Source organism: Centropristis striata, chromosome 23 (assembly GCF_030273125.1).
Source record: "Centropristis striata isolate RG_2023a ecotype Rhode Island chromosome 23, C.striata_1.0, whole genome shotgun sequence".
Taxonomy (NCBI): Eukaryota; Metazoa; Chordata; class Actinopteri; order Perciformes; family Serranidae; genus Centropristis; species Centropristis striata.
The window spans coordinates 23094635-23166723 of NC_081539.1; the positions used below are offsets into that span (position 1 = coordinate 23094635).

The window sequence follows — 72089 nt, forward strand, 5'->3', positions numbered from 1 at the left end:
AGTTGGGAACACTGCTTTGCCGGCTTTTACAAATGGCGTGTGTTGTTGTCGTGTAGAGTACTAAGTCACATCCCGCTTAGTGATCTATCCAATCAGTAACCAGGCTGTTTTCAGGGGAGAAAAAAGAGTTTTTTAGTCCCTCTTCTACAGGGACTAAAAAAGGTCCGACATAAGACAGCTCCGAACTGCTTGCATTCAAATTAGGGGCGTTTCGGCAAGTGAGACCCACCTCATTCCGGGTATTATCCAGCTATTACTTGATAGTGGAAACAGCCCTGTTAAAATAAACACAAAGATACAAAAAAAAAACTATAGAGATGTACAACAACTACAAAGAAACATTAAATAATCACACACAATTGCCACGGAGACACACCTTGAAAAGATACCTAAGAACTACAACAAATAAGAAGCAAAACTAACACAAAGTATGTGTGCCTTGCTCCTGTGTTGGAGTGGTGGTGGGGCCTTGTGCGTGTCTTTGCCCAGGGGCTCATTGTCTCAGAGTCGGCCCATGGGAGCGGTAACCTAATTCAACCTTTTTGCAAAGCCCTATAGCTTGGCGGTGTTCCATGTGATCAAAGCACACAGAGTTAAATGCTCCTTATAGTTTCCCGTAAGGCCATAGAGAGAAGGGATGGGTGGTGGCCTGCTGGCCTGCCCTTCTCTAAACCTAAGGCTACTTTCCCTCGGTCCACAGAACAACTCTTGACAGGCCTAGGTGGTATTTTATTATTTCAGTTCATTCTGTCTATTCGGACTCTATAATTACTCCCTACATGTCATTTAACTCTGCCTTTTTTTCAAATTACATGTCTGACCCTCTCTCGGGGATAGGATTTCCCTGCCATGTATTTTAACATACTCTATTTTAAACCCTCTCTCTGTTATTATTTTTCATTTTGGGTTTTTCCTTTAATCATTGTGCTATGATCTTGCTTTTGGTATTTTGTCTGGAACTGAGAACTAAAATGTTGAAAATATGAGGCAAAGTTGGTGCACATTGGGTCATCCCAAACTTACTCAGAACAGTGAGGGGATTTATAGAAGGGCAAGCGATACGTGTTTGTTTGTGTCTGCGTTTGGATTAAAAGGACTGTGTGTCATCCTAAATGCAATAAAATGTGTTTGAAAGAGCTGTCAGTCACCAGACCATGATTAGCACATTCATGTCATGTTGTATATATACAGTCTGAAGCGATTACTGCTCTGATTCACCTCAATTATAGAAATGGTTTTAAAACCCAACCAGTAAAAACTAAAAACCGACTCCCTACGTTGTGACTACAAACAATCAAATTGTGGGACCAGCCGAGATGTCATTTCCAAGAGAGTTCCTCCTCTAATTTTAAACCAAAACATCACATTATTGGACTGATGCCTGTCTAAAAGAGAGGCAGAGAAAGAGAGAGCGACAGGCCTTTCAGAGCCTTTGTTTATGTGAGCGTTACAGGCACGATTCCCACAAATGTGGATGGGAGCCCTTTGTAAACAGGGCTTGAGCGAAGCTGCTGTTCATCTGCCAATCTAAATACAACAAGGGCCCGCGGTAGGCTTCACCGCCATCTCTAATTCTGGCTTTGGCTTTGGCTTTGGCGCAGAGCAGGACCACGGTTCGAGGCCACACTGCTGCACGCAGCCAGCGAGGGAGGAACATTTCTGTAACTGGCGAAAGATATGAACCGCACGTATGGATAGGCACTTTACACCACACACATCGACACACAGATGAACACTGGATAATGCAAAACCATGATGCAATAATGGTAATTTAATGCAATATGACATCCAAACCAGGTCCAGAAGGAAGCCAGGCCACCGAGCGGCAACCTCCGAGCTTGAAAAGCCAATGCTGAACTGCCTTAAGCTTGCATTCTTTCCCTGTTTGTATAGAAGTCTATGAGAAAATGCACTATTTTTTGCTCGATTTATTACATTAGTAAACATTTTCCTCGTGATTTACGGTCTCAATAGTCTTCTTCATTTGAATAACAGATGCTAGCTCTAGCTGATAGCATAGCATCATTTGATAGATATGAGATAAGATAGCAATGGCCAAAATGCCTCAAGGCTTAGAATTTTCATACAGTCTATGCAGGCCACAACAAACTCAGAAACTGGCACCGAGAGTTTGGGATTACTGAGGATTTTAGGACATTTCTACAGCTGTAACCCTGTCCTTGTTGCAGGAAAATGTGTCTGTTTAGATTTATTTGTTTCAACATTTGGCAGACCCACACAAATTTAAAGTTGGGACAATTAGGTCCAAGACAACAGAAAAGTGTTGTCTGGAGACACTACTGATCAGATCCATGTTGGTCCCAGTTACCTTAAATGATGAACGTGTGTGGCAGTCTGTGGTTTCTAGGATACAGCCTTGGCATCCTATTAAGGAAAAGAGTTTCACATGACATCAGACCACTGCTGATGTAACTGTCTGCAGTAGTAAGTGTCAGTTAAACATAGAGGCTCCACTCTGAACAATTTACTTTACTTATCTGTATATGAGGGACTTAGCAGGGATTATATCTCATAAGAAAGCTGATAATTAATAACTAAAGTGTTACCTACAGGTGTGAACATGCTGTGACATGGAAGTTGTCACAAACAACACTAGGGGGAGCCAAGCCATAACTGGAAATCTAACAAATCACCCTTAAAATCCCTAAATGAAAAGTTTCACTCCAAAGTGAACTTAACCCAGTCATAAAAGGACAGTTCTTGTCTTTCTCTGTCTTGTTAGAGACACCATTGATGTGTGACTTGTCCTCGTCTATCAGTGCGCGCTCTTAACACAGCCTTGTTGTTAAAGTTGGAGGTAAACTTGGGTAATGGAGGCCCTGTTCATTAAGCCTGTCGAGTGAACTGGGGACAGGCTAATGAGAAAGGCGCCTTTGACAAACCAAGGCTGTCGCTGTAATAATTGGCCGAAGCTAAAAAGGGTCGCTGAAGAACAAGGAGTTAAAATGGACAGAAGCTCTGAGCCTTCCAACTTTCCCCACTTAGCCGTATTTCGCTGTGTTTTCCACAGATTTCTTGGTTGAGTGGCCACACATAAATTGATACAAATCCATAATCCAGATTCAGGCTTAAATTCGTCTCTGCCTCCTGCTTTTCCTCACAGGAGTGTGTGGAGTATTGATCCCAGCCTGAATAATTGAGGGGCTTAAGCTAAGCAAGCATGTGAGGGAAATGGTACTGAATAGTACATCCCAAAATTGGGCATCAAATTTAAAGTGCAAAGAGCTGCAAGTACAATAAATTGGGCCTTTTGGTTTTGTAAGTGCACAACAATTTGTTTAGGAAGACTTCTATTTATGTATACTGGCAGTCCTTTAAGTTAGATATTGTGCTACACAATGTAAGAGTTTCCTGACATTAACAAAGGAAGAAAGTTTGTCAGTTTTCAGTTCAGTTAAGCTCAAATCCTGCATGTTTGTCATTATGAAACATTTAAAAAGGAATCTAATGTAATGCACAGGACACCTCACTCAATCCACTTTCCCAGGCTCCCGCCCTCTACTGCTCCTGAAGGGACTTATTAAAATCCATATTTTTCCAGCAGACCATGTAAAAGATTGAAGAAACAATGTGCACCTGGTGCTGTGACTGTTGCTGGGGATGGTTGTTATGTGCTGCATTTGGCTAACTGAAAAGAAAAGGGGGGGGGTTAGGGTTAGGCAAAAAAAAAACTACCGCAACTTCACAATGTGACTCAACCTTAATGTGCTCTAAAGCTACATGTGTTTACACATGCGACTGCCATGATTTTTTAAATTCAGGTTTGGACATGAATCACAACTGCCATCTGCAACAAAAAAAACCCACGGACTCTTTATATGTGAAACATCTGCCAACACAGAAATTTGATACGGTATGTAGCAGTTGGTGCAATATAGTGGTAGAGAGATTTTTCTGTAGAAGTGATATGCGATTTATTCTGGATTAGTTTAACATAATCACCATGATTTCTCAAACTCAACCACAGACTTTTTACATTAGAAATATTAAAGTAGGCAAAGCACAAATTACTAAAATACGTACACAAGGGTTACACCACCAGTGACATTTTGTTCTTCATTTTGTTCCATTTAAATGTCATCTATTAAGCACTCAAATATTACACTTTATTTCCATGAGAGCACTGCATGGTTTATTAATGGTTTTTTTAGCAACTGATTTTTTATTGTTTTTTGAGCCCATTAAAGAAGGAAACAGTTGCTGTGAAGTCTGATAATTTTCTGTTTGGCTTGCTGCATTGATACATTTTAGAGCTGGATACAGCACTGCCAGTAAGCCTTAGAGGTTTTAGATTTGTAAATTTTCAATAAAATATTGTTTCGGCTGCCCTGGACCAGTGGAAATATCACACTAATACAGTAATATGGCAAATGTAATAGCAAGCACTTACTTCTGAAGCAAAATTATCATTCATTTGGAGTTCAATGTACATTGCCTTTTAGCCAAATTTTTGGTCTCGACCAACTCCTGAGGGAAATATATGACTGTTTAGCTGCTAAATGTTACACTATGCTCACCAGCTAGCTGCTGGCGGGTGCAAAGCTGGCAGTATAGGCCTACCGCTGAAATGAGAGCTTTACTCTAAAGCTCAAAACAACACTTCTAGAGCTTCATAGAGCTAATATGTCAGCTTCATCATTACGAGCGACACCTATGGCATCTTAGCAGTGTTATAAAAATATAATTTATAGGGCCGGGACTTTAACGTGTTAATTAAGATTAATTAATTACCCAAAAAAAAATTGACACATTTTAATCGCACTTATTTTTGCACCGCGGAACGTTTCTCACTGGGTGAGTTTCAGGCGGACCAATTATACTGGAGCACCAACTAGCGTTCAGCTGATGAGAGTGCTTTGGTTGGCCCTGTGGATGATGGGACATTTTGTTGCAAAAATCCAACGGATGGAAGCGTCAATAAGAGCATGGTTGTGTTGCTATGCAACAAGGAATTCACATATCACCACAGCACATCGAGCCTCAAGTATCACCTCAATGCAAAACATATAGCAGCTAGCGGCTAGTGTTTTACTTAAAAAACCAAAGTATTATAGTTTACAGAAGGTCTACCTACCTACAGGCTACCTGAATTTCTGAAATGTACTATATTTCTAAATATGCTATTGCTACACTTAATGGCAAAAATTGCACTGGTCTGTTGGACTTGAACAAAAATAAACAATATTTTTGTTGCTTAAGCTTATGTATTCCGTCATTATTCAATGGTATACTAAAAATTAATGTGAAAAAAATTACTTCTCACTGTTCTCAGGTCAAATATTTATATGCGATTAAAATGTGATTAGTTTTGATTAATTAATTACAAAGCCTCTAATTAATTAAATACATTTTTTTTTATCGAGTCCCAGCCCTAATAATTTATAACTGTTTTCACAAGTGAAACCAAAATAGTATCACCAAAGCCACCAAAGTTTTGGTTTAAGTGGGCTTCCACTGCTGATCAGCCCTAATCCTGTTCTCCAGGCTTCACCCTTCTTTGATTCAGGGTGACCCGGGTGTTCATGACTTGACATTTTCTGACTGCAATCATACACCGTCAAAAAAATAAGTGCAATGTTTTCTTTGTCAGCAGAAGCTCACACCACTTCTGTCACGTATAGAGTGCACTCCTTACACCCATCTGCAGTGTGTCTCCTGCTTCTCCAATATCTCTCACTCTCTTCTCTCCTCTCTCTCCGCATGTCTCTGAGCCACAGTGGAGAAGACAGGCGTAGAACAGACCGGCAGCTGATGATGAAATATGACCCAGTGATTTGTGGATTGTCTGCTGTTGAAGATGTTAGCGAAAGAGACTCCTCAGACATGTAGTGGGAAGCTGCAACAGATGGTATTTTTTTCTTCCTTTTTTCCCTCCCCTTACATTGCATAACTTCCACTAGTATGATACATGGAGGCTTAAGTTCCTGTGCAAGAGAGGCAGACATGTTGAAGAGCATGAAGGCCTGTGTAGAAGGACAGAGTGCTCAGTTACATTATGGTAGCAACATTCAGATTGTTTCAAGTGCTAATTGCAACAACATATGTTTTTAATTATCAATGTGGTCATCTATTCAAAAAAAGAAATACATTTTATTATTATTTATTTTTTCCTGAGATAAAACACAAAATATTTTTACATCATCTGCTAAGATGAGTAAATGAGTACATTTCTTTGCCGCATTATGAACAGAAGGTTTTTGAAGTAAACAAAGCAAAGGTCTGACAGTTTTTATGTTCACGGTTAGTCGCCGAGGCTATCACTGTTCACATTGAAAGTCCATTTGTTTTGGTTTGTGAGCTGCAATTTTAAAGACTCAAGTTTGGCATTTTTTTTTGGCAACATATGACCTTTTTCTGAAAAAGGGTCCTATGTTCCCCGGTATGTATTGCTACAGGGGAACATGGGACCCTTTTTGGGAAAAACGGGGAACATATGACCTTTTTCTAAAATAGGGTCCTATGTTCCCCGAGCGGGGAACAAGGGGTCAAAGTTCTTAGATGAAAACAGAGTGTGCTGTGAAAGCAACTTAAATCACAAGGTAGTCACGCCTTTAAAGTGGAAGTGAAACGTGCAATAATTGGCACTTGTATCGCTCAAATATACACGAAAAAGCATCCTGCTAATTTAAAAATAAAATAAAAGTAGATAAAACCACAGAAATTACAAATTTAAAATCGTAATTTAAAGTGGAAATGAAGCAGTCAACCAAGTTACCATCATTTACTAGATTGAGTCCTATTCTTATCAATAGTTATACAACAAACATGAAAAATATAAACATATAAAAGAAAAACGGAGTGCCGTTTTATATTTCGTGGCAAGGGCGCCGCCATCTTGCCGTACGATATCCTGTGACGTCACGGGGTTGGTTGGCTTTGCGGTCCGCATCACACAGAGAGATAACAGGAGAGACAACAGAGGGAACGATGGAGACTGGTGAGCCAAAGGAGATGAGAAGACAGAAGGGGGGACACTACTGCATTGCATGTTCGCATGTTGATTAATATAATATACTTGGTATACTGGCACTACTATTGGTTCATGTTGTTGAGCTGTCAGAGTCAGACCCAATCAGAGGCAGGATAGGGGGGGTCTTAACGGAACACGGGGTTTAAGGGTCAAAGGAACCCATGTGACCTAAGGTCAGCCTCAAGTGTTTTTTGTTCGCTGGCGACTGTCAATACTTGAAAAGTAAGATATTTTTCCAAAAGTAAATGATTGTGCATTATGTTGGTTCGTGTTGGCGAAGTTTTTTTATTTATTTATTTATTTTTGAAATCTGCCACTACACATGGAGACGCATTTGAAGCAGTTAGGCCAAGTAAAGGAATAGCGCATGCTAAACTGCACGCATCACAAGAATATAGCCTGCAAGATGTGGTGAGGGAGGTCGCGGAATGTAGGATATCCTGACTGACGTGCAGAACGTGAATTCACGGTAAGAAATAATAAGTAAAAACTAGAAAATTTCTAAAGAAATTTTGATTGTGTGCTTGCCTCTGGACCGTCATTCTCGTGGCTTAAATCAGCAGTTAAACAGGGACTCTGTCCTGAGTTCACAGACACCTCAAACAAGTATCTAGGACAAACGGTTCATTCGTTAATAAAGGGGCGAGGCTAATCAAAAGGGGCTGGACTTTATGAAATATTGTTATGTAGAACTGGTCAGTGATGAACCATCATCATGCATGACAAGTTTGAGGCAGATTGGACAATGTGTGGTCAAGTTATAAGTTCTCATGTTTTATGTCTGTAGAGTTAGAGCAGTATGGCGTCATATTTGAGTCAAAAGTCGCGCGAGCGATAACACATCTGCATGCGCATTTATTTCGTGTCACGCGCGCAGATTTCAACTGCCGCGCGCACTTGTTTGATCTTCGCGCACATGTTCAGCAACTGAGTGAGACAGATTCTCCTCCAGCTCGCTCGCGGTGGAGCTCTGCACGGGCGGAGCGACGACTTTTTACACATTGGGGGCGGTACCAAGGCTGACCCCAGGCCTCTTATGATTGGTCATTTTCCAGCCCTCCACGTGGGTGCCTTTTCAGTTTACTGCTGACAGCTGGTAGCGGCGGCATCATCTAAACAACAACGGTTGTTTCATGTTGTTCAGAACAGCTCGTCTGGGGGGCGGAGCGGGTCGGGTCGGCAGCACCTGGTGTCAGTGTGTCTGAGTCTATCTGCTGTCAGGAGGCTGACCTGGACCATACCATGCGTGGTGAAGCATGTGTAACAAATGTTCGCACATTTGGAGTACTGTGCCGGGAAGAGGACGTGCTGTCCCTAAAGGATGTCCGAGCTGAAGGATGTCCGAGCGGAGACACCGGAGCGTCCTGTCAACAGTAGGTAACTAGGTCAAGCTAACTAACATCAGTAATCGCCGGTGGTTTAACGTAAAATATAATAAATAAACGCTATAGCGAGACAGGAATATGATGGAGAAGATGCGAACAATGTTTCCAATTTCAATAGTTATCAGACGAAAACGTTTTAGTTTATGTCGCCCCATGCTAACGGTAATAGCTAATTACTAGCTAACAATAGCGTTAGCTAACAATGACATCAAATGGCCGGCTAGGTTGAAAGAACACGTTTTCTTGTGGACGATAGAGTGTGATGCAAAACATGTCTGAGAAGTCTGGGTGACAACATGATGACTATCAAAAGTATCAATATGCAGTTACTTCTAACATTTATGGACAACCATGCACCTTACTATATTAGCAATAACCACCTGACTTTACTTATGTAAAGCGTATAACATATTAACATCATTGTGCACTGTATACAGCACATATTGTAGCATAGTTATGGTTATATCCCTATATCCAATTATTTTTCAAAACATTTTCCATTTGCATCAAGTACTGTATAATGTTTTATTAATGGTTTGTATTCTGCTCTTCACTTTGTTTTGTTTTTTTACTCAGTAATGTAAAAGTTGCTAGTAAAAGTTATAAAACTGATTATGATAGAATCTCAAATACTAAAGCTGAACTAGGCTCAAATACTGAAAATTCGCCATGTTGATTAATATAATATACTTGGTATACTTGCGCTACTATTGGTTCATGTTGTTGAGCTGTCAGAGTCAGAGCCAATCAGAGGCAGGATAGGGCGGGTCTTAACGGAACATGGGGTTCTGCGAATCTGATTGGCTCCTTGTGTTTTGGCTTGATGTAAATCCTGTCCGCTGGCGGGACTCAGCCTCTCTGGCTTTTCGTCTGAGGTAAGAAGACGTGTTTTGCTAGCATACTACCATTACAATTGTGCCTTACAATGTTAGCATTTTCACATTTGAACTTTTAAACTACTGTCGAAAATTTTGTGAAATGTAGTTGCAAGTTATTTGAGTTTCATTTGGACGATGTTTGTCATTTTATTTTGCTAATTTATTCGCGGCTACTGGTCTTAGGTCTGAGCTAGCGCTCTCTAGCGAGCTAGCTTTAGCATTATGTCGAAGCAATTTATAAATGGTCCGTCGAGGCAGAATATCTTCACAGTTACTCCATGTTACAGTTACCATGATACTAACAGTTGTTATAACAGTAGATGTGTCTGGTGTTAGCAAACACTATTGTTTCTAAGAGTGCATTACATAGTTTGACTGATTTGATGCTACTGACAGACAGCCTATAATGCATTGTGGGTTGATAATCTAGGCCACAACAGTTTATGATTGCTGTGTTTTGTCTTGTGTCTATCTGGGAAGGTGTCATTATGCTAATAATAATATAATAATGCTAAAAAATTGCTAGCTTATGCTATTTTCCTTGATTAATGTTGTGTAAATGCCATTTATAATGTAGGGTTTGTGTACAATGTTGGCCTGACTAATTTTTTAATTAACTGTTATATGTAGCTAATTGTATGTGGATTTTTATGGTAGCTTCTTGATAATAGTCCTGTTTTTGTGAGGATGTTTTGGTATTCTTATGTAATAAGGTGTAATAGTAATACCAATGTCATACTCATCAATGGCTAAATTTGAACATTCGGTGTATTTGGATAATATTAAACTGAAACTCATGTCACTTGGTAATGAGAGGTTAAAAAGAAAAGATAATCATGGGGATATACATTTAACCATGGAGTCAGGGCTGTAAAAAGATACTGTAATGATGAACTGGTAGTTTACTTCACCATTTAAGATTTACATTGTGTCAATGTCAATGTTACTCACTACTGTTAGCAGACTATTACCCAAACTATTATCATTTCTTTTTTCCAATTTGTCATGTCAACTGGTACCTGAAGTATGTGCTCCTGTGACTAATATTGATGTACTCTGTGTGTGTGTGTGTGTGTGTGTGTGTGTGTGTGTGAGTGAGAGAGAGATTTATTGGATTTTCTTCTGATATTAATACAGCAGTACTATTTTGATAATATAGGTTATTATGTAATAAGGTGTATTTGTAATACCAGAGTCATAGCCATTAATGGCTTAAATTTAGTATAGGGTGCATTTGGGTACTATTACACTGAAAGCTTTTGAAAGTATTCGCCACTGTGGTGTCAATAGAATTATCAACCTATCCATTCATATTCATCTTCTTTGCAAGCTTTAATCCTGTTTTTCACCTCACAAATTTACAGCTTGACCATTTATTTACTGGTGAGTGTTTGTCAAAAACTGTTATTAACATAAACTTCTTTCATAAATTATGTATTATTATTTTTTTAACCCTTGTGTGGTCCTCCCGTCGACTATATACCCATGGTCCTCAGGGGTCAAAAAGGATCCCATGACACAAGACTGTTTTTAGGACATGTAGAAAAAAGATATTACCAATTTCTTTTCTTTTTTTAAATCATTTTATCATTTATGACAACTCATGCCCCAAAAATTAATTGATTGATGTATAATTTTCATAATTTTTTTCTTTATTATTGGTCAATTTTAGTCAAATATTCAAAATTAGGCCTCATTTCAAGAGAGAAAAAAGTAAAAAAAAAACCTGAATACTTTTTTCAATAGTAAGTGGGAAAAAAATTATTCTTGATTGGAATGCACAGAGTAGGTCATGTCAACTTTTAGTGAAACTTATGTTTTGATATTTGTATTTTTTAATAAAATTGACCAATAATAATGAAAAAAAAAATGAAAATGAAACATACTTTTTTTTGGTCATGGGTTACCTTAAAAGGTAAAAAAAAAAGTTGATCAAAATTTTTTCTACATTTCCTAAAACCAGTCTAATGTCATGAGGTCCTTTTTGACCCCTGAGGACCATGGGTGCTATAAAAATGTATAAAACACGTAAAAATGTATGAAGAAAGTTAAAATTTATATTATCTGTAAAGGATGCAGAGGGGCACATATGCTGAAAATTTTGCAATGTTTCTAGAGGTGCTATGTGTGTATTTCATTCAAATGATTATATTCACCTTCATACTGATTTTTATGAATAAGTGATACATTAATTCAGTTATTTAAAACATTAATAACACATTATTGTTACATTGCTGCAATGCTCACGGTTGTCATCCTGTTCTAGATAAACACTACTTCACCTAAGAGACTTGAGTATCCAGTTCTTCGTTGACCTTCAGCATTCAGTTGTTTGTCTTCACCTTTTCAGGTAAGCAATTTAAAAAAAAATGCTTTTGTAATGTTGAGAAACACTGAAATTATTAATCATAAAGAACTTTCAACCACTGTTCTGTGATGTCATGTATAGTGATATACAAATATATCTGAAGGAACAGTGTATTTGGGATAATCAATGTTATTAGTATTATTCATGTATTTATTTATTTTTAAATCAGAGAATGGGGGGAAAATAGATTATTAGTACAAAAACTAGTAACTAGTAAAAAAGAAAGGTAACAATAATGTTCATTAATTAATTGACGTTTGGTCAAACTCTCATCTAATTAAGTATTGCTGTCTCATTAACATGTTGTATTTATTTATTTTGTAGGCCAAAACCTGAGAAGCCATCACCATGTTGTTGTTTGTTGTATTTCACATTATGCAGATTTTTTAGCATGTGGTCCTCAATATATAGTATAGAAGCCACTGCATTTTCTGACTTTTCCAGCTTTCCTGTGTCCAGCATCTTCAAGACGGACTAAGCTAACTTTTCATATTTTTTGCACATCTATATTTAGGGTAGGTTAGGTTTATAGTAGAGTATTTAGTTTGTATAGTTTAGCTTTTTATGCTGGTCTAGGGACAGTTAAGTTAGCAATGAATTACTGGTTCACATGGTCTCAGCGACAGAGTTACTGGTTCACATGGTCTCAGCGGCAGAGTTACTGGTTCACATGGTCTCAGCGACAGAGTCACCGGTTCACATGGTCTCTCAGCGACACAGTCGCCGGTTCGCATGGTCTCGGTGGCAGTCGCCGGTTTGCATGGTCTCAGTAGCAGTCGCAGGTTCGCATGGTCTCAGTGGCAGTCGCCGGTTCGCATGGTCTTGGCGGCAGAGTTACTGGTTTGCATGGTCTCAGCGGCAGAGTTACTGGTTCACATGGTCTCAACGCAAAGTTACTGGTTCACATGGTCTCAGCGACAGAGTCACCGGTTCACATGGTCTCTCAGCGACACAGTCGCCGGTTCGCATGGTCTCGGTGGCAGTCGCCGGTTCGCATGGTCTCAGTGGCAGTCGCAGGTTCGCATGGTCTCAGTGGCAGTTGCCGGTTCGCATGGTCTTAGCGGGAGAGTTACTGGTTCGCATGTTCTCAGAGGCAGAGTTACTAGTTCACATGGTCTCAGCGACAAAGTTACTGCTTCACATGGTCTCAGCGGCAGAGTTACTGGTTCACATGGTCTCAGCGACAGAGTCACCGGTTCACATGGTCTCTCAGCGACACAGTCGCCGGTTCGCATGGTCTCGGTGGCAGTCGTCGGTTCGCATGGTCTCAGTAGCAGTCGCAGGTTCGCATGGTCTCAGTGGCAGTCGCCAGTTCGCATGGTCTTAGCGGCAGAGTTACTGTATCATGGTCTCAGCGGCAGAGTTACTGGTTCACATGGTCTCAGCGGCAAAGTTACTGGTTCACATGGTGTCAGCGGCAAAGTTACTGGTTCACATGGTCTCAGCGACAGAGTCACCGGTTCACATGGTCTCTCAGCGACACAGTCGCCGGTTCGCATGGTCTCGGTGGCAGTCGCCGGTTCGCATGGTCTCAGTGGCAGTCGCAGGTTCGCATGGTCTCAGTGGCAGTTGCCGGTTCGCATGGTCTTAGCGGCAGAGTTACTGGTTTGCATGGTCTCAGCGGCAGAGTTACTGGTTCACATGGTCTCAGCGGCAAAGTTACTGGTTCACATGGTCTCAGCGACAGAGTCACCGGTTCACATGGTCTCTCAGCGACACAGTCGCCGGTTTGCATGGTCTCGGTGGCAGTCGCCGGTTCGCATGGTCTCAGTGGCAGTCGCAGGTTCGAATGGTCTCAGTGGCAGTTGCCGGTTCGCATGGTCTTAGCGGGAGAGTTACTGGTTCGCATGGTCTCAGAGGCAGAGTTACTAGTTCACATGGTCTCAGCGACAAAGTTACTGCTTCACATGGTCTCAGCGGCAGAGTTACTGGTTCACATGGTCTCAGCGACAGAGTCACCGGTTCACATGGTCTCTCAGCGACACAGTCGCCGGTTCGCATGGTCTCGGTGGCAGTCGTCGGTTCGCATGGTCTCAGTAGCAGTCGCAGGTTCGCATGGTCTCAGTGGCAGTCGCCGGTTCGCATGGTCTTAGTGGCACAGTTACTGGTTCACATGGTCTCAGCGACAGAGTCACCGGTTCACATGGTCTCTCAGCGACACAGTCGCCGGTTCGCATGGTCTCGGTGGCAGTCGTCGGTTCGCATGGTCTCAGTAGCAGTCGCAGGTTCGCATGGTCTCAGTGGCAGTTGCCGGTTCGCATGGTCTTAGCGGGAGAGTTACTGGTTCGCATGTTCTCAGAGGCAGAGTTACTAGTTCACATGGTCTCAGCGACAAAGTTACTGCTTCACATGGTCTCAGCGGCAGAGTTACTGGTTCACATGGTCTCAGCGACAGAGTCACCGGTTCACATGGTCTCTCAGCGACACAGTCGCCGGTTCGCATGGTCTCGGTGGCAGTCGTCGGTTCGCATGGTCTCAGTAGCAGTCGCAGGTTTGCATGGTCTCAGTGGCAGTCGCCGGTTCGCATGGTCTTAGTGGCAGAGTTACTGGTTTGCATGGTCTCAGAGGCAGAGTTATTGGTTCACATGGTCTCAGCGACAAAGTTACTGGTTCACATGGTGTCAGCGGCAAAGTTACTGGTTCACATGGTCTCAGCGACAGAGTCACCGGTTCACATGGTCTCTCAGCGACACAGTCGCCGGTTCGCATGGTCTCGGTGGCAGTCGCCGGTTCGCATGGTCTCAGTGGCAGTCGCAGGTTCGCATGGTCTCAGTGGCAGTTGCCGGTTCGCATGGTCTTAGCGGGAGAGTTACTGGTTCGCATGTTCTCAGAGGCAGAGTTACTAGTTCACATGGTCTCAGCGACAAAGTTACTGCTTCACATGGTCTCAGCGGCAGAGTTACTGGTTCACATGGTCTCAGCGACAGAGTCACCGGTTCACATGGTCTCTCAGCGACACAGTCGCCGGTTCGCATGGTCTCGGTGGCAGTCGTCGGTTCGCATGGTCTCAGTAGCAGTCGCAGGTTCGCATGGTCTCAGTGGCAGTCGCCGGTTCGCATGGTCTTAGCGGCAGAGTTACTGGTTTGCATGGTCTCAGCGGCAGAGTTACTGGTTCACATGGTCTCAGCGGCAAAGTTACTGGTTCACATGGTGTCAGCGGCAAAGTTACTGGTTCACATGGTCTCAGCGACAGAGTCACCGGTTCACATGGTCTCTCAGCGACACAGTCGCCGGTTCGCATGGTCTCGGTGGCAGTCGCCGGTTCGCATGGTCTCAGTGGCAGTCGCAGGTTCGCATGGTCTCAGTGGCAGTTGCCGGTTCGCATGGTCTTAGCGGGAGAGTTACTGGTTCGCATGTTCTCAGAGGCAGAGTTACTAGTTCACATGGTCTCAGCGACAAAGTTACTGCTTCACATGGTCTCAGCGGCAGAGTTACTGGTTCACATGGTCTCAGCGACAGAGTCACCGGTTCACATGGTCTCTCAGCGACACAGTCGCCGGTTCGCATGGTCTCGGTGGCAGTCGTCGGTTCGCATGGTCTCAGTAGCAGTCGCAGGTTCGCATGGTCTCAGTGGCAGTCGCCGGTTCGCATGGTCTTAGCGGCAGAGTTACTGGTTTGCATGGTCTCAGCGGCAGAGTTACTGGTTCACATGGTCTCAGCGGCAAAGTTACTGGTTCACATGGTGTCAGCGGCAAAGTTACTGGTTCACATGGTCTCAGCGACAGAGTCACCGGTTCACATGGTCTCTCAGCGACACAGTCGCCGGTTCGCATGGTCTCGGTGGCAGTCGCCGGTTCGCATGGTCTCAGTGGCAGTCGCAGGTTCGCATGGTCTCAGTGGCAGTTGCCGGTTCGCATGGTCTTAGCGGCAGAGTTACTGGTTTGCATGGTCTCAGAGGCAGAGTTATTGGTTCACATGGTCTCAGCGACAAAGTTACTGGTTCACATGGTCTCAGCGGCAGAGTTACTGGTTCACATGGTCTCAGCGACAGAGTCACCGGTTCACATGGTCTCTCAGCGACACAGTCGCCGGTTCGCATGGTCTCGGTGAAAGTCGCCGGTTCGCATGGTCTCAGTGGCAGTCGCAGGTTCGCATGGTCTCAGTGGCAGTCGCAGGTTCGCATGGTCTCAGTGGCAGTTGCCGGTTCGCATGGTCTTAGCGGGAGAGTTACTGGTTCGCATGTTCTCAGAGGCAGAGTTACTAGTTCACATGGTCTCAGCGACAAAGTTACTGCTTCACATGGTCTCAGCGGCAGAGTTACTGGTTCACATGGTCTCAGCGACAGAGTCACCGGTTCACATGGTCTCTCAGCGACACAGTCACCGGTTCACATGGTCTCTCAGCGACACAGTCGCCGGTTCGCATGGTCTCGGTGGCAGTCGTCGGTTCGCATGGTCTCAGTAGCAGTCGCAGGTTTGCATGGTCTCAGTGGCAGTCGCCGGTTCGCATGGTCTTAGTGGCAGAGTTACTGGTTTGCATGGTCTCAGAGGCAGAGTTATTGGTTCACATGGTCTCAGCGACAAAGTTACTGGTTCACATGGTGTCAGCGGCAAAGTTACTGGTTCACATGGTCTCAGCGACAGAGTCACCGGTTCACATGGTCTCTCAGCGACACAGTCGCCGGTTCGCATGGTCTCGGTGGCAGTCGCCGGTTCGCATGGTCTCAGTGGCAGTCGCAGGTTCGCATGGTCTCAGTGGCAGTTGCCGGTTCGCATGGTCTTAGCGGGAGAGTTACTGGTTCGCATGGTCTCAGAGGCAGAGTTACTAGTTCACATGGTCTCAGCGACAAAGTTACTGCTTCACATGGTCTCAGCGGCAGAGTTACTGGTTCACATGGTCTCAGCGACAGAGTCACCGGTTCACATGGTCTCTCAGCGACACAGTCGCCGGTTCGCATGGTCTCAGTGGCAGTCGCAGGTTCGCATGGTCTTAGCGACAAAGTTACTGCTTCACATGGTCTCAGCGGCAGAGTTACTGGTTCACATGGTCTCAGCGGCAAAGTTACTGGTTCACATGGTCTCAGCGACAGAGTCACCGGTTCACATGGTCTCTCAGCGACACAGTCGCCGGTTCGCATGGTCTCGGTGGCAGTCGCCGGTTCGCATGGTCTCAGTGGCAGTCACAGGTTCGCATGGTCTCAGTGGCAGTTGCTGGTTCGCATGGTCTTAGCGGGAGAGTTACTGGTTCGCATGGTCTCAGAGGCAGAGTTACTAGTTCACATGTTCTCAGCGACAAAGTTACTGCTTCACATGGTCTCAGCGGCAGAGTTACTGGTTCACATGGTCTCAGCGACAGAGTCACCGGTTCACATGGTCTCTCAGCGACACAGTCGCCGGTTCGCATGGTCTCGGTGGCAGTCGCCGGTTTGCATGGTCTCAGTAGCAGTCGCAGGTTCGCATGGTCTCAGTGGCAGTCGCCGGTTCGCATGGTCTTAGCGACAAAGTTACTGCTTCACATGGTCTTAGCGGCAGAGTTACTGGTTCACATGGTCTCAGCGACAGAGTCACCGGTTCACATGGTCTCTCAGCGACACAGTCGCCGGTTCGCATGGTCTCGGTGGCAGTCGTCGGTTCGCATGGTCTCAGTAGCAGTCGCAGGTTTGCATGGTCTCAGTGGCAGTCGCCGGTTCGCATGGTGTTAGCAGGAGAGTTACTGGTTCGCATGGTCTTAGAGGCAGAGTTACTGCTTCACATGGTCTCAGCGGCAGAGTTACTGCTTCACATGGTCTCAGCGGCAGAGTTACTGGTTCACATGGTCTCAGCGACAGAGTCACCGGTTCACATGGTCTCTCAGCGACACAGTCGCCGGTTCGCATGGTCTCGGTGGCAGTCGCCAGTTCGCATGGTCTCAGTGGCAGTCGCAGGTTCGCATGGTCTCAGTGGCAGTTGCCGGTTCGCATGGTCTTAGCGGGAGAGTTACTGGTTCGCATGTTCTCAGAGGCAGAGTTACTAGTTCACATGGTCTCAGCGACAAAGTTACTGCTTCACATGGTCTCAGCGGCAGAGTTACTGCTTCACATGGTCTCAGCGACAGAGTCACCGGTTCACATGGTCTCTCAGCGACACAGTCGCCGGTTCGCATGGTCTCGGTGGCAGTCGTCGGTTCGCATGGTCTCAGTAGCAGTCGCAGGTTCGCATGGTCTCAGTGGCAGTCGCCGGTTCGCATGGTCTTAGTGGCAGAGTTACTGGTTTGCATGGTCTCAGAGGCAGAGTTATTGGTTCACATGGTCTCAGCGACAAAGTTACTGGTTCACATGGTCTCAGCGGCAAAGTTACTGGTTCACATGGTCTCAGCGACAGAGTCACCGGTTCACATGGTCTCTCAGCGACACAGTCGCCGGTTCGCATGGTCTCGGTGGCAGTCGCCGGTTCGCATGGTCTCAGTGGCAGTCGCAGGTTCGCATGGTCTCAGTGGCAGTTGCCGGTTCGCATGGTCTTAGCGGGAGAGTTACTGGTTCGCATGTTCTCAGAGGCAGAGTTACTAGTTCACATGGTCTCAGCGACAACGTTACTGCTTCACATGGTCTCAGCGGCAAAGTTACTGCTTCACATGGTCTCAGCGACAGAGTCACCGGTTCACATGGTCTCTCAGCGACACAGTCGCCGGTTCGCATGGTCTCGGTGGCAGTCGTCGGTTCGCATGGTCTCAGTAGCAGTCGCCGGTTCGCATGGTCTCAGTAGCAGTCGCAGGTTCGCATGGTCTCAGTGGCAGTCGCCGGTTCGCATGGTCTTAGCGGCAGAGTTACTGGTTTGCATGGTCTCAGCGGCAGAGTTACTGGTTCACATGGTCTCAGCGGCAAAGTTACTGGTTCACATGGTCTCAGCGACAGAGTCACCGGTTCACATGGTCTCTCAGCGACACAGTCGCCGGTTCGCATGGTCTCGGTGGCAGTCGCCGGTTCGCATGGTCTCAGTGGCAGTCGCAGGTTCGCATGGTCTCAGTGGCAGTTGCCGGTTCGCATGGTCTTAGCGGGAGAGTTACTGGTTCGCATGTTCTCAGAGGCAGAGTTACGAGTTCACATGGTCTCAGCGACAAAGTTACTGCTTCACATGGTCTCAGCGGCAGAGTTACTGGTTCACATGGTCTCAGCGACAGAGTCACCGGTTCACATGGTCTCTCAGCGACACAGTCGCCGGTTCGCATGGTCTCGGTGGCAGTCGTCGGTTCGCATGGTCTCAGTAGCAGTCGCAGGTTCACATGGTCTCAGTGGCAGTCGCCGGTTCGCATGGTCTTAGTGGCAGAGTTACTGGTTCACATGGTCTCAGCGACAGAGTCACCGGTTCACATGGTCTCTCAGCGACACAGTCGCCGGTTCGCATGGTCTCGGTGGCAGTCGTCGGTTCGCATGGTCTCAGTAGCAGTCGCAGGTTCGCATGGTCTCAGTGGCAGTCACCGGTTCGCATGGTCTTAGCGGCAGAGTTACAGGTTTGCATGGTCTCAGCGGCAGAGTTACTGGTTCACATGGTCTCAGCGGCAAAGTTACTGGTTCACATGGTCTCAGCGACAGAGTCACCGGTTCACATGGTCTCTCAGCGACACAGTCGCCGGTTCGCATGGTCTCGGTGGCAGTCGCCGGTTCGCATGGTCTCAGTGGCAGTCGCAGGTTCCCATGGTCTCAGTGGCAGTTGCCGGTTCGCATGGTCTTAGCGGGAGAGTTACTGGTTCGCATGTTCTCAGAGGCAGAGTTACTAGTTCACATGGTCTCAGCGACAAAGTTACTGCTTCACATGGTCTCAGCGGCAGAGTTACTGGTTCACATGGTCTCAGCGACAGAGTCACCGGTTCACATGGTCTCTCAGCGACACAGTTGCCGGTTCGCATGGTCTCGGTGGCAGTCGTCGGTTCGCATGGTCTCAGTAGCAGTCGCAGGTTCGCATGGTCTCAGTGGCAGTCGCCGGTTCGCATGGTCTTAGTGGCAGAGTTACTGGTTTGCATGGTCTCAGAGGCAGAGTTATTGGTTCACATGGTCTCAGCGACAAAGTTACTGGTTCACATGGTCTCAGCGGCAAAGTTACTGGTTCACATGGTCTCAGCGACAGAGTCACCGGTTCACATGGTCTCTCAGCGACACAGTTGCCGGTTCGCATGGTCTCGGTGGCAGTCGCCGGTTCGCATGGTCTCAGTGGCAGTCGCAGGTTCGCATGGTCTCAGTGGCAGTTGCCGGTTCGCATGGTCTTAGCGGGAGAGTTACTGGTTCGCATGGTCTCAGAGGCAGAGTTACTAGTTCACATGGTCTCAGCGACAAAGTTACTGCTTCACATGGTCTCAGCGGCAGAGTTACTGGTTCACATGGTCTCAGCGACAGAGTCACCGGTTCACATGGTCTCTCAGCGACACAGTCGCCGGTTCGCATGGTCTCGGTGGCAGTCGCCGGTTCGCATGGTCTCAGTGGCAGTCGCAGGTTCGCATGGTCTCAGTGGCAGTCGCCGGTTCGCATGGTCTTAGCGGCAGAGTTACTGGTTTGCATGGTCTCAGCGGCAGAGTTACTGGTTCACATGGTCTCAGCGGCAAAGTTACTGGTTCACATGGTCTCAGCGACAGAGTCACCGGTTCACATGGTCTCTCAGCGACACAGTCGCCGGTTCGCATGGTCTCAGTGGCAGTCGCAGGTTCGCATGGTCTCAGTGGCAGTCGCCGGTTCGCATGGTCTTAGCGGCAGAGTTACTGGTTTGCATGGTCTCAGCGGCAGAGTTACTGGTTCACATGGTCTCAGCGGCAAAGTTACTGGTTCACATGGTCTCAGCGACAGAGTCACCGGTTCACATGGTCTCTCAGCGACACAGTCGCCGGTTCGCATGGTCTCGGTGGCAGTCGCCGGTTCGCATGGTCTCAGTGGCAGTCACAGGTTCGCATGGTCTCAGTGGCAGTTGCTGGTTCGCATGGTCTTAGCGGGAGAGTTACTGGTTCGCATGGTCTCAGAGGCAGAGTTACTAGTTCACATGTTCTCAGCGACAAAGTTACTGCTTCACATGGTCTCAGCGGCAGAGTTACTGGTTCACATGGTCTCAGCGACAGAGTCACCGGTTCACATGGTCTCTCAGCGACACAGTCGCCGGTTCGCATGGTCTCGGTGGCAGTCGCCGGTTTGCATGGTCTCAGTAGCAGTCGCAGGTTCGCATGGTCTCAGTGGCAGTCGCCGGTTCGCATGGTCTTAGCGACAAAGTTACTGCTTCACATGGTCTTAGCGGCAGAGTTACTGGTTCACATGGTCTCAGCGACAGAGTCACCGGTTCACATGGTCTCTCAGCGACACAGTCGCCGGTTCGCATGGTCTCGGTGGCAGTCGTCGGTTCGCATGGTCTCAGTAGCAGTCGCAGGTTTGCATGGTCTCAGTGGCAGTCGCCGGTTCGCATGGTGTTAGCAGGAGAGTTACTGGTTCGCATGGTCTTAGAGGCAGAGTTACTGCTTCACATGGTCTCAGCGGCAGAGTTACTGCTTCACATGGTCTCAGCGGCAGAGTTACTGGTTCACATGGTCTCAGCGACAGAGTCACCGGTTCACATGGTCTCTCAGCGACACAGTCGCCGGTTCGCATGGTCTCAGTGGCAGTCGCCGGTTCGCATGGTCTTAGCGGGAGAGTTACTGGTTCGCATGGTCTCAGAGGCAGAGTTACTAGTTCACATGGTCTCAGCGACAAAGTTACTGCTTCACATGGTCTCAGCGGCAGAGTTACTGGTTCACATGGTCTCAGCGACAGAGTCACCGGTTCACATGGTCTCTCAGCGACACAGTCGCCGGTTCGCATGGTCTCGGTGGCAGTCGCCGGTTCGCATGGTCTCAGTAGCAGTCGCAGGTTCGCATGGTCTCAGTGGCAGTCGCCGGTTCGCATGGTCTTAGCGGGAGAGTTACTGGTTTGCATGGTCTCAGAGGCAGAGTTACTAGTTCACATGGTCTCAGCGACAAAGTTACTGCTTCACATGGTCTCAGCAGCAGAGTTACTGGTTCACATGGTCTCAGCGACACAGTCACCGGTTCACATGGTCTCTCAGCGACACAGTCGCCGGTTCGCATGATCTCGGTGGCAGTCGCCGGTTCGCATGGTCTCAGCAGCAGTCGCCGTTTTGCATGGTCTCAGTGGTAGTTGCCGGTTCGGATGGTCTCAGTGACAAAGTCACTGGTTCACATGGTCTCAGCGACAGAGTCATCGGTTCACATGGTCTCAGCTACAAAGTTACTGGTTCACATTGTCTCAGCGGCAGAGTTACTGGTTCACATGGTGTCAGCGGCAGAGTTACTGGTTCACATGGTCTCATCAGTGACTTCGGGGGTACTGTCATGCCTCCTCCCCCTGCTCCCTAGTCTGTGTGTGCAAGCCTAATTGCAGATGGGAGACTGCTGTGCTGGAGCCGTGGCCTCTCAGCTGCTGCTCATCTGGTCATCACCAACACTACTAAAGATCCTGGGCCACAATCAGTCAGTGCTGTATTATACACTCTACTAACAGTTAGTCTCTAGCTCTCTACACATCTCTACACGACCTAACCCTTTTCCTTTTTTGCACCCCAGCAACATCCTCCGCCCGGACGCCAGCCTGCACTTCCAGCCTGATCCCATTCTCTGCCTGGCTTCCTACCCACCTGCATCTGCAGACGCCATTCTCCCTGCCTTACCACCATTTACAATAAACACTCTTGTTACCTGACCTCTGCCTCTGCCTCCTTCCCTGCTCCTGAGTCCACCAAACCCGGCCCTGACACAAATCCTGTTCCTTTTTCCTAACTTTAACCAAGTAGTTTTTAGTTATAGTCAGGCGGATTAGCTCAATAAAGGGTACACGCCTGACAAAAGCACCACATTTTACATACACATACTCTCTATCACTATACGATTCAATTTTTGGTAGTAGCCACTTCATCAAGATTGTGGATCGGAGATGGCAGCCATATAAAATCTATGAGAAACGCTATTTCTACCAAGCCACTTAGAAGGTCAATCTTGGTGTCAAAATCTACATTTCTTCCCTGAGGTGAGCTCAGGATTATATTTTAGAAGAAGGCAATAAACAACACCATGAAGAGGGAATGACTACACAGGACACTGGATGAAGACAGCCAGGTCTGGCTTCCTGTGTGAAGCATTCTACTCACCGTGTCAAAAACTTGCAGTCAAGAGTGTTTGTAAAGGTGGTAAAAATGGTTGTGGTGCAAGGTGCTCATGCAAGAAGGTACACTGGAATTGTAAAGATCATAAAAAGAATAAGAACAAAAGAATAATACAAGTGAAGCTAATGAAGTGCAATTAAATGTATGCATGTGATTAATTTTGCAGAATACATGCACTTTATATGACCTATATTAATGTCCGACCGGAACCTTGAAATTATGTAAAAACATGGTGAAAATGAACACAACATCAGTTTCCTTGACCCAGATAATGTATATTTTGACACCCAAGATTGACCTTCTAAGTGGCTTGGAAGATTTATTAATTCTCATAGAAGTTATATGGCTGCCATCTCCGATCCGCAATCTTGATGAAGTGGCTCCTACCAAAAATTGAAACCTAAGGTGATCGAGAGAATGTGGAAAAAAATTGATGCTTTTATCCGGCGTGTCCCCATTCTTCTCAAATCTGGTCCTAAGCTGCCTGACTATTATATTTTGTAGGATATCACATGAACCTTTGTGCATATGTTTTGTAGGAAGAACCCATTCATGAGAATATGTGTCAGGATTACTGGCCAATTCACGCCTTCCAGCTACCCTCAGCTGCCAGAACGTTTACTGTACAATCATTATTACTGTAATTAAGAGATGAAGGTTTGTGGAAAATCATCAGCTATAACACATAGACCATCCAACTCTTTTAAAAAGTCAACAGTGACCAGCAGCAATGCCAAACTGCCTGAATTCCTCACGGATTACTTCATCCAAGTTTGTGTTTTAATTCATGTGGAGATGGAAAAAAATGTCTGTTTTCCACGTAGATCTTTGTAGGAGCCTTTTTGGTAATTTGTTATTCATTCATTTAGTGCTGACATGAAGGTCAGTCAAGTGGACAGAATGAAACAAGGACAGGCTTGTGTGTGTGTTTCAATCTAGACTCAAGACCTGAGTTGAGTTGGCAGAGAATTGGCAGATGAATTTCTTTGTTGCGCTCCATTTACTCCATTTTGCTCTGTTCTCTTACTCTGCGTCATTCCAGGTGATGTAAACTGGCATGTTTCCCCCAGTTGACGAAAAGTGGGCATGCAGCTGGATATCACAGGATGTTGACACCATGCTTTTTAGAGTAAATGTCATGATTTCATTCTTTTTAGTACTTCTTTAGGACGAGGAATTATAAAAAGCACATTATTCTTTAAAAACTGAGACCACATTTGCTCAAAACGGACTCAAGGATTACATGTAGTCGGCTTTGTCAGACTCACAGTCACCAAAAATCAGTCAATTTACAGTATGTTAGATCAGTGGTTCTCAAATGGGGGTACGTGAAGGCACTCCAGGGGGTATGTGAGATTTTAAAATATACATTTAAAAAGTAGCATCCATGCAAAAATCCTTTAAAAATGATTATTTAATAAATATTTTAGAAAAATATAAGTATAAGTTCATAAAATTAATTTAATATTCAGTAGGCTATTCAAATTAATTCTCCTAAAAACCTCCCCCATACCAGGATGGTTGGACCCAACCTGTCATATGCCACCTGGCATCACCTGTCAATCACTTGAAAACTCAAAGATGCTCACTGTTTGTATTACATTAGTTTGAATCATTACATTTTAGTGATGAGAAATATTCGTAATAAATTTAGTCATTGATTATTAACATTCAAAATGTTTGAAATATATATTTTTCCAAATATTTGGATTTTGTATGTTTATCTGTTCCAAAGTTTAATAAATTAGACACTGATGGCACAGCACTCTGTTTTTAAGTCTTTTTTTTTTCAACGAAAAGTACTTCCAGAAAGTTATTTTATGTTGAAGCCTGATAAGCTATCATTTGGTTATACATTACTTCATCTGCCTTGTCTGTTTCAGTTTATGAATTCCTGCATTTGATTGCAAGATTTTTGACAATCTAAGAAAATGAATATGGTTGCTTTGGGTGCATGTGTGAGGAATAGCAGGTTTCCCCACTAGACATAGAAATCCTCTATTGCATTCTGATATTCCGAGGCAACCCTGTATCCTATGAATTATTATAACATGAAATATGCATTAGTGATTAAATTTGCATAGCAACATTGGGTAGCAATGTTAAAAGTAATATGATGCATCCCTCACCTTACTCCCACAGCGCTATCAGATGAGCTCAATTACTTCTTTACCATCATGTTCAAAGTGTGTTGAATTAAACTGATTCTAGAATGGATCTTATTTAACATCATTACATGTATAAAGGAGGATATCGCTACAATAGTTTAACCATGCTAGCAGTCTCTGGTTTTATGACCTATCTCTAGGAAATAAGAACTAATTCGCAATATCTTTTGCAGATTTTCTCAAAATTAGGTTAAAATCTGACACATTTGGAAGAAACCTGATAAGGAGGAGTATAGGAGTGCAATGCTGAATTGGTGATGTACTCTTAGTAACCAACTCTTTGATGTTAACCCTTTGGAGTTTGGGGCTATTTTGTTGGTTTTTGACTCTTTTTCATTCTGCCTGTATATGCAACCATGCCATGCTGGTATCAGCTTTTTCAGCACAACCTCACCTGATTATTACTTTGTCATTTTGACTTACTGGATCAACATTTTAAAAACACAAAAAAACAAAAACACAAACATAAAAAAAGACAAGAAACATAAATAAACACAAACACACACATGAAAAACACACATAAAACATAAAATCCACACAAGAAACACAAAAACACCAATTTTTTTAACATAAAAACACACACAAAAATAACAAAAAACACGAAAAACACAAAAGATAACAAAAAATGCAAAAAACACAAAAAAATACTAAAAACACACAAAAAATACCCCAAAATCACACAAAAAACAGTAAACATAAAAGATTGCATTAAAAATGTTGAAACACACTGCAAAATTTGAAAAATCTAAGTAAAAGTAAAAATAAAATCATGTTACACTTGGTTGTGGTGATTTTTACCTTTGCTGAAAAAGAGTTGACGCACTAAATTGGACATGGAAACTTCTGGAAAAGCTAAAACTTACTTTACGAGAAGTCATGCTCTGGCGCTTTCGTGGACTCCAGAGGGTTAAGGTGTGGTCTAGTAGTTTATTTGCTGTTGTTGGGGATCAAAACAGTAATTTATCGGTTGTAGTGTGGGGAAATAAATAAGGTTGGTTGAGGCTACAGTACAATGATTTTTCTACTGCAAATATGTTTCATGGTTAAACTGCTTCTCTTTGTTTGACCTTCTATCCTCACAGGAGGTCCTTAGGATGGATTTTTCCTTCAAGATATCAAGTTGCACCCTCTGTTCCCCCAATCCATGGCCCAGCTGTCGGTCTGACAAACATCCTTGGATGTCTTTTCCCTCTCATACACAATGTCGTCTAGACTGCAGTTTAGTTATGAATAATGACAGGGTCTCACCTGGAACTTGTGGCCTTATAGTAGTGTTCGTCTTAAGAGTATGTTCTTTTCTCAAGTTGCATTAAATGAGCCTGATTATACTTGAAGTGGAGAAGTTGTTCCAGGATCATAATACAATACATTTGTCAAGTCTGTTTTCTAAAAAAGGAAAATTAATTAAATTCTTCCCTAAGCACAATGAGGAGAAAGTCTCACATGAGGTGATGTAATAGAGCAGCTGCCATAGCTTGCACTAATAATGCCTACATTTCTACTTTGTACTGATTTCAATTGAATTATGTCAAAGGGGATTGGCAAGTTATCGTATGCTGTTTTCAACAACGTCCCAACATTTTTGGAACCGGGGTTGAATGTGTGCCATTTCTTTCAGCACACAGCACAGCTCTGAGACCAGTGCAGGTCTGTAAATTGCCTGCATTAAGAAATACTCTTGGTTTTGTTTTCTTTACTGATTGCAATAGTTCGAGCAGAAACACTGATTTAAATTCCCACAGTGAGGAGGACGCATGGTGAGCGTCAGGTCTCAGTCTGGAACCTAAAACTAGTGGAAATACTGATCACAGACAAGTTTCTCACAAGTTATTGCACACTAGATAATTGCATCTGCATTTCCTATTCAATTACCAGTTTGTGCCACGGCAGACCAAGCCGTCTCCAAGTATGAGTCAACAATATGGAAATTGCACGATTATTGCACCGAGCCCTTAATCATACAAAACAGTGTCTGCAATTATTCCTGAGGAAAATATGCAAGAAATGGACTGTGGCCTCCTGCTGCTCCTGCTCTCCTGCAAAACCAAGACGTCAGCTCCGCTGGAGGAAACCGGGGCTTTAATTGCAGGCGGGTCTGTGTTTACTGAGCAGTGACACCGGCAGCCACTGAACCTGTGTTTATTTCGACTTCGGGTGACTTTAGAGGAGAATAAATCATCCTTGTGCCGCCACATCATAATAACTATTCAAAAGAGATGTCAAGTTGAAAGGGACCTGCATCCTCTGGAAAAGTAAACCTTTTTTTGAACTTCTTTTGCATCTTTGAAGAGTGAAAGCCCTTTTGCTAATGCATTAGCACATAATTGTTTTCTTCTCTTTTCAAAATGTAAAGTATCCACCCTCGTGCTTTAATTGTGGACATTCTGGAATCTCAAAATGATAATGCTTGGCGCCATGCTATTTTCCACTTAGAGCCTCATTATACGCTGGAAAACTCTATGATGGCCTGTTATGGAGAGTCAGAGAGAGAGAAAGATTTCTCTTACTATGAGAATGACTATATTGCAGGTCCTCCGTGTCCTACAGAGGGAGGACTCACGGGACTCTCACAGTGTGAAGTGCTCCCAGGGGTACATGGGATAGCCGAGAGGGGAAATGTAATAACTCAATGACGAGGAGAGGCTGCCAATTACAGTCAGCTCAGGATAGAGGAGCAGGATCAGACACATTGAAAACGTTTCTAGACTCCCCAGGGGAAAGCTCTCCATCAGCGAGCTGCCAGTCCGCTGGAAATATGAACAGCAATGTGGGAATCCAAACAATATCATAATTGCGAGCGATAACAGCAAGCTAAAGAATATATCTAAACATGAGTATCAATGGTAATGTTGTTTTAAGATTAAATGTACACTCAGGCCTGGGATCTCCTCGTACTCTTGGCACTTTGGTTGCACTTGTACAATGTTTGGATTGTCCCTTGGAGTATTTCTTCTAACAACATAAATGGAATGACCCACAGGCTCAACATTCCTTACACTGCAGATAAGCAGCTTAACATGAGACAGGCTAAACAAACTCAGCTCAGATTGTAAATAAGTATGATTTCCAATTTTGAGTTTGCCCATTTTCTCCCAGATTACTTTTGTTGTTGACTTTAACCAAAATGTATTTCATCAAAGAGTGCGGATGTCCGTGCGAGAAGGCAGTTGGGGCTAATGGATGGGTCAACATTCACGACTTTCAACATTGACTTATTTACATAACACAAAACTTAACTATGTAGTTTTGACATCTAAACCTAACTAAATTACAACAATTTCAAACTATGTTAATTGCATGTTTGAAACTGCAACTGTAATCTATTTGAAAATGTGTTTTTCTTGAAACATAATTGAGAATGCAGTTTCAGTGTATGGATATGTCATTTTAGGCGACATGCATTGCAAAAAAGGTGTGTCTAAAAACAAGATAAACCACTAAATCTGAGGGAAATGATCTTGCTTCATGGACAGATAATTTCATTTGATGATATTTCTTAAATTAAGATTATTAAATCTAGAAATAAGCATGTTGTACACTTAAAATAAGAAATTAACTCTTAAAACAAGATAAATTAAAGCTGCAAGCAGCGATGAACTGGCCCGAGCAGAGTGACCTGACAAATATTTGTTTCTTACCAAGATAAAAAAAAAACATTCGATTTAGAAGTGTTAGATAATTTATCTTGTTTTAAGAGTTTATTTCTTATTTTCAGCGTTCAACATGAATCAACAATCTTGATTTAAGAAGTCTTGTCAAGTGAAATTATCTGTCCATGCAGCAATATAATTTAGTGTTTTTATCTTGTTTTTAGAGAGTATGGTTGCTGGTTGGATGACTCAGGAAAAAGTCATAATTTTGGGGGGCAAGAACCAAAGGTCATGAGTCCAAGCAGAGTCACTTAACCCAACAATGTGCAAGAGAGAAGCTTCCAGCTATCACTACCAGCTCCAAAAAGCACAATGAGTAACATGTGAAATGCAGCTCTTTGCAGTCAGTCAGTCAAAGGTGATTTAAAGTTGGAAGTTAAGACAATCTATAGCCTGAGGGGAACAGCAAACTGTTTCAATGAACAATAGAGACACTGTAGAGTGTGAAATGATAGATTTCATCATGGATTTGTGTTACAAGTTGAGTGACAAGCTCTTAGCATTTGATAATAATATGACATGAATGCATAGTTCAAACAGTATACTGTACTGTGCATCTGCTCTACATAGGTCTGAAACAATGGAGAAATGATGGGCCTTAGTATAAAAATCTAGATAATGTATGTATGTACACACTGCAAAAAAGCCAACTTGTATTTTTTGGCCTAAAACTGTGATTTAAGTTGGTAAAACTTGGAAATATAAATTATTGACATTTAGGGCAATAATGTAAGTTAGCACAACAAAGGAAGCCAGTTGTTTGCTCAAAAACAAGTTTGTGAGTTGTTGTAACTTATCTTTAAGTTGGGGTTCAAAACAAGGGACAATAGTTCTGCTAACTCTTATTTCTTTGTTGTGAAATGTTGTGAAGCGGTGAAATTCGGTCATTAGCAAAAGCTAGCGGCTAACTGACGCTCAAAACTAACTCAAAATTGTGGTCACAACATTAGCTGACATTTCATAGTTGCGTTACAACTGCGTGCCAGAGAAATTCAGAGTTGAGCAAACTCAAAAACAAAACTTAAAATATTTAGTTTCATTGTCCAACTTAAAATTTTATCAAAGTTTGTTGCCTTGAAATTTTGAGTTCACCCAACTTTTCTTTTTTTGCAGTGCATAAATGATTGAGCAATTGTCAATATTGTTGCCATTCTTAAAACAAATTAATCGATTAATTGTTCCAGTACTAGGTTGAAAGTTTTTTTTAAATATTTTCTTTAGCTATCTCACTGTCACATTGAAAAATGTTTGAGCTTTGGTTGATATGGGGATGTCACTGTGTGTAAAAAGTTCATGCGCTAAGAGTTCCCCAGCTCAGCTTGACGTGCCTGTGTGGTGATGAGCATATTTTTGTCTTATAGTGACAGGCTTGCTGACAAAGTGAGTCGGTGCTAGGATATCCAGATGACCCACTGTGGCAGCAGATTCTTTGGGGGGCCCATTCTGAGGATTAGGACTGGGCTCTGAACCTGTGACCTCTGCTGTTTGTTTACCTTTTCCTGGTTTAGGTCACTCTGACTTACTGCTGTCCTATTGGGTCAACATCCCACGTTCCATTTGGAGCCGTTCATTTCAATGTGCTGTACAAATGTCTTTGGGCTTTTGAGACACACTGACAGAAAGACAAAGGCTTTTCTGCATATGTGCATTAAAATGTTATCTGTGTACTTTTTGGTTCCATGATTCCAACTTGATATTGTGATAAAAGCTGGATTTGTGGGTGATAATTTGAATCAAGAAGCAACATCCTAGCCTTTTACCTGCATTCTATCTAATGGCCAGCAGGGGGTGACTTCACTGGTCACAAAAAGTAGGCTGTTTATATGCCAGTCAATAGGAAGATTACCCCAATTCACACTTGGGCCCCAGAGTCTGGGGGTCTGCAAACTGTAAGCACTCAGGGGCCCAAGTGGTCAGCTTAGATTTTAAACAGCAGGGTCTTGGGCTCTAGTATTGTAAGCGCTGAGTGGGGCCCTAGTGCTTAGCTCAGGCTGTAGGCACCCAGGGATAGGGATGGGTACCGAATTCGGTAATTTTTATAGGTACCGACCGAATTCCGTCTGTACTACCAAGTACCGATTCATGTAAAATGAAACGGTACCATGTTTCGGTACCTAAACGGCGTTTCCTTTAAACTGATCACTGATTTCAACCTGTTTTCATCTGATTTCTTTGATTAAAAAACGCATCCTTGTCACTGTGAACACAGCACTGCACGCTCAAGAGCGTCATGATGTCAGTAGCCGCGGGTTCAATCAATGAATATATTACATATTAACATATTACGCTCGCTGCAATATTTGTGACTCGAAGTGCAAGGCCAGCAGCGGGTATACTTCTAATCTGAGGAAGCACCTGGTTAATACAAGGGAATACAATAGGAAGATTACCCCACTTCACACTTGGGCCCCAGATAAGCGGACATCGATGGATGGATGGATGGATGGAAAAAGACATTTTACAGAAATACGCAGCGACAGAGGTTTCTGAAAAAAAAAGTACTTATAGTTATAAACTCAAACAAGTTCAGTGAATATTTTACATTTGGAGCACATACTTAAACTTTTTCACAGCTTTTTGGTTGAAGGAGGTAAACAGTGTTTTAAAGTAAGTTTTAATTCTAAAAGAAGAGGAATTTCTCAGAGTCAGAAAGTGAAACGCTGACATCCAACAGCTGCAACACTACAAACTGGTTTTGTTTGGCAGCATAAAAAGTGAAAAGGAAGGAAATCAGTGGTGCTGTCAGCAGAGTAGTAGTGGACCATTCAAGTCCTGGTGAGGTTGGAATATTTAATTTATACATTGTGATATATAAAGCCTTATAATCTATATAATATCCAAATATTATTAGTATTATGATAGTAAGATATTATTCACCTCTTTACATTTAGTAATAATTATGTTCCAGTCAGAGGAGTGTGTGGCAGCGCTGATTGGAAATGTTTCTATTGGGTCAGAACCGGTGGTAAAGAAGACACTGACGCTCCGTTGTCCAGCAGGATAGCGGTAAATAACAGAAGACAACAACATTTAATATCTTCGGCTAGTATTCTGGTTAAAGAATTTCACGGTCGCAGGGTGTATTTATTTTTAATCAGGTTTTAATGATAAATGATGTAGTCTGAACATTCTATGTTTTGTCACCATTAAAAAACAAAACACCACAGAGTTTTATCAGCTCCAGGCATCGGTACAATAGTCTAAGATCAATTCTCAGACTCAGACGTGTGGACTTCACGCTGACTCAAATTTGCGTACACGAGCTGAGAGCAGACTGAGATCTGATCGGACCCTCCGCTCACATCCACATTGATAAATGTCAAGCCTTGCGTAGAAATGGTCATGTGCCCACTTTACGCTCACTTTCTGTCATACGCTCATTTGATAAATGAGGGCTAGTGTGTTTACAGTTCATCAAAGTTAACTGTTACATTTTGGTGGCCTAAAATGGTTTGTTCAGTGTTAAGTTATAGTAAGGAACTAAGGATTCAGCTTTTTATTTTGAGTAATGATTGCCCCATGCTAACTAAGCTAGCTAGCTTTCACTAGCATTAGCTTATGTGTTGGTTGTAAAAACTCAGTATGACAATGACCACAAATGAAGATGGTGACTGCCAAATTGTTGAACTCAAGCCTTCAAAACTGGAGTCGACAAACCAATGGGTGACGTCATTGTGGCTATGTACATTCTTAAGGTCTCAACACACCGGCCATTTTGTTTTCATGTGATTAAGTTAATAGGATCCTGGTTCATCAAACCCCTGAAGCCTTTACAGTCTATGATTTGAATCCCATCCATTCTTTTTAATTTCTTGTCATTATACTTCCATATCACAACACAAGCACAAACTACATAGAAAAATGTTTAAAGTTTCCTTTACTTAGCACTTTAAGCACAAGTCCATTCTTGCAAGAACAAACCCAGAAGTTAAATTGTTGGACGTTCATTACTGCCACACCACTGTGCACAAAGCAGTAGCCGTTATATTCAGCTCTAACTGTATTTCAGAAACACTTGCCCATTCACCACTAATTAACTCCTCCATGCAGCGCAGAGGAGTGCAGAGCAGAACAGTTCTAACTGTCTCACTCAGGAGTAAACAAGACCCTGGCAGGAAAAGGGTCTTGTCTGGCTAGCTGGCCCATTTTAATAAATCGATGCGCTAATCATCGGACGTGCACCGAGTGCCCTGGCCACGCTTCCAGTCCCTCTCCCTTTGAGGTTAATTTAATTAGGTTCGAATGCTGAAAAGCCCCTGACATGCACACAGAAGTGCAAGGTGTAATTGATTTTTTTTCTCTCCGATATTCTTTGCTTTTACAGGGTGAAGGAAATTTAATGACAAAAACAGTCAACAAAGAGCCCATTTCTGTGGCTTAGGGGAAGTTTAGCTTATGATACAGCCGAGGTCTAATGAAGGGAGATTAATCCTTAACAAATAGGTGGAGTATATTTACAAGGCACTTCTTTTGTATTGATTTTTTGTGTTTTTCCCCAATTTGGCACTGCATTGTTAAGAAAGTAAAAAAAATATTTTAGTGTCAGACGACGGTGACATTTTGTCCTTATAGTGCCAAAATAAGTAAAACAGAAATGTAATTGAACATGTGCAGCTGCATAAATGGAAAACAGAGTGGTCACCATGGAAACCTGTGGTATATTTTAGTATTTCAAATAACAGAATATATCAGGTTTAAATCAGTTCTGTTAGCTCAGCCCTGGTTGCTGCTGTTTGTTATTGTTTGGAAAGAGACCAGTTAGCTGGTCTTTCAATATCAGTGAAAACCATGGAACAATTTTTCCAAAAAATCTGCATAATGAAGAAGCATTCAACACTTTAAAAGTAAATGAAATGAAAAATGTTTTACACACTTCAAAATGTTCATTAGGGGGATTTCCCTGTAACTGTAGAAGTGTTACATTATTTTAGTAATGCAGAGCATAACAGTGATAAAAAAAATATTAATCTTATATTAAAATGCAAACAATTCTATTAATTTCCCTTTTTATACTTGTTTTTTCCCCCTATTTTGATTCTGAAGAATAAGGCTGGAAGTAAGAATGCAAAAAGTCCAATAACCTCAAAAATAGGAAACATCACTTCTCTCAGAGGATTAAGCGCAAATAGTATGATCTCTAAAATTCAAAGAACCCCCATCGTATTCTGTGCCAGCTCTTCCAAGCCAGAGGAGTAGGGCTCCTCAAGGCAGCAAGGCTTAGGGGTCAAGAGAATTCTGCATGTTGCATGCAAGTGTTGTCTTCACATGGAAATACTTCAATCTTCAGGATGAAATTCCCAGTCAGAGCAACACAGTGCACCCTCAACAATCAATAGCGACTCCTTATCTCAAAATCTCAAAATTTTTACCTTTTTTACTATCTGTATATCAAGGGCTGGATCATGGAACCCTGAAGGTTATTAGGGGGCAGCTGTGGCTCAGTTGGTAGAGCGGGTTGCCCCCGAAGGGTTGGTGGTTCGATCCCTGACCATGGCAGCCTACATGTCGAAGTATCCTTGAGCAAGATACTGAACCCCAAATTGCTCCCGATGCTGCGTTCATTGGTGTGTGAATGAATTCCCAATGCTGGCAGGTGGGCACCATTTAGGGTAGCCTCTGCCACCAGTATGAATGTGTGTGTGAACGGGTGAATGAGCGCAGTCTGTAGTGTAAAGCGCTTTGAGTGGTCGCAAAGTGACTAGAAAAGTGATATATAAGTGCAGGTCCATTTACCATTTATAAGCTACTATCAGAGAAAATGGACAGCTAGCTAAAATAAAGGGATTAATAAAAAAGTAATTACTTTTTTTAAAAATCCAAAGTACACTCCACCTAACAGAAGGGTTCTTTGCAACACATTAATACCAGCTTGGTATAATGTTAAAAAAGCTTAATGTGAAGGAGGAGCTGAAAGCAGTTGCATGTTGCAGTGACTACAGATGCATGGAGTAGTTTGGCTCAAGATCACTACATCACAGTCACTGTCTACTATGTAGTGGAGGCTGAGCTGAGAGAGAAAGTCCTCCATACAAGAGCAGTATATGTCTCCCAGACAGGGTCTGCTGTAGCTGAAGAGATAGACAGCATCCTAGATGACTTTGAGGTGAAGTCCAAAGTGGTAGCTATTACCGCTGACAACGCTGCCAACATGGATGTAGCAGTTGAAAAAGAAAATGCACGTTATGAAGATGGGGTGTTTTGCTCATACCCTGAACATAGCAGCCCAAAAGCTGCACAGTGTGAAAAGCATTGCCAACTGCTCAGGTAAGACACGGGTTGTTGCTGTGGCTAAGAAGAAAAAGTCTTGCCAAACCCTTATTAAAGAAAAACAGAAACTCCTAGGTAGGTAGAAGGTTAATAAACCACATGGGATGTTCCTATCTTTACTATTTTAGACATGTAAATGATTTTAAATAATTCCACCGATTTCTACATTATTTCTTTCAAAAATTATTTTAATTGGATTTTCCTTGGATGCATAAGTATATCAGCTGTCAGAGCACACATCAGTTTATCCAATACATCCATAGACTAGGCAAGTACAAAATAAATGTAAACTCCAAAATTATGTAGTCAAAATATACAAAAAGACAAAAACAAATAGAAAACAAAACAAATAAATGAAGGAAGATAACCATATATGAGAAAATAATAAATAAAATAAAAAAATGAAAAATAAATAAATAAACTAATAATAATAAAATGGAATAAAAGGAAGATAAGCCACACATACAAACAGACAGGAAGGGACAACAGGAAAGGGAGGGGTTGGGGGTGAGGGAGGGGGCCCTGGGGGTTAACGTCCAGTTGCGCATAGAGTCAGTCGTCCTCAACCAGAAATAATGGATCAGCTGGAGGTTTATCACTCAAAGTGAAGCCCATCAAGTTGCTTGACGATTTCTACATTATTAATATTCTTACAACTATGTTACACTGGCGCAATTGTTTTTTCTGTCTTGTCAAAGGCCTTGATGATCATTCTCTCCTACTGGATGTGAGAACCAGATGAAACAGCCTCTTCCTGATGGTGGAGAGCTTCATAGAACAATACCCTGCCATCCAGGTTGCTTTGAGGGACCCACGCATCAAGAAGGCTATGGACAGAGACAGGTATAGAACATTGATGTAAAAAGTTGTGATATAACCAGTGAAAAAAATAAATTGCACTTCTGCTGACATAAAACATTCTGTACCATGTTGCACTTTGGACATTAGCAAGTGTGAGGACTTTGTGGACACCATGAAGGTCCTTTACACATCCACAATTGCAGTGTCATCTGATAAGAGTGCCACTGCTGGGCAGATCCTCCCCATCCTGGACAAACTGAAGACCAAGTTTGAGGTGAAAGATGATGATTCTGCATTCAAGAGAGCCATCAAGGAAAAGGTCTGGGCAGACCTCTCCCATCCTTACTCAGTATGTACTTAATTAATACTTTCAATTGATTGATCATTTTGTTAATCATCAACTTAATGGTGCAATTATTCATACTTAAAATGCATTATCCAAATGTTTATGTTTAATGTTGATAGGAGGAAAAAAACAAAGAGCTTTGACAGTTCCTTGAGGAGGCTACTGCTCTTGATCCTCGTTTCAAAGTAAAAGTTCATGATGAGGCTGTTTGGACCCGCAGAGAGAATGCAGCTGTAGCCCTCTTAACCCTTTGGAGTTTTGCGCTATTTGTTTGGTTTTTGACTCTTTTTCATTCTGTCTCTATATGCAACTTAAATAATGATCACCATACCATGCTAGTATCATCTTTTTCAGCACAACCTCACCTCATTATTATTTTGTCATTTTGACTTACTGGATCAACATTTTGAAACACAAAAAAACACACACAAAAAAAACAAAAAAACACATTACGTACAAAATTACGTAAAACACAAATAAAAAAGACACAAAAAATTAAAAAAATTACTAAAAAACACATAAAAACCACGAAAAATTTTTAGAAAAACAAACAAATAACACAAAAAAATAACAAAAAACACACAAAAAATACAAAAATGACAAAAAAAACACAAAAAAATATTTAAAAAACTAAACAAAACAAAAAAAAACACAAAAAACACACAAAAATACCCCAAAAGCATACAAAAAAACAGTAAACACAAAACATTGCATTAAATATGTTGAAACCCACAATTGCAAAATTGGAAAAATTATTTTACACTTGGTTGTGGTGATTTTTACCTTTGCTGAAAAAGTGTTGACGTGCTAAATGGGACATGGAAACTTGTGGAAAAGCCAAAACTTCAGTTTTCAGAGTTCAGCTGACAGCAGGGCTCCATGCTGCTGACGTTTTTAAGTCATGACGTCATGAAGAAGTCGAGCTCCGACGCTTTCGTGGACTCCAGAGAGTTAAGTGGAGACAAGATTTGTTCATTGTGATTGTAATGTGGACAACTGGACATATGTGTTCTGTTCTAATACAATCATTTTAATTACTTGTTGTGTATGCTCAGGGCCGGAGTGGGGCCACTTTTCAGCCCTGGAATTTCGGGCCCAAGACCGGCCCACTTTTTCCATGGTAGTGGAAATTGGATAAATGAAGCAACAGTTCAGCTCTTACTATCCTGTAGTTTTTTTTATTAATACCATGGTTCAACAGATAATGTAAAGGTTAAATAATAATCCACTTAAGATGAGAAGTTAACAAAAAATATTTCACTATTCCACAAGGATACAGTAGGTTGATAAATTAACAAAAGCATAAAATAAATAAAGCATTTGAAACACATCCCACTCTTCAATAAAGATGCATATTGAACTACTGTTTACAGTTCAACTCACAGTAGCTACACTATTTCTTACATTAAATAACTTTAATTCATATTGTTTACTCTGTTATCTTCTCTACCTGTCCCTGTAGTCATGGCCTCCTCATTGCAAATTTCGGGCTCATCATTTTCAGCAGGAGACTGGCTTATCTGCTGCTCAGAAGCTACAAAGAAAAAATAATTTCACTGCATAGCCTACACAGATCAAGTTTGAGTTTTGTTATCAATATTTTCATAATATTTGCAAAGTCTATGAAAAGGCTTATATTTTAATTCAATTCAATATTTTGCTTGCGAATAGGTTGACAATGCTTCAACGATATTAACAACCTTAGCCGAACAGTTACGTTGCATTAAGCCTATGTCTCTCTTTACCAGTTGCCACTTGTGTTTGTCCTCTCGAAAATAAATCTGTAAGCTTGGCACATTTGGCAGCATCCTCCTCCAATTCCTTTCTTTTCTTCACCCTGGCTTTTTCAGCCCCTCCTGGCCTCTTCCTCCCATCCATCCTCCCCGACGTGTATCGTTGAGATAGGGCTGGCCCAGCTATCGGTAGCCTACCTGAGAAAACTTTTTTGGAAAGACGGCTATGGACCCAACCAACTTTATTTGGGAGGGGAGAACTCCCTCGCATGGTACAACCCATGCTGAGGCTGCGGTGTCAGAATGCAAAACGTGTTTAGCGTACTTTAAGAGAAGATGGACTAACGTGAAAAATGTCAAATAAATAAATAAAAAAATTATCGGCCGGCCCAAAAGTGAAGCGGCCCACCGGGAACTCTCCCGATTCTCCCGATTACCCACCCCGGGCCTGTGTATGCTTTATTTAAAGGTTGGAGAGGTGACCCAGCAGGAGGAAAAAAGAAGAAATGAGCAGCAGGAAAAGAGGAGGATAGGTCTGAAGGAGAAGAAATGGTAGCAGCACCTGTAAAGAGTAAGAAGAAATGTTCAGCGCTTGGGGAGCTCTTTGAGGATGAAGACCAGGCAGTGCTACTACAGACAGTGCACCTTCGTTGGCTGAAAAGGCCAAGAATGAGCAGCAGATCTACCAGAGCTTTCCAGCAGTCCTCAGCTCAGTGCATCCCTTCTTGTGGTGGTGGAAGAAGACGGATCAGATGCCTATACTGGCCAGCTTGGCCAAAAAATATCTTTGCGTTCAAGCCTCTTCCACTCCTTCAGAGCGACTTTTCTCCACAGCAGGGGATAGTCAGTGTGGAGCGAGCTCGGCTCTTGCTCGGGAAAGTTGACATGTTAGTGTTCTTGAAAAAGAACTGCACAAGGAAAGAAGATAAGCAGTAAATGTAGTTCGCAGCTTAGAAGTTTGCTTAACTTCCATTTTTAGTTTGTAATACTTCAATTTGTAAAATATATTTTCCTTTATTTATTTTTACTCCATCCTCTTTTGCTCATTTGGGTAACACTTTACAATAACGACCTAAGTGATGTTTATAGATGGTTTATAAACCAATTATTAACCATTTACAAAGTGCTATCCATATTTAATCAGTAAATGTTTTCAATCAATTTCTTAAAGGTACATGAATAATTTCAAAATCATTAACATACTTAATATGGTGTTAAAAATGTTAAAATGAGTGCAGCTAAAACTATAAAAAAACTATTAATTATAATTTAATTGTTTGTTAATGGTAAAGTAACTAAATACTTTGATATATCGTCTATTAGCCATTTTCAAATGATTTAGTTCGTTAAACATTAATAAAATTATGTATATAGACCATTCTAAATGGTCTATATACAGTTTATAAATGATGATTAAACATTAATAAACTATCTGTTTACCATTTATAAATGATGGTTATTGTAAAGTAAACTTATTTGCCCTCCAAACAGTTGGATGTTGTTTGATATATTTTTTAAAGTTTATATTTTCAGAAATAAATATGTTGAATTGAAAAGTTTTGAGATTTTATTATTAAACAAGTTAACATTTATTACCACATAAACAAACAAAAAAGTACATAAAATTGGTACCGTTGATGACCGATACCGATTCCCCGGTTCCAGGTATCGGTACCGTATCGGTTCAAAGGTACCCATCCCTACCCAGGGACCTAGTAGTGATCTTGTGCTGGCCCCACAGCCATGTCTGCTAGGAAAGTAAATTAGAAGGCCAACCAGGTGGAATTACAGATGGCATCATCACCTTTGCCAGCATAATCACATGCTATCTCACAAAAAATCATCCCCATTTCTTGTAAGCTATATGCTTCTGGCCATACCTCCAGGTCAACCTCAGTCATGAGCTGATATTTTGCAAACTGACCATTCAAATCCACATACTTCCCTTTTTATCAGCCATCTGTGTCCGCCCGCTTCTTTCAGTTCCCTTTACGAACAAGTGTTATAATCATTTCATTCTTATTCTAAGCTGTTACAAATGAATGTATGTATTATGGTATGGTAAGGTTTGTCTGTTTGTCAGCAGAATTACGGAAAAACTATTGGCCAATATTTCAGGAAACTTGATGGAAGGGTGTAGCATGGGCAAGTGGAAGAACTCATTCAATTTTAAGCCCCGTTTACATGAGGACGCTTGTGGGTAAAAACGACAAAATATTTTATTGGAAGTGCCTTTCGTTTAGACGGTGACAGCGTTTTTGGGGCTTAAAAATGCAAAAATCTGAAACCACCCTCCAGATTGTAAAATTTGAATCCGCTCCGCCGTAGCGTGTCCGTCTACACTGCCAAGACACAAAACTCTGCACATACACATCACATACATGTGCCAGTACAGGGAAATAAACGTGGGATTATTTCCATGCGTCGGACCTTCAAGCTGCTCTGGCAGCTCTAATAAACTTACAGGAGTCTTTCCACCAAATGTACAGGATATGTACAGATAGTATTAGCGAACAGAGAAGGATCTGTAATTACCTCTATCACATTTTGGATGCACCAATTGGTCAGAGGCGAGCCAGACGGCTTTGGACGAGACCTGGGAGATCTAGTGGATGGTGGAGAACTTTGTGGAAGGAGTAGCTGATGAAATGTGTGGCGTGAAAACTTCCACATGCCCAAAGATGCTCTTATGGCTTTAAGTGAAGCCACTTGGCATGCATACCCAATCCAATTCCACACACTTTTGCGTCACCGCATGCATGCAGATTTCCTCCCGAAAACGCTTGACTAAACACGGAAAAAGTGAAGACGCAACGCAACTTTTGCATCTTCTGTTCATACCGTCGTCATGTAAACGTAGCCTCAGAGAAGATAGGAATCGGGCCAATCCACCAATTAGTGTACAAGTCTTTGTTGCGGTTTGTGCTCTTCTAGTTTACATACTGCTTACTTTTAGCATTTAAAAGCTCTTTTTGATCTAACCTCCATCTCTACTTTTTCCTGGTGTGGATGTCCCTTTTGTGATGATAGGTCAGGAATTGGCTACATGTAGGTCAAATAATCAATGACCATTTCTTGTAAGCTATATGCTTCTGGCCATACCTCCAGGACAACCTCAGTCATGAGTTTATATTTTTCAAACTGACCATTTGAATGCACATACTTCCCTTTTTATCAGCCATCTGTATCCGCCCGCTTCTTTCAGTTCCCTGTTATAATCATTTCATTCTTATTCTAAGCCGTTTCAAATGTATGTATGTATTAGGGTATGGTACGGTTTGCCTGTTTGTCAGCAGGATTATGGAAAAACTATTGGCCAATGTTTCAGGAAACTTGATGGAAGGGTGTAGCATGGGCAAATGGAAGAACTCATTCAATTTTAGAGCAGATATGAATCAGGGGCCAATTAGTGTTCAAGTCTTTGTGGCAGTTTGTGCTCTTCTAGTTTACATACTGCCTACTTACTTTTAGCATTTAAAATCTTTTTGATCTAACCTCTATCTCTACTTTTTTCCTGGTGTGGATGTCCCTTTTGTGATCATGGGTCAGGAATTGGCTACATGTAGGTCAAATAATCAATGACCAGCCCTAGTTTTTCTTTTTCTGGGTTGTTTCTAGTGTGAATAGGCTTCATGAGAAACCTCTTTTGGGTATTTGTCCTCTGGGGTTTTCTCATCCCGTTTCCTTTGACTTTTCAAGGCTATTATCTGGACTTCTCTCATGGGGCAGCTCATTTGCAAGAAAAAAATGCTGGTGTGACCGGGCCACAAGGGTCCTCAATACATTGTACCGACAACGCCACCTAGGGCATGATACCCTAGGAAAATAATGTTTTAGAAATACCCTTGAGTTAACAAACAGCACACAGGTAAGTAGTAAATATGAGGAGATGTAATTTCAAGTTCATAAGAAAATGCTTTATTGGAAAAGGTACGAATAAATAAGAAAGCTGGAAGCTGTTATGAGGACAAAAGAGATTAACAAGATTATAATATATATAAAATTTTGTCAATACTTTTAAAAGTTCAAATAAGCCAAATATTAATACATGACAAAGCCATTTCTCTTAAAACATGTGCGTACCTAGGGGGAGGGAGGAGAGTAGGCTGTGACTGGGGGCCTAGACAGGAGGGCCAAAGAGGTCCCACCACACGTGTTCTTTATCTGTCCACACTGCAAATGATGGTTACACCACAAACACATTGCAAAGAGTGATCAGAGAGTATTAGAGCACAATAACTCTTAACACCTAAGCCTTACCAAGTAGTGCATTACATTGTGTTTATAACTGTGAACTGTGACCCAGTGTGTCACAAGTATGGAATGAGAACAGGTTGATGCAGTTCAAAAACACTGAAATTTAACCCTCTGGAGGAGCAAACCATTACTTCTTCATGACATCCAGACTAGAAAACAAAGCAGCGAGGAGCCCTACTGTAAATTTACCTCTAAAGTTCTGGCTGTAAACTCCATGAGGCCAGTTTCAGTTTGATGATGATATGCCAAGTAAAACTGGAGACAAGCTCAAATATATTTTGTATAAAATTATAGAACTGGATGTAACCCTCTTATATGCTATATTTGCAACCTTTGTTTGCATTTGAAACATTTAAAGTTCTTTATTGAGCATGATAGTGTTTTGAAAGTTAAAAAAATACATTCAAAATCACATTTTATGTTGGACTAAAGGACTACAAAAAGACACAAAATTACCACAAAAAGACACAAAATGACTAAAAAAAGACACAAAAAAACAAAAAAGACACAAAAAGGACACAAAATGACCAAAAAAAGACACAAAATGACCAAAAATAAGACACGATTGTGACAGGTTGAGAGTTCCTGCAGACTCCTACCTGTGGGACACGCCTCTCTGTTCAGACTCAAAACTAGGTATTCTGCTTTTTGTATTTTGTCTTAATTGAGTTGTTTTCTTTGACAGATTTACTTGATTTATTGTTGAAATTAGATTATTATTATTTTTTTTTAATATTTTGCTTAAGACAAATCAACTGTGGCCAACCTCCTAACTGGGAGTGTGGCTTTGACTGGGTTTAATAACTTGGGTGGGCTCTTTTCTGATATCACTTGCATGCTAAGGAGTTAAGAGTTAATGTGCACTAATACACTCTGATCACTTTTTGCAGTATGTTTGTGGTGTAACAATCGTTTGCAGTGTGGATAGATAAAGAGCACGTGTGGTGGGACCTCTTTGGCCCTCCTGTCTAGGCCCCCAGTCACAGCCTACTCTCCTCCCTCCCCCTAGGTACGCACATTTTTTAAGAGAAATGGCTTTGTCATGTTTAATATTTGGCTTATTTGAACTTTTTAAAGTATTGACAAAATTTTCTATATATTATAATAAACTTGTTACACTTTTTTTGTCCTCATAACAGCTTCCAGCTTTCTTATCGTACCTTTTCCAATAAAGCCTTTCTTATGAACTTGAAATTACATCTCCTCATATTTACTACTTGTGTGCTGTTTGTTAACTCAAGGGTATTTCTAAAACATTATTTTCCTAGTGTATCATGCCTTAGGTGGCGCTGTAGGTACAATGTATTGAGGCCCCTTGTAGCCCGGGCACACAAACAACTAAAGACACAAAATGACCGAAAAAAGACACAAAAAATGACACAAAATGACCACTTGTTACGCTAAACACACAAGACACAAATAAAATCCCACTAGAATAAAAACCAGAGTTGGATGACAGGATCACACACAATCACAAGATCACATTTGTTTTTTTCTTTGGGGTTTTTGTGGTTTAAAATGTTGATCCAGTAAGTCAGAATAAAAAAATCAATTAGGTCATATAGGTGAGGTTGTGCTGGAAAAAACCCAACATGGCATTTAAACATTTTTAAAGTGGCATATACAGGCAGGATGAAAATGACTCAAAAATGGACAAAATGGCCCAAAACCCCAAAGAGTTATTACCCTATATTCTGGTGATTGAGTTGTTCGGACTAAGTCATTTTGTGCCTAAACCTAACCATTCGGACCAATGGGATATTGGAACAATCCAGGATCCCTGTATGGCAGCCTTACAGCCCCCTGAGTCTGGCATCGATGTCTGTTTTCCGGTTCTCTTTGACACTGTCAAACTGAAGTAGAACCTGCTTCTTCAGCTTTCCCCTGACTGTACAGCCCTCAAAATTTTGTTCAGAACTGGAAAAAGTATTACGTCTACAGTCCCTCGGAGGCATGTCCGCCTGCATGCACACACTCGCACATTCTCACACACATGCAGGGAAACAGAAGTGGAAGGCTCCAGCACATCCTCAGGCCTGTTCAGCTCTCATCTGGACAAATCCCTGGAAGCCATGGCCTGGGCTCAGTGAAAGCCCTCACTGTGCCAGCTCTGACATTCATACTGCATTCTCTCATTCCAACAACAGCGCTATGTTAAAGGGACCAGGAAATCCATCAGCTCACAATACAGTAAAAATTATATGTATTTCACTTGACATCCGGTATTCGCATGCCAACGATTGCTGGGTGCTTAAGCTTCTTTTTCCTCCCCCAAAGACATACAGCAGAGTGGAATGTGTCTCTGTACTCTGCCAAACACACTATTTGTCCTCTAAAATAACTCTCCTCCATGCTTGGATTGTGAGGTGCGTGGTGTAGCCGCAGCGCTGAGGGAACAAGCATCCAGCCTGTCAGCGTAAACGGGTTTTTCAGTTTTACAGGCAGCAGCGTACACCGCAACCTTTCCTCCGGGAAGAGGGAAAGAATGAGAGTGAAGAAGAGTTCTGGCTCGTTATCATTTTGTCTCCAGCTTTAAGCCACACTGCAAAAAAGGTGTCTAAAAACAAGATAAAAACACTAAATCTGAGGGGAATGATCTCGCTGCATGGACAGATAATTTCACTTGACAAGATTTCTTAAATTAAGATTATTAAATCTAGAAATAAGCATGTTGTACGCTTAAAATAAGAAATTAACTCTTAAAAGAGATTTAGTGTTTTTATCTTGTTTTTAGACACACCTTTTTTGCAGTGCAGTGCCAGGTTTATGTACAGTATCTTGTCCCTCAGTGATCTTGACTGTGAAAGGGCACAAGCTGCACGTAAATATGGGATTTTTCTCCGCTGATGCTGATGAGGTTGTGTTGAAATCCTTGGGTCAGGGTTGCACTCATTGTACACTGGTTATTTCATGCCAGAGAGCCTCTCCAAACCTTTAAACTCATAATTTATTTAAGGACTTCTTGTTTGCCTTGTCAAGCTGCGGCCTTGCTTCTGGTGCCAGCATGTGCCCCAGTCTACATTTTTGCATCTCACAAGGCTAACCTGTATTAATATTTCAAATCAGGAAAGCAAACAGGCCCCAGTCCATCCTTTGATTGGCAGTTGAGGTGATGCAGCATTCAGAGATTATTGATGCATTGTTATGGGGTGAGGTTTGGGCTGCTGCAAAATAGAGAAATGAAATAAAAGCAGCAAACATTTGTCCATCAATTTTGCAGAGTTTAATTGAATAACTCTTATTTGGATTGTGCAGCTTCAGGCTGATTCCAAGTGGCACAGATGTCCCATGAATAAAACATGGACTCTGTGAGCAAATATTAGCACTTGCAGTTATGATTATTTTCTTGTTAGTGTTTGGCAATGTCAAACATGCGCTTTTGGTGTTGCTGTGCGATTGTGATTATAATTGGCCACGTTGAAAACACACAAGCTGTGACACATGACTTAAATGGGGAAGATAGAAGCAATCCATTAAGATTTGCATGTTATTTTTGAGAAGATAATCTTTATTTATTCCTTCTCTGGATCACATTCCCAGTCAGTGTAATTTTGTAATCACATCCAAATCAGTCCACGGTAATTCCATCCACTTGTACTGCATCTGTGCAAGCGCGAATCAAAATGAGATGCCAAATGTCACAACGAGTATGCCTGAGCATGATGCCGTGTAAGTGTAAGCATCTAAGATTTCTGAAAGGTTGCAACAAGTCTTGGGCCATTTCCTTTATCCTTCTTACCTACTGCAGTCTATACTTCCTGTCAGGTTAAGTAATCTCACAGATCAAGTGGAGCTGACTGAGGTACGGCCATGCATCTTAACACCACAGTCTAAACTTGCAGCTGAGATAAAATACTGTGAGAATGTTATCAGAGGTAACTGTCAAGGAAGGGAGGAGTTATGGCGTTATTATCACCTTTACGGGTACAACACCTCCTGAGAGGAATGATATTAGAGATTTTTTTTTTTATTTGGAAGCTTTGTGTTTTTGGATTCAATAAATTACTGAGCTTTAAAGCGAGTTTTAGCTCATTGTTTATATGTATAAATACTAGTGCAGTGCCCGTAGGAAGTATGTATTCGTATAGTGCGAGGTTGTATTTTGTAGGTAATGCTAATGCCTCTTGCTAGTGTAACCTTAAATAACACAGAAACGCTATGTTTCTGTCCATTTTATGCTTAGCTGTCAGTTAATAAAGTTTTGTTTTTTCTGTTTTCAATGGATCAAACTGATGCGGAAGAAAGGGCTTAAATCTCTGCTTAGCATACTGATAGTGAATAACAGAATTTGTACATGCAGACCACTACAACGTCTGCAACTCCATCCAGCACATACACATTAAACATTGATATTCGCTGGAAACTATTCAAATATTATTGGAAAATCGAACCTTGTAGCGCACTTTAAAACTCCTAAAGATAGGTAGGCTAAATAGACTTCCAGATGAGATGAGTCAGGGTGTAAATCCAGAGTGAATTGTGTTACTGACCAGGTGTAGGCCTATCACACAATGGGACGGAGCTCCCCTAAAAGGTGTCCGATCATAAACAGTGCAATGCTGCAACACGTCCTACGTAAATAATGATATTTTGAAAAATGAATTAAAAAATCTTCAAAATCAAGGATGCACACCTTCGTGCCATGTGCAAGCCACATATGAAATCTGAGGTCAGTCTGACTAACGGTCAGCAAGATATGCCCCAGACACACACACACACATACACACACACAGATGCTTCTTGCTTTTGCTTTTATATATATATGTATATATATATATATATATATATATATATATAAATTTATATATATATAGTATAGGTTTACAGTCGTACCAAATGAATTTGCTAAATCAGTGTTAATTGTTAAGTGTTCTTGTTAATAACGCAACTACGGAGAACTTAAAATGTCAACTAGGGCTGGGCGATATGGACCAAAAGTTATATCCCGATATATTTAGGCTGAATATCTATATACGATGTATATCCTGATATTTTTATCCCAAAGTCAAAGCCAAACATGACATGTCACAAGTATTTTTATTGAAAAAGTGAACATAAATACTGTATAACAACAGGAGTACCTTTTTAAAAAAAATAAAGCTCCATAAAGTGCACATTTAATTAAAAAAAATCTTTAATAAAAATAGCCTATGAAATAAAATAGGCCAAAACTTTTTTTTAAGCTTTATCGATATATATGCGATATGGTCTAATTCAATACCACATTTAAAAATATATAAATATATTTATTATATCGATATATCGCCCAGCCCTATTGTCAACAAAATGTATGCAATATTTTTCCAAATAAAACAGTGTTTTGTTGTTGCTGAATTTTTCAGTGAAAACAATAACCTCTCTTCAAGTATGAGCACGCCTGTTTCATATCCTCAGCATACACTGGCCGGGTTGTGTGCTGCCTGTATGACAATCATATCATGTTGTCGGTGTTTATTTTGCATAAGGCTTTTCTGTGAATGGAGCACTTTGTGAACGCTGCCTGACGCCTCTCTCTCTCTCTCTCTCACTAGGTGGTCTCGTCTTATGACAAACTTTGTATATTGTGTTTTCCAAGAGGCCATGAGAAATGACATCCCTGCGGACGCCCCTGAGAGAGCACATGTCTGGCCTGTGATGAGTGACTCTGTTAACACGTCGGGTGGAGAGCGAAAAGAAAAAAATAGGAAAATAAGGGCTTTTAAATTAACAGTGTTGCACTGCATTCTTTTCATTTGGCCTTGTCCCATTGATACTTTCTTTCTTTTACAGTTTGATGCATTGCATGTTGTTTTATCATTTCTTGTCCACTTAAACATGCTGCAGCGAAGACACTGGCAATCTAAAGTTTAGATTTTATTGGTAATTTGGACTGACTGACACATAAAGTACGTTGAGGGAACAGATTCAAATGTAAGCAGCACTGAAAATGTTTCACAGTTTTGAAATACTTTCTCAGTTTCCAAAATGAACAGCTAAATGTAGTGAATATTCCATCACATTGAAATGATCATGGATGTTTATTACTTTAAAGGGGACCTAATATGATTTTCCTTATTTTCTGTCATATATACAATGTTAGAATGTCAGATTTTCATATGAAATGTGGTCAAAGTTTAAAATAATGTTTTCTGACCATTCTACACACTAAACAGTTTTTTCCACTTGCTTCACATTCCTGTTGGAACATGTTCAGAGTGTTTATTTTGGTTTAGAACATTTTTATCGGTGATTTATTACAACAGAAAGTGCAGCTGCTATACTTTACACGTTATACGTTACAGTCAGTCCACTGCTACATGTATCTACATGCTAATGTCAGGGAACCCTGTTAGCTTAGTTTCTGATGTTATGAATTTTCCCCCAGTTTTGGATCACATTCCTGGTAGAATATGTTTGATTGGATAGTTTTTAGGGCAACACTTTATAATAACCATCATTTATAAATGGTAAACAGATTTATTAATGTTTAATCATCATTTATAAACCATATAAAGGCCATTTATAAATGGTAAATACATCATTTATTAATGTTTAACTAACTAAATAATTTATAAATGGCTAATATATGGTATTTTCATGTAAGTTTATAGTTCATTTTACTATTAACAAACAATTACATTATAATTAATTGTTTGTTAATGGTTTAGTTGCACTCATTTTAACATTTTAACACCATATTAAGTATGTTAATGATTTTGAAATTATTCATATACCTTTAATAAATTGGTTTAAAACATTTAAAGATTGAATATGTATAGCACTTTGTAAATGGTTAATAATTGGTTTATAAACAATCTATAAACATTGTTTAGATGGTTATTATAAAGTGTTACCATTTTTAGTTTAGAAGCTTTTATGGCTGATGTTTCAGGGGAGAAAGTGTCGCTGGTATATGTGGCTGATTTAAATGGTGATGAAGGTATATAATTGTGCACATTCTAGAATTTTCCAATATTAGCTGCTTATCTACAGATCTCTTTCTGATTGTGCGTCTATGGGAAAACATTTTTCGGACCCCATGACAGACCTTGAAGTTGTTATTCAATGGTTTGGCTATTATGTCCTCCTGACAGGCCTATCAGCCTGCACAATAAAACCGCTTCAGATGATCCAGAACGCGGCTGCGCGCCTGGTCTACAACCAGCCAAAAAGGTCACATGTCACACCACTGCTCATTGAGCTCCGCTGGCTACCTGTTGCAGCCCGCATGCTGTCTCTAATGCTGGCCTATAAAGTTGTCTCCGGTACTGCTCCTACCTACCTGAACGCCCTGATTCAGACATATGCTACCTCATGACCCTTGCGCTCTTCCAATGAACGGCGCCTGGCTCTACCCCCCGTTGGTCCAAGGCAATCCAGACTCTTTGCACTTCTTGTTCCCCGCTGGTGGAACACACTACCAGTTCCAACCATAGCAGGGGCGTCCCTCTCTACCTTTAAAAAACTCCTGAAGACCCAGCTCTTCAGAGAGCATCTTCTCTCCTAGCACCACACGATAATTCTACTCCTCAAAGAATTGTCACTAGCACTTATTGATGCACTAATAGCTCTTATTGAAGTATACCTTAATTGTTTGTTTTTACTCTTCCTGTAAGTCGCTTTGGATAAAAGCGTCTGCTAAATGACTAAATGTAAATGTAAATGTCAAATTGGCTTCAAAACTAGGTGCTCTTTTTGTGGGCTTGGAGAGCAAAGATGCAGAAGACCCAGATACACTGACCAATCAGAGCAGAATTAGCATTTTGGGATGGGGCCTTAAAGAGACAGACACTGCAGCAGCAATGGGGAGAATTAGAAAAATCTAATAATACATTCGATTTTTATAGCGCTTTTAAAAGGTACTCAAAGTCGCTTAACATAACTTGAATTTAGACACAACCAAACACAAAATACAGAAGAAAAAAAAAACTAAACAGATATGAGATATTATGAGTTAATGTCTTGTAAGCTATTTTGAAAAGGGTTTGATTTTTGAAGGCATGGAGTGAGTCTGAATTGTGGATGTGAGTAGGGAGGAGTTCAACAGGGTTGGGGCAGCAGTGGAGAAGGCTCTGTCGCCAATGGTGCGGTGCTCGGTCCTGGTGATGGGGGTCAGTAGATCTGAGGTTGCGGGTGGGGGAGTGACGTTGGAGGAGATCTGTGAGGTATGGGGGAGCAAGGTTATTGTGGGCTTTGTAGGTGATGAGCAGGATATTGGTCAAATATAAATAAATAACATATACAAAATACTAGTATGGACCTGAAAATAAGCATAACAGGTCCCCTTGAAAATCTGCTCACTCTCAGAGGATGATGGAAATAAATCAACTAATGGGTTTGAAAAAAAAAATCTAACTATACAATCCTTTAACATATTTCAAGATTGTGGTACTTAAAGTGAAAGTTTATTTATTTTTATTTTTTTAACTGGAGGATCGGCTGGAGTCCGGCTGCTGTCAGAGATGGATGGGGTCGACATGACCCGAGGTTGGGCTCAGATTCTGTGTGTGGGCCTGACTAATGAGGGTCAGCATAGGCCACAGGTCAGTGGGCGGAGCTTCTCTGTCTGAATGTTTTACAGGCTGATGTCACACTCTGATTATGGGAATATATAATAACCCTGGTGCATTCAGAGATTATGAAGAACAAAGAGAGGTGCTATAGCCTCCTGATACTTGCTACAAAGCGAGGAGGAAGCGACAGAAAATAAACAAATCAGAAAATGAATTAGTAATGAGGAACAAAATTTACCATGTAATATTTATATGTGAAAGCTGAGAGCTAATTGGAGGCGTCTTTATCTTTCTCCCTCAAGTAATTGTGTTTTTGAACCAAGACAAATTCAATCAGCTCCCCGCTGACTCACGCAGCCCAAACACTCCTTCCTAATCAGGAAAAGAAAAAAATCTAAAGTTTCGTCACTTTTTTCATTAAGTGGATAGCACCCCAAGGTGTCCTTCACCTTCCTTGCAGTGAAAATGTCCTCCTTCATGTTCTCAACAGGAGGTCCTCCCTCCCTGCCCCTCCCTCTCAGCTGCCGTGTCTGTGGCACAACTCATCCCAAGCTTGTGTCTACGTCTCCCGTGATGAGGACGATAAGAGCATTGTGGCAGGCGAGAGGCGTTTGAAAAAATGGATTAAATTACCCCCTCTCTGCAGAGGCGATGTTTTCTCATGCTGTGTTGTCTTTATCACAAGGATGTTTACATTCATTAGCACTTGTCTGAAATGTGTCACAATCTCTTTCCCCCCGCTCTCACTCGCCGACCACTCTTGATATCAGCTCCACTCTTGTACTGCAAACAGATGCTATCAAGCAAAGAAAATGTTTTGTCTGCCATCCATTAGCAAAGCCCAGGACTCGGTCAAGACTTTACTTGTCAGAGTGCACAGCAGGTATTGTAGCTTCAAGAGCACTAAGCACTGGCATGTGTATCCGTCTCTCTGGCCTTAACCCTTAATAGGGCACTCATTGAAAAACTTCCAAATTTCAACCCGAGAGAATATTGGAGGATATTACATACTGCCAGAATGTGTAAAAAAACCTATGAAAATAATATTTTGAGAAAAAAGTTTACAAGATTAAAGTGCAAAAAAAAATGCACAGATTTATGAGATTTAAAGTGGTGAATCTGGGAGAAAAAAGTTGCTTTTTTCCCACTTTTTTTCTCGTAAATCTGCAACTTTTTTTCGCACAGATTTGCCACTTTAAATCTCTTAAATCTGCGACTTTTTTTTTGTAGATTTGCCACTTTAATCTAGTAAATTTGCAACTTTTTTCTCGAAGTATTACCTGAAGTTACCAAATATAGTTCTTTGCCCGATAATGGGTTAAAGGGTCCATTCATCCAAATGACAAAGTGACACATTGTTCTGATTTATCTCTGGTGGTATCTGCTCATGCAGAACATTTGGGTTTTATACAATAGAGATGGGAGGTTTACCCAAATTAAATTTTAAAATGCATATTTTAGTGGTATGCAGCCAGGCACAAGAGCCTTGGAAATCTCTACCCCTAACCATAAACGTAGTCACCGTGATGTCACCAATTGGTTTGTGGCCCGTTGGGAGCATCGAGTTCAGCGTTACACTTGTCGCCATCTTGTGTCGCCATCTTGTTTCCGATACGGGGAGCAGACCATATCTGGACTATTTGGCCTATTTGCATATGCGCGTCAAACAGCCCGTAGGCCTACATAGGCCTATTTGCCATGGAATTTGGCAGTAATGGTGGAAAAAGTAACAGACCGGGGAACATAGGACTCTTTTTGGGAAAAAGGGTCCCATGTTCCCCAGTCTCATACAAAGAGAGGAACATAGACATGCTCCCCATTCTTTCAATCTTATCATCTTACTTTTCATAGGAACACAGAATATTATTATATTATATATATATATATATATATATATATATATTCTTTAAACCATTAACAATTCCTTTAAAATGTATACATGTATGTATGAAATATTTTTGCATGCTGATAAGGTTGTTTTTCTCCGCTCCAACTCATTTGTTGTGTATGTCCTGACTAATTGCTAATTGCTACTCCACTGTATTTTGTGTTGCCAGGGATGTCGGGCTGGGTGCGTATTTGTGTTTTTTTTCCTCCAAGAAACATTTTAATTATTTCCTTTCAAGTTGGAATCCAGAGTACCCCACCACCACAGACACACACACTCTGCTCCCCTCTGCCAGAGCCCAGGCTCATTCCTAACATACCAGCATCCTCTCTATGTGATCAGACAGATTGAGTCATTAAGCCCATCTGACACGAGCAATGGCCTTCCACGATAAGAGTCAAAGTTTGGCCCAATGTGGAGAGACGTATGGGCCTCCTTGATGAAGGGGCCGCCTGATGGCTCAAACGGGGTAGTGGAGGTGGAGGGTTGTGAGGCGGGGGAGGTGGCGTTGGAGGCTGTCAGCAGGCATGGACTGGGGTCACTCCACGCCAGGCCTTATTAGGTCCCCATCAGCAAAATGCTGGCTGTCAGGCCACGCATTGAAATAGAGGAGGGCTCCTGGTGAGCCTTCTGCTGCTCAGCACCAACTTTCTGGCTCGATGGTCACGATCAAACCCGTCTGGCCCAGCCCACAGCGATGCCTTGTGTCACTCCATTAAACAGAATGTATTACTGGTTTCACGCCACGTTAAGGAGGTGACAGGGAAAGTCAACTTGACCTTGAATGCTCCAGTGGTTGTAATTCCTTCTCACATTGTTATCAAAAAAACCAATCAGATGTCAGTAATAAAATGACACAAAGTTAATGAGGGTTTACCGACCAACACTGTCCTACAAAGTCTAACTGCAATAACTACATAAAAAGGTAAAACTGAGAAAAACTGCTTTAAAGTTTTTTAATGTGTTTTAACTGGCCAGCCAATTTGGTTACATATAGATAAGTGATATGACACTTATTTCTACATGTATTGATGATGTAATTTTTTATGCTCAAAAATCATGACGATTTATTTGACCTTTGACCCCAAAATGTAGTTACTGCATTGCTGTAAAAGGTTAAAAAAAATTGTGTATTTTAGACTTAATATTATATTTTATATTGTAGTCTTAATATAAACGTATCTCACTTTTTTACTTCATCACCATCTAGATAATAATTTCCCTTTCAAATAAACTTATCATTTCTATTCTTTTTATGTTTAAATTAGTATATATGTCCAAAGCAGACCATGGAAAGTGCAATTACTGCTTGGTTTTGAGTTGGATTTTGTGGTTTTTATATTATTATTTCTCTGAAATAAAGCAAAATTGAAATCTAAAACTTTGTAACAAGATAAAACAGACATCAAGGAGTTCATTTTTAGTTATAACTCAATTTTGACCAAAAATGTAGTTACTGCAGTTAGACTTTGTAGGGCAGGATAGGTCAAGTTTAAATGAAAAATACTAGTAGGTAATTCTTTGTTATATTTTGGGAAGATTTTAAGCTAAACGACACTGAAACATAAATCAATACAGAGTTAATGTATAGCCGCATAGTATTTTGTATTATATTGTATTTAGTTGTAATTGTAGTATTATCAAGGTGACATCTAACCGACCTGTGTCCACCTGCTGTGGCTGTGGATGGGTTACTAAAAGGTCTGACCAGGCACAGGCCAGGGGCCCCAAGTGTCTTGGGCCCCCTGGCCTTCGCCCACAAAATGTTGCTTAATGAGGCAGCAAGAGACTAAATGACCACAAAGAACAAAACAACTAAAGAGACGCAAAACAGCTGCAAAGACACAAAGAGACTCACAATGACTGTGGAAACGGACAAAACAATCACAAAGAGACACAACATGACAACAAACAGACACAAAAGAAGGACAGGGATGCAAAAAAACTACAAAAAAAACAACAACTACAAAATAAACATGACATCTACAAAGAGACAAAAACTGACCACAGACAACAACAAAACAAAAATAGGCTGTAAGCCTATAGCGTAGCGTGTCCGTCTACAATGCCATGATGACGGTCTGAACAGAAGACGCACAAGTGGCGTCGCATCTTCACTTTTTATTCCGCATTTAGACGAGCGTTTTAAGGAGGAAATCTGCATGCATATGGTGACGCAAAAGTGTGTGGAATTGGATTGGATATGCATGCCAGGCGGCTTCACTTAAAGCAGGGATGGGCAACTGGAGGCCCGGGGGCCGCATACGGCCCGCACCCTCACTTGAAGTGGCCCTCAGTACAACTACATGTATTTGAGCATGAAATCTTAATAGTGCAGTGTAAAAATGCACAAAATTTCTTCTTGCAATTAATGTTGATCTGCTGTTCTCACACTGAAAAAAAAAGAAATCACAGTGGTTATTTTTTATTTGCTTCAAACCTTTTGTATTCCTATTTATACTGTTATACATGCATTTGAGCATGAAATATGTTAAGTTACTGCACTGTAAACATATTTAAAATTGCACTTTTATCATATATGGTTATTTGTGGCCCTGTGGTGGTGTCGATGAAAAATTGTGGCCCCCTGCAGCATTTAAATTGCCCATCCCTGACTTAAAGCAATAAGAGCATCTTTGGGCATGTGGAAGTTTTCACGCCACACATTTTCATCAGCTACTCCTTCCACAAAGTTCTTCACCATCCACTAGATTTCCCAGGTCTCGTCCAAAGCCGTCTAGCTCGCCTCCGACCAATTGGGGCATCCAAAATGTGATAGAGGTAATTCCAGATCCTTCTCTGTTCACTAATACTATCTGTACATATCCTGTACATTTGGTGGAAAGACTCCTGTAAGTTTGTTAGAGCTGCCAGAGCAGCTTGAAGGTCCAAATAATCCCACATGTTTCTTTATTTCCATGTACTGGAGCATGTATGTGACGTAAACGTGTACGTGAGCAGATCTGAGCAGAGTTTTGTGTCTTGGCAGTGTAGACGGACACGCTAAGGTGGAGCTGATTACAGTTTTACACTCTGGAGGCTGGTTTCACATTTTTGCGTTTTTAAGCCCCAAAAACGCTGTCACCTTCTAAACGAAAGGCACTTCCCATAAAATATTTTGTTGTTTTTACCTGCAAGGGTCCTCGTGTAAACGGGGCCTTAGAATGACTTAAAAATTATGCCAAAGAAATGGTAAACCCAATATTTAAAAAAAAAAATCCAAATATTGTTCTTCTTTTTTTAAATCTGAAGTTACAACATAAAATCCATGCTGTGGTCAAACTCTAAAATAAGTGCAGAGATTTACCTGATAAAAAAATGAAGCATTTTGTGACTCTTACTGGCTTCACTGTCTTGCTCTCTCTGTGAGGTCCAGTGACATTCATACACTGTAAGGGGCAACAAAAATGTGGGACCAAGTGGACGGACTCCAACAAAATAATGAAACTTAATTTGAAAGGAAAATAATCAAGCGCCTGGTGGATCTCAAAGAGCAATATTTGGTTTGGGCCTTGTGTATTTGAACTGCAAAGCTGAGTATCAGCTGCAGAACGGTGTACGTGCTGCAGATAGAGCTCTCTAACTCTTTCAACAAATGCTGCTCTCATCAACATCTTATAACAGTTAGAAGTTAAATAATGGCTTTTCGCACAGTGAGTTAAAAAATTTCGTATGTAGGTATTATAAATAGCAATTTAGTAGCAGTACAATTGAAGCATCACATTTACTGTACAGTGATATTTTTTTACTGACTTTGATGATCCCCTGACCTTTCCTGTAATGAGGTTGTCATTTGTTTTTTACGGAAATATCTCAACAACTATGGGTTCCCATAAAATTTTGCACAAATATCCATGGTGCCCAGAGAATGAATCTGGATTACTTTGGTGATGCTCTGAAAAGAGATGTAATACCACCAGCAGGTCAAAACTTTCCATTAACTCAGTGAAATGCTTGCATCTCTACATATACTCGATGGAACATTTATGGTAGTGCCAATCAAAGAGTAAATGGTTTATGGTAATGGTTAATGTTTCAAAAGCCAAAAATGCCTGACATTTGTGACCATCTGTAATGATGACAATGGCTGAGGTGAGTAAAGTTCTGACATTGTCCATGTCATTATAGACTGGTTGACATCTTTGTTAAAACCTGTCTGATTTAAGCTGTAACCTTGCTGTGATTTTTTTTTTTAAACACATTTTTTCACTCTTTCTCTCCATTCCGTTATACTGGGGGGTTGTGGCTTAAACCAAGAGGCTGTAATTGTTTTCTTTGCTATTAAAAGCTGAATTCTCAGTAACAAAGTCAAATTCCCATCTATAATATTATCTGGGACTATACCCTATATGTACACTGCTAGATCTAGAGTAAAGTCAATGCCCAAACATCTTTTATTTGCTTTTGAATATTTTTCCAAAAATCTAAAATCTTTGGGCAATCCCAAGCTATGATTAAAATCCCCCACCAGCCCACAACCCCTCCAACACATCTCAGAAGTATTACTGTACCTTGAGGAGATAGATGGAGTAATAAAGTATCTCATTTTGATCTTCCAATCAAACTCCCTCCATGTTGGGCTACTAGTTACCTTATGTCCTGCTTTGAATGTTTCTTCTATAAATCTATCTTAATTGTAGCCTGGCTAACGCCAGACTAATCACAAATGAGATAGTCTGGAAACCAGCCATTCATTTCTCCGTAGAGGAGTCGTGGTTTACGATCCTCCAGAGCCGTTTATTGGGCGCTACGAATGTCTATCAAAAGCGTCTGTACGTAGCTCTTAGCCAATCGTATCAGTTATACCAGATGACGTATGTAGAGCGTCAGAAATTGAGCCCATCTCTACTTTGAGACTAAAATGCTCAATTCTGCTTCTGCAACGTTTTTCTGCAGCATGTTCTGACTCTGGCTGTTCACAGTCTACCGGCAGTATTGGTGTGTGTGTGTGTGTGTGTGTGTGTGTGTGTGTGTGTGGGTGTGTCTGTGAGAGAGTGTTGCTTGCTGCTTTGCTTCTCCAGTCTCGCTTTCTGCAAGTTTGTTTATTTTTATGCCTTATTCCCCCTCATGTCATTCAGTCACACACATCCACTGATTTTATGGTCAATAGACGAGCTGCAGCGGGCCTCTCGGCGGCTCCGCTGTCCCCCGGGTTGTAGCGAGATCACCGGCGTTACAGCAGTGAGCGGTAGCGGGGCTAGTTGGTAGATTAGGCTTTGGCCAAATCCTGTCAGAAGCAAGGCTAAAGGTGCAACAAGGTGAAACAGGAGTGTAAAGTCAAAATGTTGTTCTTCTTTTAAAATCCACTTTCGCTCTAAACTATTTAAAACGCCGTCTACAGCTAAAGAGAGCTTCGCGTATGCTGCAGCTATGTTGGATCCGTAAGAAAACTACAAAACTACAAGCTTCCGTCTGCCGAGTAGTACGCGTCATCGTCTTTCCGTCGCTCCCCGTTCTGTGATTGGATCCCTAAAACAGGGCTAAGAAACGGCCATAGTTGCCAGACTACCTGCAGGTTCGAAATGAAATCGAGCGCGCAAGGCAGTATGGGTATACCCAGGCTATCTTAATTGTGGAACGTATGGAAACATCATTCCCTCGTGATGGGGTGAAGTTGATCCTTCTCTCAGTAAGGCCCAATATGTGTCTTCCAGTTTATATGACAGCATCATAAAGAGAGTAAAGTAAAGTTAAAGGAAAAAGTGGACCTGTGCTATATTATCAACTTCACGTCTGGGTGTCTTGTTACAAAACCACTGGGGTTCTGAGCTGTAGGACAACAGGAGCCAAGAAGCCAAGATGTAGTAATACTCAGTGTTTGGAAGGCAGTTGAAGCAGTAAAACCGCACGTCTAGAAAGACAACCTGACTGCTTTTCCACCCACACCCAGGATCCAATAACAAACTCACTCTGCAAATTCCCCCGATGACAGCCGCCTCCTAATAAGTTGATGGCCCCACTGCTTCTGTATGTGGGCCAAGGCAACGAAACCAGAGAACGCTCAATCTGTGCTATCAGTGCCAGCTCAGGCCATGGCCCTCTTACCGTCCCTCTGGATCCAACTTACCCCACCATAATACTGGAACAGTTATGGATTTGGCAGCATGTAGAATCCTTTCAAACTATGTCCACGGGAGAGTGTTAGTCACCAGGAATAATGAATGATTCATATGTGGTGGCTTTGTCAGGTGACAATATATGTGTGGGCAGATGAGAAGATGTGTATCAGTTGTGCATCATAATGCTGAAAAGTGTACGTCATTCTGTCATTCAGGATAAGCTGTGCATGTTTTTTCTACTGGTCTCATATGACATACTGTACACAGCACATGACACTAGTATCAGTTGAAAGATAGTTGTCATATTTAGCATTTTAGCAATACTCTGACCTAGTTAGGCTGAATAAAACAAGAATATAATGCATTGATTTGACTGGTAGATGCATTGGACCCAAACCCTGTATAAAATATGAACATAGTCTCCATGACATTGTAAAATATAAAATTCCATCCCCCTGTTCAGTTGTTAAGAATCGGGAGACTAGCTAAGGAGACCAAAACTGTTTTTTGTACCAGGCTGTAATCGTGTTTATTGCTGCTGGAAAGGCATTTTAATATGGAGGTCTATATATTATTATATATATAATAATATATTTGAGGCCCAGGGGTCGTCCTTCTTATTTAATCCATTTAGTTCGATAACATTTAGAAAGTCTAGCAGAGCTGTACGATTAAATAATTTTATCCCCGTTAAAGTTAGTGGATCGCTAACCCGAAAGTAGCTGGCTCAGCTGGCAGAAGTCTATAGTGCCCTACAAAGTCTAACTGCAGTAACTACTAAGTTTTTAACGTTTTTTAACTGGCCAGCCAAATTGGTTACATGTAGATAAGTGATATGACACTTATTTCTACATGTATTGATGTAATTTTTATGCTCAAAAATCATGATGATTTATTTGACCTTTGACCCCAAAAATGTTGCTGCACTCTGGTTCTGCTGTAAAAGGTTCTAATAGTAATGCAAAAACTGAGTGCAGTAACAACAATGTTGTCGTCTTCATTCAGCTTTTATATTTAGTTTCAGTGAAAGTGTTTGACAACTCTACTCAAAGATTTTAATCTTGATATAATTGTATCTCACTTTTTTACTTCATCACTATCTAGATAATAATTTCCCTTTCAAATAAACTTATAATTTTTATTATTTTTATGTTTAAATGAGTATATAAATCCAAAGCAGACCGTGGTAAGTGCAATTACTGTTTGGTTTTGAGTTGGATTTTGTGGTTTTTATATCATTATTTCTCTGAAATAAAGCAAAATTGAAATCTAAAACTTTGTCACAAGATAAAACAGACATCAAGGGGTTCATTCTTACTCATAACTCAATTTTGACAAAAATGTAGTTACTGCAGTTAGACTTTGTAGGGCGGTATAGAATGCTTGCTGTATGGGCCCCACAGACGATGATAAAAGATCCAGGTAGTTTTATTCATGGAAGTCAAGTTTTTTGGCTTCTTGGCAACTAAGCAACTTTTATAGAAATGAACACTGTATCCATAGTGGAGATGCAGGTATATTCTAATGAGCCCACATGTGACATAGAAAACATGGGATTTAACAAGCCCACCAAAAAGTGACTGGTTGTGTTATTTCATAGTTTGTGGGTTGGAAAGCACTCAAGATACCTAAATGTATGTGCAAAAGCACTGACAAAGTGAGTTTTTTCACAATACGTCCCCTCCAAACTGCACTTACAAATTTGTGTCAACCAGACTCTTTCCCAAGAGGAACACTTGATTATCTGTAACCTCGTTACTGTTAAGGACTTCTTAAAATGCTATTTGCGACTTCTGAGACCAGCCTCTAAATGTGCGCACAGAATTGGGTTGACAAACAAATCACAGGCTGCAAAGCTGTGTACACTGCGAAAACCATAAAGCGCTGAACATCTCTTTTTTCTAGTGCCATGATGAAAAGACATGTGATTAATACGATCTGCGGCTGACTTGGACGTGCTCCTGTAACTGTACCTTGAACACATGTTTTTGCTGAGGAGTTGAAAGATGGCACTCTCAGGGCCAGAATTGACTGCCTCCAACCTTGAGGAGACATTACTCTGATTTACTTCCCCTCTCAATTGTGCCGCAACTGTTTTATGCCTCAATGCTCCAGCAGAGAGGGTTAAAACAGAGAGTTTAGAGGGAAGACAGGGAGACACAGAGAGCAGCCCAAGCATTGTTTATTTTCACAGGAACATTCCAGGAGTTGACAGCTATTCCCTTGTCTGGAGAGCTGAATTGCAGTGCAATTTTCCAGACTCCAGACACAGTGTGTGAACTCCCACTATGACTAGTCTGGGACAATGAAGAATGAGTCTCTTATTCACACTTACACTGTGATGATAGCGGCTGAATACTGACTAGGAAGGGTTACACAGCTTGTTAACTCATTCATGGAAACACAGTGATGTTTGAGAGATCAGGTGTTTGGGGGAAAAATGCAATTTCTGTAGCGGATCATTTCCAAATTCAGTCATTCAAAGTGTGCTTTACTGTAGCTCACTGCTGTTTTTTTTATTTTTTTTATTTTGAAGAGGAAAGACAAGCTAAGGCTTTTCCTTGGCTGCCACAGAGAGTTTGAGATCTATATTTGAATTCTAGGCTAGCATTCCAGTGTCCACTCTCCACGTGGCCGCTGCACCGGGCTCTCTAGAAATGTCAGGGTAACCAGATCGTTACACACTTGAATCCAGTTACACCTCCATTAACGACCGTGAAAAGGATCCACACGCTGACCCCAGAAAAGAGCCTCGAATTAGCATACATATTTAAAGAGCCTGGTCTTTGGTTGCAGGAAGGTGTTTCACAAGATTCACACCCAAGCTTTTACTGCACGTTCACTCGCCGGATTCAGACTGGAGCAGGGAAAGATACTTGATGTCAGTTTTCATCTGAAGTTATGACATTAAATGTGTACCAAATTGTTGTAATAGAATAAGTTAATAGAAAAGTTAGAGGAAGAAAAGAAAACCTAATGTGCCACAATGTTCGTCACAGAGTTCAAATTTGAGTTGAGCATTAAAATTTGCGCTGACCAATTTGGCCTTCACATTTGGGGAGCAATTGTCTCGTCATAATTTAGTGTTTGGTATAAATGCATCTTTTGAATAAACTGTGTACACATATTGTCCCATTAGTGACAAAGTCAATCTAACAAGTCAGCAAGCTTTATTTTCCCTCAATCAATATGCTTCCAAGGCTGACTAGGTCTAGCCCAATTGGTCTGGCTTGTTGAAGGCAGGCGGCAACCTATGTGTCTGAGCAGGGAGGCAAACCAGGAAGTGCCTCATTTCAGTGCAAAATGAGAAAACTTCTCACTTGATTTATTACCTCAGAAATGTATTAGGACAACACTATGGTCTCAATCACTAGTAAAAAATCTTCTTCAAGACAGTTTGATGTGAATTGTTGAAATAATGGCCCCGTTTAGAAGAAAACAGAAGATCAAGAATCGTATGATTTGGGGCGTGGCTACCTTTGATTGACAGGTCACAAACAAGGCGAGCCAATGCAAGAACAATGTGTATCCACGGCAACGTGTCAATAATGTTATATATAACGTTATAGATATAAAAAAGTATGTTTACCAGTTTGGTCTCATAATTTTGACCCTTTCACTGTATTTTCACTTAATGACAATTTTTGTTCATAATTTTTGTTCAGTAAAAATGTCTTGTTCAGTGTTTGGTTGGACTAACAGACACTCCAAGGAGTCGCTGCTCAGTTTTCTGAGATAAGTAACATACATTATGTTTTTGTTTTTTGCTAGCCAAAACTAACATCCCAGTCAATGCTCCAGTTAATGCTAACATGAATTAGCAGTGACTTCTCTCAGTCAGGTTGAGGAGGCTGTAGTCAGTGATCAGATCCCTCTCGCTCCTCCACAGTCCAACTATGGTCTGCTCCCCGTATCGGAAACAAGATGGTGACGAGTGTAACGCTGAACTCGTTGCTTCCTGCGGGCCACAAACCAATGGGTGACGTCACGTTACTACGTCCATTATTTATATACAGTCTATGGTTCAAGGTAAGCTTCCCAGCTTTAGTAGTGTACCTGCTTGCCCTAGGAGTAGCCTAGTCACTACATTGCCACTACCATCTATTTTGCATGAACAAGCAAATATCACTTTGTGACCGCATCTTAAGTCTACAGCCAGTTAGCTTAACCTAGCATAGAAATAGTTAAGCAAATTGGCTAGAAATAAAGGAAAACAGCTAGAAATAGATGGCTCTATCTGAAGGTAAAAACGCAACACACACATAGACCAAAATTATTTTTACGTTATGTTTTTGTATTGATTAAACACATCTCCAGCATTTTTTTAACTTAAAGGTGCTGGTAGGCATTTTTCTGTAACCTTTGCAAACGAGCCAAGCTAGCTGGTTCCAGTCCTTACACTATAAGCTAAGCAATTGGATCCTGGGTGTAATCATACATTTAACGTACACATATGGAAGTTATAACAGTTCCACATCTAACTCTCAGTTGTGTTGAGCTCAAAAGCTGAGCACTTTTTTTAAACACTTCTTGCTATCCTAAGGTTAAATGGGATCTTGCCTAACCAGGAGTGACCTTTTCTTATATTACATACCGATACATTCAGGAGTTTGCTTACAATAGAAATGTAGAGCATATAGCCCTGGGCTTGCATGATGACTCTTAGGACATCCTTGAGCGGGAATGTACAGAGAAAAAAATCTGTTATTTTCTGAAAATTTAAATATATCTTCCAATTTAAAGTTACTTTTGAGGCTTTTTCAAGGTGAGTGGGGATGTGCAGTTGCTGGCTAAGTGATGATGCAAGCATGATGCAACAGAGAAAATAGTACAGGCTCACACATAAGGAAAGTTACTGGTGTGCTCAGTCACTGAGGTTGAGGGGGTCAAACAGTTAATCCACACATCCCTGAGGGCTCAGTGTTTGTTACAGGATGGAGCTGTACCCCTGTGCATAATCTAAATGTTCCCCATTGTGTTGAACTGCGATGACTTATAATCATGAGGGACATAAACATTCTGACCTTTGCTCTCTCATGTCTGCTGGTCAATCACAGTATGTCTGAATATATGTTTTAGCCTGTATCCATTATGGCTACCATCTGGAAACTCAAGTAGCATAGAAATGATTTATGTTTCCTATCGTCTTCAGCTTTAAGCCTCATGCAGTAACTGTTGTGGACTTAGCAACGGAAAAAGAACATTATCAGCGGACTATTAAACAGTGTTCAGCCAACAGGAGGTGGCAAGAAAAAAACAAAGGCTTGTCTTAAGGCAAGCTGGTAGGAAATGTTTTCTTTTTCAAAGTGTGTTATACCCCCTGGTGACAAAAAAAAGGGACCAGAAAGAAAGAGGGGCGAGCTGTTGAAAAGCATGAAAAAAGTTTACTCAGCCCCAGGTGCAGGGTGTCCCCTGCTGATGCCTTTTCACAAACACTTTGTTCATTTGTCTAGTTGATGGGGTGGCTGGACAGCTTACTGGATGGCTGCCTGGTCACTGGGCCAGCTCCTGAGTGGAACATCAGACCAACACGAACTACACCCCCATCCATTTCTCTGTCCCTCTTTGCCCACATGAAGTGTGACAAATCAGGCTGAAATTTAGATGTTGGATGAAGCTAACGTGATCCTCGGTGTGTCCGGTAAGTTGCGTCTATTCGTCACCATCATCTATCATTGCCTAGCACCTTCTTTGCCTTGGTAAAAAGAGAAGAAAAGAGGTACACCTTCCTCTGCTGTGCTTCCCAACTGTCTGCTTACCAGTAAATGGATGCCACCTCTGGGCACTGCGTTTGTCTGGCCAAAGCCCCCAGGGCTCAGTGGGTACTGCGTCTCACTGCTGGCACAGACACGCCATTCTCTGTTTGATTCTTTAGTTTCAAAGAGTCTTGCTGGGTGTAAGCCGTCTCCTCTCATTGTTTGGTGATGTTGTGGCGGAGCAGGGGGTTTGCAAAAGTGTGTTAGCAGCCTATCCCCATCATCCCTCCACAGCTACAGCTGACAACAGCTCCAGCAGAGTGGCTGCTGCCATCTTCATTTACAGTGCTTTCGTGCATGTGAATGTTGCATAGTTAACAGCCCTCTATTGACTGTTCTGTTCAACGCAGATCAGCAGGGGTCAATTAATGAGCGGCCCCTGACCATCAGATCCCAATTATGGCTTTCAGAGCACTCCACCGTGTGCCCCTCAAATACCCAGCTCCATTTGCCTGATAATTGTGTAATTAGAGTTTGTATCAATAATTGAAGCACCAACAGGGACATGTATTATTCTCCTGTTTGCCTCATTTGCTAAATTGCAGCAACATTTTTGCTAATGATGGGCTGAGGCGTGCACCTATGTGCATTATTTATTAGAATTACAAAAGCCTCTCATTGGAGATATCATATTTGACAACAAGACTTGTTATATTAAGCATTGAAATTGTTGCCCCTAGTTGCAACAGATTTTCTATCTCAAAAAAGTAGTAATACTACTACAGCAGGAAGACACAATTAGTGACTAGCTGCTAACAAAAGTGAAACATTTTGCAGCTACAGAAACACATTTCCCTCAGGAGTAGGAGAGCAAAGCAGAGCAACAAGGGGAATGAATGACTTGCATTCTTCAGGTGGCCAGAACACCAACATTATTAATTATTAATTAACTGTTTTATATACTGTTGGGTATGGCTGGATGATAATTTAGTGTAATCATACATCATCGTTCAATGGAATCTAATCCTGATGAATGCATATATAATAGTCCTATATATACTGAAAATCTGAAGTGAAATGTTTTGAGGGAATATTGTTTGAAGATTGCAACAACTCAGATCAATGTGATTAATAAACTGGACTTCTAACTGGTAACCTTCCAGTTGCAAGCTTCTCCAACTTTACGTTCCATTACCCAGAATACAATAGTGCATACAGCGATTATTCAATAAGTAGGGTGGCATAGCTCAATATATCATAACAATCGTTCATTTTTTGATAAAAGCACCACATTTGGCAGTTGACATTCACCATGTCAATACTGTTCGATGTTTTATTTTGTTGCCACTGTTTTTAAATTATTTTATGTTTTGTTGTACAGTGACCTTGGGTGTTCTGAAAGGAGCTTATAAATAAAATGGATTGGATAAAATAAAATGGATATTATTATTATTATTATTATTAGATGTGTTGATAACTATATTGGAAACAAAACTGGATATTGGGCCGTCACAAATTCAGACCCTGGTTACCGTGGCAGCCACTTTTAAAAATGGCGGCCATGGTCATCAGATTGCGAATATGTGATGGCCCAATATCCAGTATTTTTCTAAATATATTAAGCTATACATGTACCAAATTTGGTGTTTTTATCACAAAATAAACAATAGGTTAGCTATGCCGCCCAACTAATAATGATCATTTATCATATTTTAATGGAATGACATCATCATGAAATCATGTACTGAGATCCCCCGCCAAATTGTTACAACCTAGGCCTCAACATACAGCCTTAAGAAGTCATTTGTATCAATCATACTCCTTTATTTGAACTTTGCCTGCAGGCAATGCATTACAAAATGTCTATTTCTCTTCAAATAATGGTAATCTGGTATTGGAGTGAAGATCTTGTATTGCAGTTTTCTGGTAATAGATATGGGTTATGGCTTACATACACACACAAATCCACACCCAAAACAAGGTGAAACACAGCCTGTTGCTCTTTTGAAAAGACCTCAGGGCAATTCACTGATAAGCACTTCCTCCAAACACAATACGTGATTTTTCTTTGGTACTCTCCCTAACCTGTATCCTGTGACAGCCTTCCCCAATCATAATGTCAATAAACGTACGCCTCTACCCTTGTTTTCTTTCTGTCCCATAAATGTTTGACAAGACAGCCTTATTAAGGGAGAGGAATGTTATTTTTCCCCTTTCAGACTTCCTCAGGTACATTGTCTGTCACTGTCCCTTCAATAAATAATGGGTTGTACCACGGTTTCCCATACAGTGCAGCCTCATGACATAAATATGAATACACCTTTGACTTGACATGGGGTAATGAGACATTTGACAGCTATGACAGTCATATAGCTGATGGTGCTGCAGTCTGCCTATAGTTTGGTACTATGCAATCAAAATCTTGCCAAGAGAAAGAATTCCTCGAATCAGCGGAAGAACTTTCACCGAAACTGTCCATGACAAATTGCATATGGCACGCTTAGCTTATCTTGGACATACATGGAAATCAAACCACAGCCTGAAGAGAGAGAAAGTAATTAATTCTAATTGGGATATTTCTGCAGGACTGGGGGAATGACTGTAAATTCTACTCCGGAGCAATGTTTTTGATGGAGCCAGAGCCCCATATGCTGTGCTCAGGAGCACATCTGTGCCCAGTGCCCACAGAGAAATCCCCTGGCAGAAAACACTTCAATACTGCAAGGATGGGAGGGAGAGAGAGTAAGAACCGCAAGCATTATTATGCCAGCCGGCAACAAATATCCATCCTAATTGCTCCACAATTGTATTAAACTAGCTATTATGTAGCAATTAAATTTGTTTAAGCCCCAGCTCCAGTTACAGTTTTCAGTGTGACTAATTAAAAACAAGGGAGCAGGAAAACCCCAGGCAGAAGCTTCCCCTAAGCTGGAGCTCCAGCTCCCCCGCCATGACTGTATTTAGAGTGTCAATCACGGCAGAGTCAGAGACAAGTCATTCAGGCAGCCTTTTTGATTCAACCTATTCACTCCTATAAGCCCTTTATCTAGACTGCCTCTGTATAGTTCCAATTATCCCAAAGTTCCATGCATTTGCGTTCAACAGAAAAAGAGAGACCAGGCTTCCCAATGTACTGCCCTACGTAGGGACTCTTCATTGTTCCAACATCACATTGGTCCGATGCATAGATATATGGGTCCAACAGTCCAAAAATATACCCTGGAGTCCAATGAAAACCAATGTGCTCCTTAAAAAAATATCAATTTTATGGTGTGAAATGCCTACACTGCAAAAAAAAGTAGTCTAAAAACAAGATAAAAACACTAAATCTGAGGGAAATGATCTTGCTGCATGGACAGATAATTTCACTTGACAAGATTTCTTAAATTAAGATTATTAAATATAGAAATAAGCATGTTGAACGCTTAAAATAAGAAATTAACTCTTAAAACAAGATCAATTAAAGCTGCAAGCAGCGATGAACTGACCCGAGCAGGGTGCACTGACGATTATTTGTTCCTTACCAAGATAAAAAAAAAAACTTTAGATTTAGAAGTGTTAGATAATGTATCTTGTTTAAGGAGTTAATTTCTTATTCTAAGTGTTCAACATGCTTATTTCTAGATTTAACAATCTTTATTTAAGAAATCTTGTCAAGTGAAATAATCTGTCCATGCAGCAAGATCATTTCCCTCAGATTTAGTGTTTTTATCTTGTTTTTAGACACACCTTTTTGCAGTGAAATGGTCAGCGTTAGAGAAAGTTCAATTCTTTGAACTATTGACCATGGGACTAATGAGACATCGGAACAATGGCATAGTACCCCCTGTGCTCTACATTGCCCAAGTTTTGTTTATATATGTATTCATACACATATTCATACTAGATTTAACCTGGTCAAATAGAGCCAATTTCATAAAACATCACAAATCTAGCAGTCTACGGTATGTTTTCCATTGCACCATCTGCAGCAGTGGTTACACTGTTCTTTAATGAAGGTCCATTGAGTGTGCTTTGGCCAAAGTCCAGCAACGCTGAAGCTGTTTCTGCCTTCCCGCTCAGGTCATTAGAGGTGAGATGCAAACTGATGCACACACAGAGTACAATAATGAGCCATGAAATGAAAGGGAAATTAATTGGACCCCAATAAAGAAAAGATTAACAGAGATGGATTATCCAGTCTGTCTGACTGCTTTTAGCAGCTTTAAAATCGTTTTTTTGGGCACTGAAATTAGCATGACTTATCACAACAGCTGCTAAAATGGCAACAGAGTCATACTATACACTTAGCTCTACATACTCCAATGATACTGCTGTTTTTCCAGTGCTTACTGTTTTAGTTTGTCCTCCATTGTTGTACAAGTTACTTACTTTACTAATTACTCAACAGCACTAACAGCTCCTGATGTCTGACTCTTTGGCTGGTGAACATAGTTGAGCATTTGGCTGCTAGTTATAAACGGTGTCTGTCGGCTGTCTGGTGCTAGGCACCAAATGGTATTTTAGAGCTTTTTTGCTGCTTGCTGCAGAGAAAAACAAGTCTCTAAGAGTGGTGAGAGTTAACCGAAACAGTAAAGTTCAGGCTGGACAGCTAAACATTGTGCTGAAACTCACTTTAAAGATTTAACATGTAGATATAGATGATGAAACATGGAAACAGCCAGCCTACAACTTTTAGGTATTTGCTGCCCATAAACAGCTGACATTGATGTACACAGAGTAGGGAGCCTTCTGTCTATACTGCCGTAAAAAGTCTAACTGCAGTAACTACGGAAAAGGTAAAACTGAGAAAAACTGCTTTAAAGTTTTTTAACGTTTTTTAACTGGCCAGATAAATGAGTTATAGGTAGGTGTTATGTTATAGTTATAGATAGGTAAGTGATAAGATGCTTATAACCTACATGTATTGATGATGTCATTTTTATGCTCAAAAATCATGATGATTTATTTGACCTTTGACCCCAAAAATGTAGTTTATGCACTCTACATTACAACTATAATGTTGTTGTCTTCTTTCAGCTTTTATATTTTGTTTTCAGTGAATAAACATTTTCATATTGATTTTGTTATACGTGTATTTAAAAGTGTTTAACAACTCTATTCAAAGATTTGCGTATTTTAGACTTATTATAAAGAAATGTTCTATTTTAGTCTTAATATTATTCTATCTAAGGTTTTTACTTCACCACTATCTAGATTATTATTTCCCTATCAAATAAACTTATAATTTCTATTATTCTTGTCTCCACTATTGAACACAATGAAGAAATACAAGGCTACACTGTACCACAGTCAAAGCAGACCGAACCAAAACTTACTGCAGTCTGCTTTGGTTTTGAGTTAGATTCTGCAGTTACGGCAATTTTTGTATCATTATTTCTCTGAAATAAAGCAAAATTGAAATCTTAAACTTTGTCACAAGATAAAACAGACATTATGGAGTTCATTTTTAGTTATAACCCAATTTTGACCAAAAATGTAGTTACTGCAGTTAGACTTTGTAGGACAGAATAGTCTATAGTAATAGATAATTTCGTACAAATTTTTGCCCATTTTCTAAAAGCTTACAGATTCAGAGGAAGTAGAGCAGTGTCACTGGAAATTGTGGGGGCAATGTAGCCAATAGCTCAAGCAAACAGAACCATAGACCACTATGAAGACATTTTTTTAAGGTGGAACTTTTTGAGAAGAGGCAAGGCAAGTTGGTGGAAATTTTAAACATCCATAATGTTACTTCACCCTTCATTACAACGCTGCCTCCGCTTTTGCCTCTTGCTTAACATTGTTATGACCTTCTCCATCATTGCTATGTTGTTGTTGTTGTTTTCAAAAACTTTTGTTACTAAGCTGCTCTCTAGTGGATGTTTTGTTTAAAATCGATGCTGACATAAAGTACCATGGGTGTATCAAGAGAATTAGATACAGCATTGAAGGCGGGGCCCCGGTCATTGCTATTAGAGTTGCTCAGTGGCGCATGAAGCCAAAGAAAGTTAGAATTCCATGTATTAAAGTACCTGGCCCCATTGAGGGGCGCATAGCGAAAGCACATCAGAGAATTCTGGTTTAGAACTACACTGCCTAGAATGGGGATAACATTATTTAATCATGCTTCTCTTGTACTATATACACTATAATTCTTCTAGTGAAAAATTTCTTGGGGGTCGTGACCAAGGTTATAATAGTTTTGGATTTTTCGTTAGTTTTAATTTCGTTGTGAATTTTTGTCTTCAAATTCTGTTGGTTTTAGTTAGTTTTTAGTGTGAGTTTGCAAGTTTTAGTTTAGTTAAAAAAAAATTTAAATGCTTAGTTTTTATTAGTTTTAGTGTTAGTTTTAGTTTTTTGTAATGGGCTGTGTTGGGTGAGAGATTCAAATAGGTCACAATACATTTTGCCTTTATTTCCTTTGGTTTATCCATCTCAGCCCCAATAAGGTTATTAACTCTTACAGTTCCGGGTGTTTTGAATTTTGGTTCAAGTCTAGACATCCCAGTCTCAATAAACATATTTACCATGTGTTCCTGCATGTTCACTAACAGAATCCTCTTTCTAATAGAAACACTGGATTATGTATGAAAAAAGTTGACAAAGATGAAAACGAAGGACATTTTCACTATAATTTTAGTTAGTTTCAGTTAGTTTTATGACCTCACAATACAGTTTCAGTTAGTTATCGTTTTTTGATTTTTTTATCTCGTTTTTATTTTTATTCAAGTTAACAAAAATGTTTTTCAATTCTAGTTTTTGTTATTTCGTTAACTATAATAACCTTGGTCATGACGCACAAACTAATTCAACCACTAATTTAAAGATGTTTCTTTAATAATGTTACCCTATGGGAAAGAGTCTTGTGGGCCCAACTGCATCACATGTTGTTCCCTGAAATTGTGACTATGTCAAGTGAGCTAAAAAACCTGGCGCTCTTCTTGCGGGCCTGGTAGAGTACGTGGGCAATGACCATTACATCGTTTGAAATGGATGTATCTATTTTGGTACTTAAATGAAGCATAAATGAACCTTAAGACAAAAAAAAAAAAAAAAAGTAGTGTTATTATGTTATTAATAGGGCCGGGACTCAATTAAAAAAATTACTCTAATTAATTAATTAGAGGCTTTGTAATTAACTAATCGATATTAATCACATTTTCATCGCATATAAATATTTGACCTGAGAACAGTGAGAAGTAATTTTTTTCATATGGATTTTTAGTATACCATTGATTACCACATTAGCGACCACGCTAGCTGCTATATGTTTTGCATTGAGGTGATAGTTGAGGCTCGATGTGCTGCGGTGATATGTGAATTCCTTGTTGCATAGCAACGCAATCATGCTCTTATCGACGCTTCCATCCGTTGGTTTTTTGTAACAAAATGTCCCCTCATCCACGGGGCCAACCAAAGCGGTCTCATCAGCTTCTTCCTTCATGTTCACTGTGGTTTGTTGTTGTCTGAACTTATGAACGCTAGTTGGTGCTCCAGTATAATTGGTCCGCCTGAAACTCATCCAGTGAGAAACGTTCCGCAGTGCAAAAATAAGTGCGATTAAAATGCGTCAATTTTTTAAATGCTTTCATTTTTATGTAATTAATTAATCTTAATTAACGTGTTAAAGTCCCTAGTTATTAAGTAGTATTTTATTGCACTGCCCTTGCTTGAACATTTATTATGAAATACTGGGTATACAGTAGTTCCACACTTCTCTGTTGCACCATACTGTACTGTAGCTCAGTCCTGTGGAGTGAGTTACTGTAGCCAGGTGTAGACACAAGAGGAAGCAGGTCCCTGCCCAGCTGCAGGCTGTCAGGGCTCATCTCACACTGACACACTCCTGGCCTTTGAGGCTCTCAGTAAACTAGTTCAGGGGATCTCAGACTGACCAGGACACAGGCAGAGAGGAACTCCAGTACAGTTCAGTAAATATTACTCCAGCACGGATATATTTGGTTATCCTGTATATTGCAGTTTTAATGACAGGAAACACAACAATCCTCTTAAACTTGAACAGTCT

The 72089-nt window shown here is 41.0% G+C and overlaps 1 protein-coding gene across 1 annotated transcript; it reads left to right on the top strand.

Moving 5' to 3' along the window:
* Nucleotides 1-35337: 35337 nt before the first annotated feature.
* Nucleotides 35338-36549, top strand: LOC131962324 (uncharacterized). Its single transcript, XM_059327313.1, has 2 exons — nucleotides 35338-35652; nucleotides 35758-36549. The coding sequence occupies exons 1-2, from the start codon at nucleotides 35567-35569 to the stop codon at nucleotides 35969-35971; spliced, it is 300 nt and encodes a 99-aa protein (XP_059183296.1). The 5' UTR covers nucleotides 35338-35566; the 3' UTR covers nucleotides 35972-36549.
* Nucleotides 36550-72089: the final 35540 nt, after the last annotated feature.

Excerpts from the sequence above, each read along its gene's own strand:
- LOC131962324 (XM_059327313.1), top strand. The coding sequence starts at position 35,567 with ATGGTGGAGAGCTTCATAGAACAATACCCTGCCATCCAGGTTGCTTTG. Across the intron at positions 35,653-35,757 it reads AAGGCTATGGACAGAGACAG|CAAGTGTGAGGACTTTGTGG; the intron begins GTATAGAACATT and ends TTTGGACATTAG.